Raw genomic sequence first — 72,089 nt, 5'->3', positions numbered from 1 at the left:
TTCCTCTCAGTTTCCTCAGGGGGGAGTAATGTGCATACTATCTGAAACACGCTCATAGTGGCTTAAACGCGTGCACACGTGCTTACACGGTTCAGAATCTACTTATTCAGGTTTACACGCGCGTACACCCACGCAAACACTGTTACACGTCTGCCAACAGCCTCCAACATACTCAGACTGCCTTACACGCGCGCACACCCGCGCAAACAGTGTTAAACATCTCCCAACACGCTCCCACATGCTCACACTGCCTTACATGCATGCACACTGTCCTACTCACGCTTCATGGCGTGCACACGTGCGCATGCACGGCCAGCAAGAAACTTTGGTGTAGGTAACAGTGTACACCTTCCATTTCTTGATTTTCCATGACTTATCTAGTGGCACACCTCTTTCCATGATCTGTGCCTGCCATCTGTCATGTTACACTGGCCTCCAATGAACTGCATTTCTTTCTACCATTCCACCCTGTGATGTCACCTATCTCCTACTCTATTCCTCCCCCTTTTGTATCTCTTGCACTACTCAGACTGTGCTCATTTGGTATGTAACTGTGAGATTCAGTATCCGAACCCTCATTTACATGAGATTGCCTACTAATGCTTAGTTACATGTCTTAGACTCAGCTTCCCCCCTTAGCAACCACTACACGGTGGCCATGTTGGTTTTGGTCTGCTGGTCCCTGCATTGTCATTCCATGTATTGCATGAAACCCACATTTGTGGCTTTATAACCTTCTTTTTTATGGTTTTATATAGCGCAGCCTGTTTTTTAATATTTTTGCATCGGGTTATCTTGCCAATGGCCACATATTTGGCCATTGGCATGCTGCCTGAGTCATATGCAACCTTTATTTGGAGCTGACATCGCTCCTAGAATTTGCAGAAATGTACTCAGTTGTCAGCTGAGTACATTTCTGCAGCTAAAACGTCTCCTACACGGACTGGTTTCTGCTTCGTGGATCGCTAATATACCTCATTTGCATACCTTTCGGATGCAAGTGCCCAGTCCGTGTAAGAGACATTTTAGCTGGTCTCTTACACGGAGCTTAGGGCTGTTCCTGGATCGCGAGGCTTGCATGGAGTGTTGCACGTCTCTTACACTCCGTGCAAGCCTTCGTGAATCCTGCCCAATTACTAAAAAAACTATCTTTTGAGAGCTTTCAGTTTTAAAAGACTAGAGATAGAGAGACTTTCATTTAAACCTGTGTTTTTATGTGGGAAGACAGAATGTAAACTCAAAAACAGGATTGGGGTACATCTGAGAAATATTAGAGATTGTTGTGAAGTGAATGCACTAGCAAAGCATGTCACATTAAATCCAGGACACATTTAAATTTATTGTTTTAGAAGTTGTATCTGTATCAGAAAGAGGTGGTGCATGGCACTATTTTTGGACAAATTGGAATTAATATGGCAAATGCACCTAAATTCCATATAATGGCCAGGTTTAAACGAAAGTCTCTCTATCTCTAGTCTTTTAAAATTGAAAGCTCTCAAAGGATATTTTTTGTAGTAATTATGTTTACATTTTTTAAAAATGTTCTAATTCTTTCATATTGTATACTGCTTTTATGCCTTTTTTGTAGAATGAAGTGTTTTTTATTCCATATCACTGGTAACTATCATATTGAAAACACACCAATTAGAGTTGACCCAGTAGTCAGGGACTTAGAGATACACATAAATAGTAATCTAGCCTTTGACCATCACGTGTCAACAGTGGTGAGGAAATCATTCTATGTTGCACAACTTCTAAACAAATATATGGCATCTGAGTCCAGGGAAGTCATTGCTCCACTGTATTCGGCATTTAGCAGACCTATCGAGTACAATGCCCCCTTTGGTATGTACCTAAGCAGGCATATCCAACCATTAGAATGTCCACAGAGGTTTCTCACTAAAAGAATACAGGGCATAAGTAAAATGTTCTATGCAGACTGCCTCAAGGCCCTATCCCTGTATTTTGTCTCCTACAGGCTTTTGAGGGGAGATCTATGCCTGGCATACAGAGCATTGTCAGACCCCACTCCGATGGACCTCTTGCATATCCACAAAATGAACAGCACCAGAATTACCCATTCTAAAGACTTAAACCTTGCCTGTGATATAAATAGGACCTACTGGAGAGTTTGGTATGTATCTCAGAGGCAACCATGTCTATGGAACAGGCTCCCCATACATGTGAAGCAGAGTTCCTCCCTAACCCAATTCAAGTGCAACTTGGACAATTGGATGGGAAACTTGAAATTCATCCCTGGTTTGTCACCTATATCTGTAATGGACACAGGTAACCTGTAAATGGTTCATCTCCCAGGCCCATGCTTACACTTATCAAGGGTATCAGGGCTTGTCAGAAATTTTGGGATGCGTGGCTATGCTTAAAAAGGCCCTTGTGGCCATTAGCCTAGTAAACACCTATGGACCTATGAACATGCAGTAACATGTGACCCTGTCTACCCATGAATAATAATCTGTAAAATGACTGGTCATTAAAATGTGAAACAGGTCCCATGTACCATCAGAAGAATGATGTGATTAGCATTATGTACATTTTAGAGTGATAGTATACAAGATTAGCGCCATATGCATATTACGTATTGGGGGGTAACCTTTGCAATGGTATCATATTCCCCTAAATAATATATGAGAAATGTAACTACTTTCACAAAAGATGCAGCACAGAAATGTATAAATGATTCATACACTGACACTTTTAGACCCAAATATACATTACAATGTGATCATAGAGATATACTTTTGAAGATATTTGATATCTTGACATATATGTAAACAGATGCAGACATATCCTACATGAAGTTATGTATATCTGTGGATATGTTTTGTTATTACTTCGGTATACACACATATGCATAGGTTTATAGGCATGTACTAGGCTAATGGCCCTGGAGCCTTTACAAGCCTAGCCCATAGAAGTGCCCTGGCATCGTGCCGCCGGAAGTTAATTCCCAGCCTCTATCAAGTAGAGTCACTGCAGTGATCCCTGGGGTGAACTTTCTATTTCCCATCCACTCATAAAGATTTCTCTTGAAGATGGCTATTGAGGTGCTCTGCTTGACATATATGGGAATTTTATTCCAGCTCTGGGTTATGACATCTGGATTACACACACACACACACACACACACACACACACATAACTATATATATATATATATATATATATATATATATATATATATATATATATACGGTATATATGTATATATATATATATCTATCTATCTATATATATATATATATATATATATATATATATATATATATATATATACACACACACACACACACACACACACACACACACACACACACACAGTTTCTACATGCATGCATATACATGTAGGCCCAGATTTCTTAAAGTTCACTGAAGCTATTCAATGATGGAGGGAAGTTGGCATAATGCTGAAGGTGTTTACCTTACAAACAGAAGGTGCATGGTTTGATTCTCACATGGGATAAGTGGCTAGGCTTAAAATGGTCCACAAGGGCAGCTAGCCTAGTATTAATCTATGAACCTATGGAGCGGCTCAAGCGCATTTTCCTGTTTTCGTCCCTCATTAGACCTATTATAGAATACAATGCCTCATTTGGTATGTACCTCACTAGACACCTACAACAACTGGAAAGGCCACAAAAATACCTCACTAAGAGGATCTTGGGCCTTAGATACATGCCCTATATGGACAGACTCAAAAAACTCCAGCTATACTCTGTTACTTATTGCCTACTTAGAGGCGATCTCTGCTTGACCTACAAAGCCATGTCTGACCCAGAGCTGCTAGATATGCTACACCTAAAGAATTCCCAATCCCTGTATGCCACACGCTCCAGGGACCTAAACCTCATTACTACAATAAACAGAACATGCTGGAGGGACAGTTTCCTAACCCAGAAACTGCCCATACTCTGGAACAAACTTCACATTCACATCAAGCAGAGCACTTCACTGGCCTCTTTAAGAAAAATCTTGATGAGTGGATGGGCAATAGGAAGTTCACCCTGGGGAGCACTTCAGTGACATTGCTTGACAGGGGCACTGGGAACTAACTTTGGGTGGCATGATGCCAGGGAATCTTCTTGGACTAGGCTTATATAGGCTCCAGGGCCATTATCCTAGTACACACCTATGAACCTATGCACCTGATGCAGATGCCATTTTAGAAAACACATTGAAGGCATACTGACTTTTTAACTATTCAGTGTAGAATTATTTTAGATTGCACACATACCCGTCTGATTCCAAAACACATCATATACACCCAGACAACTTAAATGCGACAAATTGCCATGCTGAGTCTGTTTATGAAATCCTTGACATATGCCTTATGGACATCAAGGAAAAAAAAGCTACTACTATGGATTTTGGTGAATTCTGTAGCAATACCAAAAAAAAAAAAAAAAAAAACATAAAAATGAAACCTGCAGTTAGGCTGCAGTGATACAAGCCATAAAACAGGATGTGGCTGTGCACCCTAGAAGGCAGCCAGCTGGCCAGCCAGAGCAAGGCTGCAACTAAACTAGTTGTCAGAGCAGCAAATAATCAACAGGTACCAGCTAGACAGACAACTGGTGCAGCCTGTCTGCAGCATGTGTGCACCACACTTCTCTGTGGACACTGCAAGGAAACTCTGTCTCCTTGAAACCAAAATATGTCTCAGCCTGGGTGTGTTTGCATCAGGGACATTCCAGAGACATATGAGGATGCTGTGGGAATGTCAAAGATAGCTGCCAGCCATATCCTGGCAAAATTCCTGAAAGCATTGTACAGCAATGTTGATGACTGCATATGCTTTCCATCCACTCCCACTGAGTGGAGAACTACAATGCACAAGTTTTACATCATTGCGAACTTCCACCATGTACACAGTAAAATAGATTGCAAACACATATCTATCAAGACACCAGTCCATCATGAAGCAGACTGATACATAAATAGAAAGGGCTAACCATCAATCAACTGTTAGGTTGTGTGTGTAGCAGATGGCAGCATAACAAACATCATGCCAACAATCCAGGAAGTGTCCATGATGCTGCTATATAGAGGGGGAAGGGGACTAAGGACTGCATACTAGCAGGTGAAATACCTGAGGGACTACTACTGCATAAATACAGAAACACAGCTAGGATGTAAGCTAAGGATACCCCACCCAACAATAGCTATGCTCAACAAATGTGTTTTTTTCCCCACAACAGGTAACTGTCGCTATTCACTAGAGCCATGACTAGTGATAGCATACCATGATCCATCCAGTCCTGCACAAAAGGCCTACAATAGTGCTTATGAAACAACCAGAAACACCACAGAGCATGAGTTCAGTGTACTGAAAGCTAGGTTACAATGTCTGGAAACATCCGAGGATGAAATGCAATGCGCACTTGAGAAGGCAGCATGGATGAGAATGCTGTGCACCATGCTGCAAAACATGTTAACCAGAGTACATGGTGGTCTTCCAGCTGGAGGTTTGGGTGAGCTACTCCAGGAACTTCAGATGTCTGAAGAAGAAATCTCAAAAGTATCACAGAAGGAGCAGGAGGACATGGAGGGCAGAATATACAGGTGTAGGCAACACAGGGTGTGACCACAAGTGCAGGACCAGGGAACATGGCAGTACCTGACCCACAACTTTGAGTCATGACAAGCTACACACACATAAGTACACAGACTAAACATTGATGTTCAGCTGTTGCCCCACCACAGCAGCACAGATTACATCTAATGGTACTTACCCACTTGTTGTACACACTGACTATCAGACATAACAACATAATCATAATACATGACATTATGAACATATGCAAATCTGTCACAACAGGGATCATCTACTCAGGGCACAACTGACACAGATATGAATACAGACTCAGATTGTTGTATCAGTATATGGCAAACAAAAAGGAGCAAACATCAGTGCAACACATCCCTATCTCTATACTAAAATAACATGAAAAAGAGAAACAATGCAGGACATAATACAGAACTTTTAATATCACAAGCCAAATGTATCACAGTAAACTATGGATAAAGTAATGTAATGCATGGAATCAACTATGTTTATTAAACTGTTGAACTAACTGTAATGCACTCTAAGGTGACCATGCTGATGGCTCACACAGTGGTCTGCTCTGCCCCTATCATGTACAGAAACACTTGCCCCAAGTTGCTCCACAGAGGAGACTGATGGGCAGACAACACCATATTGACATGAAGGAGAATGACTGCAACTTGACTGTCTGGTCATGACTGGTTGGACCACAGCAGATAAGCCAACAGTGAAAGTGGGTGGACATTGGAGTATAGACAGTGGTGGTCAATGTGCAAGGTTGGCTCTACTGAGAGGTGGTCTACCTCTCCCATATTGCAATTGGCTAAGCACAGTCAGGGCACATAGAACCCTGGTTGTACTAAAGCATTGCTGTAGTACTGTAGAGGCCAGCATTTCTACTGACTGTGCCACAGCTAGCATACTTTAATTTTGACCAGCCAATGACACCGTTACCTCAACACGTCTGCACTGCTGTCTTTGATGCAACACATTTAGCTGGTGTGCAATGCAATCTGTGGCACGGGCAAGTGCACAGATGTCTGATTCATGACATTGTTGTGAATGTTCATTTGCCTATAGGACACCTGGCCATGTCTACTGTGCCAGCCAGTATCAATGTGTTGTGGGGAACTGTCAACATCAGCAGTCCCACCTTGGATCTGTGGTTCACCGGCCTTATACTGTTCACCATCTAGTGTCCCTTCATTCTCAAAATGGCCACACAAGTTTCCCACCACATCAGTGACTATAGCTGCATCATCATTACAATCAATATTTTGGCTGGACCGTATCACCACATCAATATCCTGTGAGCCAGGGGCCATGCTGCCATACTGAGACATATTAGATCCCACATCATGATCACTGGATGGGCTAATGGAGGATACAGGCAGTTGATGTGTTAAAACGAGAGACAGATGACAGATCAGGACAACATGCTTACATGACATAGTGGATATCATTAAAGACATATGAAACATATATCTCACTGCAGTGTTACAGATAATAATGACTTTGTCTATGTATGGTTCACGGAATCTACATAACAGGGAGTTGGCAATTAGGTTACATAGCCAACATACATGACATATGTAATGAATACAAACAAAACACACACCTGACAACTCCTGGGAAGATGGTGCTCTTGAAGAGGGATGAACTTCAACTATTGTAGGGAAAAAAATCAGCATTATTAATCACTTCATTGGCACCATTAATCATTTGAACATAGTTCACAAATACCACTTATACAAATATATCACTTGTCTGTACAGTTGATGAAGTTGATACAGTCCGGTCTAAGAAAGGAAAAAAGAAGCCAGTATTAATGGAGGACAACAAGAGGAGTAAGAGCAATGACATGTGTGAAGCAGATTTAATAGCATACCACTGACAGACTCCTGCTTTTGAGAGGTTGTGTATTATACTGCAGATCCTGCAGTGGGAAAGTAAAGTGAAAGACCACACAGTCATGTATTAAGCCAAAACAATACTGACAGCATGATGTATACAACATAGTAACAGGGGTTGCAGATACTCACATGACAGAAATTGCAGCTGTAGGCCAGATGGCCCTGTGTTGAAAAATAGTGGCATTACTGTCATGTATCACATGCTGCACATTGATACAAACTATGAACCTATTGCAATAACATTCCTTGTCTGTCTGAACTTACACCAGCATGGCTTGTGCCCCCACTGGATGTACCTGTAGCATACAAAGTTAGAGAAATAAAAATATACCAGTAAACAGCAGTGACATGACTTGAGACTGGGTCAATAACAGGTAGTGGTCACAATAACACAGTATGGAAACACTCATCTGTCATTTGCTGGTGTTGTCCAGAAGTGGATGGACCTGTGAATATTAATGCAGAGAGAATTGCACATGTTGGTTGCACTGTCCTGTCTGTACTGCAGTTGTATGAGTACACGTCATTAAACTTACATTCATCATCATCATCCTCTGTGGATCTGTGTGCATGGCTCAGATCTACTGCTGTAAATCAAAAATGACAATACATGAACATTTATGCAATAGCAGTATGCAGTGATTTACTCTATACTCAGCCATGGCAAGTAAAGGGAGACATATATGTTTGGCCTGGAACTCTAGCTCCTATCTCATCCCTGGGTATGCATTGCTCCTCTCTTGATGTATGCAGGGAGGTCAGAACATTTGTGATGTCATAAAGGTAGGTCAATGGTGGTCCACTGCTGATGATTTCCCTCAATCTTTCATATCATTATAACCTGTTGTCTGCAAGGAGGCTCATGTCTGAGCAGCATTATCGACAGGCCTCATGGGATCTGCTGTGACCTCCAACCACATTAATCATGTTGGTGAGGTTGGTTCACACTTCTGTTCCCTTGCACAGCAAAGGAGTCTCTGTCCATTTTGTCAGAGACCATATACTATCACGTCATTCTACTGTGGGGAGAAATTGTCACCCCCTAGGATGGTTGGCCATCTGAAAGACAGTGATATGTACATGATCATATTCCTGTGGGAGCCCAGTCATGCAGATGATTATGTGGACAGCATATGGCACCATATATTGTATGCAGACCTGTGCAATGCAAAAGTCTATAAAACACTGTCTGTGACAAATACTAATGTAACATATAAAAGTAATAACAATGCATGCATAGATAGCAGTTGTAAAATCAACATCACTTATAATATCTTTATAGGCTGTGTGTGTGGGAGGAGAACCCCTTGCACTACATATCTGTTGAAGGGTGGTACAAAGGCAACAGCAAAATGCTACATAGGTATGCACACATTTCACATTAAAATGCTACACAAACTAACAACAGAACAACTTACGTAAAGCATCAGAAAACCTCAGGATCCCCAGGCAGGCCACAGACAATGTGAATCCTTTATATATTGAGACAGTAGTTATAAGACTTTTGTTTAGAATTATCAATGAAGAAATATCAGTAACAGCAAAAGAACACAGTATTAAGACATTTGTTAAAAAACATTAGAGAGGAAATATCCATAATAGCAAAACAATACTGTAGATATATATATATATATATATATATATATATATATATATATATATATATATATATATATATGTATATATATATATATATATATATATATATATATATATATATATATATATATATATGTATATATATATATAGTGTCAGAATCCATGGGTTTCCATACTTACACCACAGAGTATATGGGACTACCAGTAAGAAATACAGAGGATCCATAAATCTGACTTCATGTACTGATCACATTTGCAATGTAAATCTGTCTATACAACTGCTTATGGGAATGAAGTGAATTCATGAAAATGGAAACACCTGTATGCATAAAGCTCAATCAAACATCAGTCCAGCAACTTACAACAATTTCTGTTGAAGCACACATTCAATAAAAATAAATGTGAACAAGTAACTTTGAGAATGTGTAACTTTAACAGTTGTAATATTCTTCAAAACAGAAATGCTAGCAGGTGCCAATTTGCCTCTGATTGAAAGTATCACTGAAAGTAAGAGCACTTAATGTGTACCCATCTTTATGTACCATTTGCTCCATACATAAATAATGAGGTTCATTAAAATTCTAGGTTTTGAAATTCCATTTGTGCACATCTGCGTAAATTGTCTACATGTGATTTAACATCCAGGAGTACTGAATAAGTACCCAATGGATATTGTTAAACTGTACCAAGTACGGCATGTACCTGCTATCTTCCACTGATAAGATAACATGACATAAGTGCCACTTTTAAATGGTGATTTGATACATTTACAGATCAGACCATTGCTACCTGCGAACTGAGTAGGACTTCAATAAACATTTTTTCAAATTTTGCATTTATCATGCATTTTCCATTGGAGGATCAAGATGGCTACTTCTGCAAGGCTGAGATGTGTCCGTGTTCCCAACTGGACTGAGGAGGAGACTACCGAGATGCTGACCATCTACACTGGAGTGGGGCATCTGATGAGAGCCAGACAAGGAACTTCACGATGATCGGCATCTAGAACCAGATTGTGAGAGAGCACAAAGATGAATGAAGATTTACTGAACTGGAGTGCAGGTTCACCACTACTATGATGACCTGTATCAGAGTGACACAGAGATGCAGAGGACCTTTGTTGGAAGGTTGCCAAGGTGCAGAGACAGCCCATGAATCCCTTTAGTAAGTGTGACTACTAAACATATACCTGGACATTCCTATGGAATTTAGTGATATAGCTCCATCCTATATATATGAGGTTGTTGTTTTTTATATCTATTGAGTCACTGTTGTGACAATTAGTTCATCTGGATAATTAAAAAGATGTGGTAACTGCTCTTCCTATAAGTATGGTTTCCGTTCCCATGCTGTTTATTTAATAATGTTTATAGTGTACATGATTAGGAACGTTTTAGATGTACATTTGTTTTCCAACATATGATAACATCATTTCACACATCCACTGTCCTCATGCATCACTGATGCCTAGATCCCTAGGCTGCTGATGACTATGCATTTCATAGTTGTCCATTATAGTACAACTGTATCCCTTATTCTAGCAGTATATGTCTTAATAAAAACTCATACATACCTTTAATTTATTCCTTCTAATATAAAGTGAACATTCTTACTACAGTCCAGTTTTTAAGCCAAAAGGAATGCCGTCCAACTGCTTACACATATGTTTTCAGTTATGTGTTGATAGCTATTATTTCTTTACAGTATAATGGCCAATAAGTGGGAAATTTCCTTATTCATCCATTCTCCATAGGAATTTCAATAAACACAAACATTACCTGTTTGTTAAGAAGAAGCATGTATTGCTGTTTAACTTGGCTTGTAAAGAAACCAAGTAACCTGCTTACTTTTTGGTGTCCTATAGGCACACCTCTCAACTGTACAGATTTTTGCAGAATGTCCAGATTTTTGCCTCATATGTTTGGCCTGTTTTTTTCATTAAATTGTGGTATTCTGGCAAATTAGTGGCAAATTATGAAATATTAAGTTTAGAAAATGATAACATAATTTGAGTTTCACACTTCGGAAAATTCATGCTAATGCAAAACCTGTTATTCTATCAACTTTGTAAGTTTGTAAGAGCAATACTTAAAATTGTCCCTATTTTTGGGCCTTTGTCCTACTTTTATTTATGGCTTTGTCCAGATATTTTGCTCTAAGAGGTTGAGAGGTATGGCTTTAGATTCCAGTCCCCATAGGAGAAACATATCAATAAATCGCTTTGTTGGTTTGCTTTCACCAGAGCAGTTATGTAGATATGCATATTGTACTTGTTGATATTAATGTTTATTTTCTGCATGGTTACGAATACCTCAGTTACTTGGCGAATTCCTGTGAATATGCCTGTAATCAGTAACATGCAGCTCTTTAACTGCAAGGTTATTAAAGTAGTACCTGTTTGTTACAAAAGCACATGCACTGCCTGGTAGCTGGACTTGTAAAGTAACTATGACTACATTTTAATGTGCTGTGTGTTCCAATCCACATAGGGGAATAATATCAATAAATCGTTCTCTTGGTTTGATTCACCCATAGCAGTTATGTAGAGAAGAATATCACACATTTTGACAGTAAAAGTTTATTTTGTGCATGATAACAAATAACTCAGTTTTCATCAAATTCCTATGAATATACCCATAATCTGTAACACTTTGATAGCTCTTTATCTGCAGGGTTATTAAACCTTGCCAGGCTGTTATATGTCTAACAAAGGTTTTTGCAATATGGTATTATTTTCAATAGTCCTATCAAGTTCTGCTTTATCATTAATTATTGCATTTGTTTCAAAAACCACATCATCCTCACATTTTGAGGGAGTGGGATGGGTATACTTCCAGTTGAAATTCAGAACAGGAAGGATGTATGTGTTTACTTTGTGGTGTGCACTTTGCCAAGGAATACCTTAGTCCTCACACATACCTTACTGTGTCCATCATGTATAGCAACTTGTATGGTTCTGTTAATAGACGTTTTATGATACATTACACTGTCCCACTGTCTGAGGAATGTATGTTTTCCATTACTGTTAATGCTTCAGACTGCAGTGCTGAGATGAATTAATTTTTACTATTTACCTACATGCCCAGTACATATTCATTCTTTGAAATCCTGGGCCAGAATCTATATGAATAGATCATCCCCCATCCAGGTGATGTCATAACATCAAATCTTTTCACTGCATACACAACATGTACTTGAAGTCAAGATGGATTAGCAAGGCAAGTAGTTGTCAAGGTTAAAGTTTGGATGTACATAACAGTTGCAAGTTTGAATTTCATGTCCTCTGGTCGGTGTCCAAAGATATTACAATTTATATGTAACATTGAAAAACATGTAGGATGATTATATAATGTTCTTCTGAAGTAAATGTTATAGAAACAATTCTGAGCAATACATATCACTGTTATTTGAGGAAAGCATCTTTTACAGTTGTTCTTTTCTGTTTTTTCAGATGATGAAGACAGGACCAGAAATACTTTTTGCATAAGCTGATGCACGGGCTTGAGGAGTAGTGGACTGAGAGAGTTATGCTGATTACTTTTTCTGTTTTGTTAAATGAAATGCATCTGATTCTTGTCAAAGGCTTGCATTTTTCACATTACCGTGTATTTTGCTTAGAATGTATGAAATCCCATCATGCATCAGTAAGGTAAGTGAAATGATAACAATATAACTCTGCTTAAAACTGTGATATAAATACAAAAATTCTGGATATATCATGTATCAAGTCATTTTTTTCAGAAGACAGTTTTTTTAAATGTACACTGCAACTAAATGACAGTGTGGTTGATGTATCTGTTATATATTAGAGTGCACTTTGTATGTATGATTGTGTTTTCCAGTGATTGGTCTGTTGTGCATAATCTGTCTGTTCCCATACTGAATGGGTGTCTGCTATATCAGGTTTTTGTAATCTAGTTGATATGCCCTTCAGTTCAACATTAGTATTGCATCTAGCTACAACATGTTTGCATTCTAGGTTTGTTGACACTTGTGCAGATAGACATTTCATAATCAACAAGCCCTTCAGTTCAGTATTGTAATTATATTTATCTACACAGCACACTTGTAGTCTAGATTTACTGATACTTGTGCAGGTAGACAGTTCATTAACAAATTTCATAATTAGCAAGCCCTTCAGTTCAACATTGGTATTGCATCTGTCTACAACACCTTCAGTGTTTTTATTATACCACACTTGTATCTTAGGTTTGCTGACATTTGTACAGATAGCCATTTTGTTGCAACATTTCATAATCAGCAACCACCAACAGGATGTTTACATTATGCAGGCTACTGACTGGTACTAATTTTAGGTAGGTAACGCGTACACATACAACACTGTTACTACAGCATATATTAAATTCTCATATGTTGCAGGTTGTGGTGATTGAACATATAAAATACATGTCACTGTTGCTCTCATTATATTCATGTGTGTGTTCAGACAGTTATTATGCCATCTGGGTCACGTTTGCCATAAGGCCATATGTATTGTATAATTTCCACAATATTATCATCTCACTTTCTCCTGATATTAACAATGATAGTTTGTGGCTGTTCATATGAAGAAGTACAAACAGACCCTGCAATTTATAGATTTCTACATTTATATATTTAGGTTCATAGGTTCATAGGTTCATACTAGGCTATCTGCCCAAGGGCATTTATAAGCCTAGCCAGAATGAGTTTGGCTTTCACCACCCATTTTAAATTTATTTTGCTATGCCCTTTTTCGAGGTTAGTATACTGTGCCTCTGTCTAACAGTGACACAGAAGTGATACCTGGGGTAAACCTACGATCTCCCATCCACTCATCAAGATTCCTCTTGAAGAGAGTCAATGAGGGACTCTGCCTAACCTGGACTGGGATTTTATTCCAGAGTGAAGGGAGCTTCTGGGTTATGAATCTGTCCCTCCAGCATGTCCTATTTATTTCAGTGCTGAGGTTCAAGTCTCTCGAGCGCGTAGCTCGATGGGGTTTGGATTTTCTGAGGTGCAGCATGTCCATTAATTCCGGGTTGGACATGGCTTTATATGTCAGGCACAGATCGCATCTGAACAGGCGGTATGCCACTGAGTAGAGCTGGAGTTTCTTTAACCGGGCAGCATATGGCATCTGTTTGAGCCCTTTGATCCTCTTGGTGAGGTACTTTTGGGGTCTTTCCAGTTGCTGCAGGTATCTGGTAAGGTACTTCCTAAAGGGGCATTGTACTCAATTATGGGCCTGATTAGGGATGAGTAAAGAGGCACGATGACCTCCCCTGATCTAGATGTGAATCCCTTCATGATTAGGTGGGCTATATAAAATGATTTTCTAACCACTTTGGCCACGTGGTTGTCGAATGAGAGATTGCTATCAACTTGGGTCCCCAGGTCCCTAATTAATTCTTCCGTACTTAATGGATTACCATCTATGTGGTAATTTATGGGCACTTTGTTTTTGCCAAAGGGGAGGACTATACACTTTTTGGCATTTAGCTTGAGTCCATGGCTCTGGCACCAGTTGTCTGTTTCTATGTGGCCCTTTTGGAGGATACTTGTGTCAGTTGGAGAGTCGATTATGGCACCCAGTTTGCAGTCATCTGCGAACTTGGTCAGCCACAGTCCTTCTGTGTTGGCCTGTACCTCTGATAAATATATACCGAACAAGAGAGGTCCCAGGACTGAGCCTTGTGAGACACCACTTGTAACTGGTTTGGAGTCTGACATGGCTCCAGCAATTCTAACCATGTGGGTTCTGTCCTTGAGCCAGTTTGCAACCCATCTAGTGACATAGGGGTTTATGTTTAAGCTGGTGAGCTTATCTATAATGCCCGAGTGGGGTATTGTATCAAAGGCTTTTGCAAGGTCCAGGTAGGCTGTGTGGACCACCTTCCCCTCATCAATGGCCTTGGTGACTGTTTCAAAGAAATCAACCAGGTTTAAGAGGCATAATCTGCCCTTAACAAAGCCGAACTGGGTAGGATCCAGTGTCTGTAGGTCCCCAATATCTTTATTTATGAGGTCCATGATTTTCCTTTCCATAGCTTTGCAGACCAAGCTAGTCAGGCTTATGGAGCGATAGTTTCCAGGATCCATTGAGGCACCACCTTTGTGGAGAGGGACCACTGTTGCTGTACGCCACTCTTTGGGCACATATCCTGTAGTAAGGCTGAGATTGAACAGTAGTTTTATGTTTGGGTTTAGTTCTTCTTGGAGTTCATTTAGGATGCAGCCCGGGACACCGTTTGGTCCCATTGATGCTGTGTTTTTTGCTTTGGAGAGAGTGGCTCTTACCTGAGCATCTGAGATGTCAGGGGGGCAGCACTCTGCTAGGATAGATATTTGCCCCTTTGGTGGGGTAGGGGGGGAGAAGTTTGCGCTGAACCTGTCAGCTAGGATGTTGGCAATGTCTGTGGGTTCGGTGTATTTTTTGTCATTTTGGACTAATTCTGAGCATATCTGGGAATTCCCACCCAGGTTCCTAACATAACTAAAGAAAGCCTTGCGATTATCCTTAGTGTCCTGTGCAATTTTTTTCTTGAAGCTGGCCTTAGACGATTTTATGAGTCCCCGTAGTTTTTTGCTAATACTGATCAGAGATGCCTTCCCTTTTTGGGATTTTGCTTTATCATGTAGTAGCTTCCTCCTTCTATTGTATAGTTTGTTTATGGCTGGGCTCCACCAGACAGGACGCCTGCCTTTGGAGGATTGGGTCTTGGTTTTGTTTGGGATTGCATGATCCATGCATTCCTGAAGGTGTTCATAGAATGCGTTTATAAAGGATTCTGTGGTCTGGGCCGTATTTTCCACAGGCCCGGGGGCTTTGAAGGATTCCACCTCGGTTTTGAGGAGTGTGAAATTGAAATTCTTAGCTTGCTTACCTATGCAAGTTGATGTTACATGGTTGCACATTACTGTGCATGTGAGTTTTATACATGGCCATTTCTGTGGACATCAGAGACCATTCTGCCCATGTGACATACATTTTCTATTTGCTTAAATGTATTTTGTGTTGGCTTAAAGAGCACCTGTGTACACAAGGATTTGCGATGTGTCATCTTACCTTGTCCTGAGTTTCCCTCATGTGGGCCCAGGTTGTCCACCTCCCTTCTACCTTCATATTTCTGTATTATAATTTGCAGATATGTTTGCCTTTGTTGCAATTATTGACCATTAGCATATGTTACATTGTTGACATTGTGAACATGTGCCAAATGTATGGTCATTTTACGATACAGGATATCTGCACACAAGTTGCTAGCTACTGCTTGCAATACATCCTTGTTGTCATTATACCTGTGTATTAACCAGAGTGTGTGTTGTTGAAATCCAAGTACACAACCTGATATATTTTTTAAGCTGTAGTGTTATATTTTTGTAGATATTCTTACATGTCATAGTTGTGTTTATGTGTACTGACCTTGATTTCATATCTGTTCCATTTAGGCCACTGACAGTCATACATGTATACCAACATTTGTGTGTTGCCTTTGACATGGCATATGTGTGTAATATATATACATTCCATTACACATTTGTTTAGGTTGTGTACATCTACTTGTGTATTTAGCAGATATTTTGCTGTTTTTTTTTGTTTTGTTTTGTTTTTTGCAGTACTTCTATTTGTCACTATGCTTGGTTGTTTGTCTTTTACATTCATGGCCATAGGCTTGCTTCTGTCCTCTACTGGTGTTATCTAACATTGTTAGACCTGTATTTTCTCATCCGTGATGTTGCTTGGCTTATACTTGCTGAGAGACTACATGGATATGTGTTTACTTATTCAATTTGTACTGTGATCTTTATTTATTACCCACCAACACACATCTACCATCGGTCATACACATTCAGGTATGACTGCCACATATCTACCATTATGTCATAACAAGATAGTACATAGGTAGATATGTTTTTCTGCATTTCACAATGACTGGTATGCATCCCAACTTTGACAACTTTCCATTGTCCACGTTGTACAGTGTGCCATCTATGTAACTTACTTGTCCTTACAGTTTTTTCCAAACTTTGTCTGTCATGTGTTATATTTGCTCTGTAGGTATATCTGCTGTGATGGCGTTCTCCTCCTCTTTCCCTATGTTTATCTTTCCTTCTAGTTAAAAAAAGGTAAAAAAAAATGGGGCCTCTTCACACACACAAAAAAAAAAAAAAAAGTTGTCCGTGCCCCTCTTATTCTCCCTCACATTTTGATATTCCAATATCTCTCTTGTATGTCCCTCATCTTCACCCATACCCCACATCTTCTTTTCTATCTCCCACTTTCCTTGGGGTGTGTGTTTGTTACCTGTGTTCCGCGCACAAATCCTGAACCAATTATTAGCTAATGTTAGCTGTGGCCATGTTTGCCCTTTACCTTTATTAATTTTCTTTGCTAAAAATTTTATGAATTCTGTCAGAATCCATAAGTGGTAGTGAGCATATTTTATTTGTACATGACTTATGGAGATATCCATAGTTGTCTCGAAGCTTACTCCACAGATTGCTGAAAATATGAAAGCAAGTATACTTTGTTAGACAACTACAGATATTTCCATATTGCATTTATTAACATTTCTGGACAAATTTCTAAAAATATGTAGTAGTATACATAGTTAGATTTTTTTTTGTTTGTTTTTACAACAACAGAGTCAATTATATTCGGTAGTTGTCATTAAGCTTACTGGAAAGATTATGCTTTAGATATGCAGGTAAGACTGTCAAGATGTGAATTGTGATAATTTTTGTTTGACTTTGTTAATGTACAACACACTTTGACAGCAATTTCTCATTACTTACAGATTAATCATGAGTTTATTTGGCATGCCTTTTCAACTGCAATATTCCCTTGTGCACCGAGCTTTTCTGAGTTCCCTGTGGTACATCAACATATTACGTTGTTATCTGCAAGTTTAGCTCCGATATTGGCATAATGCATCAAAATCTGCAAGTCTTCAGAATCTGGCACATATGTCAATATCCACTGCATAAAGGGATAGTACAGTTGTGTAAAACCTGACCATAATGGTAGATACCCTTACCGTCACTGCTGCAGTATTCATTACGTATGGGATTCTCTGCCATGGAAGCCTGACATCTGGCCAGTCTACCAAAGGCTATCATTGCTTTAAGGTATGTTGAACATCACCTGCACACTCCTTGAGTAGGGTAGGGCATAAAGGTGACATTCAAGCATACCATCCTCAGATCTGATTGCCCCAGTAGGAACACCAGTCCAAGGAAAACCAAAGAGAACCTGCACATCCAGGAAGGAAAAAAGACTATGGGGATGGAGAGAGGGAGTGAATACTGCAGTGGTGAAGGCAAGGACTTCTACTGTTACGGTAAGGTTTTATGCAACTATACTAGGTCCTTACATTCACCACTGCAGTATTCATTATGTATGGTAAAGTGCCAAAGCTCAAGAAGAAACTTGGGAGGAGTAAGCAGCAGTGGAGCCCTTTAAGTAGCCATGAAGGATGGCATTAGCAAAACCAGTTCTAGCTCTGGACATACCATCCGACTTGTAGTGTTTGGTAAAAATATGCACAGAAGTCCAGGTAGCCGCTTCAAGAATATAATTAGTATCTAAGCCCTTGAAAAAAAGCACCAGAAGAAGCCACAGCTCTAGTAGAATGAGCCTTTACAGAAGAAGGAAGGCTCTCACCATGAAAAGTGTAACAAAAAGAAAAGGCCTTTGAAATCCAAGTAGAAATAGTTTGCTTGGGAACAGTCAATCCTAAAGACCTAGGATGAAAAGAAACAAACAACTGATTAGATTTTCTGATATCTTTAGTCTTATCCAAATTAATTCTGAGCTGTCTATGCATGTCCAAAGAATGCAGCACCATCTCACTGACATATTACAGAGGGGAAAAAAGAAGGCAAATTAATAGACTGATTAAATGACAACTAATTAACCACCTTAGACATAAAAGAATGATTAGTATGCAAAGACACCCTGTCCTCATGGAATAATGAAAAAGGCAGACAAGCCATAAGAGCTTGCAATTCAGACACTCATCTGGCAGAAGTAAGAGCTAACAAAAGAACTGTCTTCCAAGAACAATGTTGCAAGGAAGCTGAAACAGCAGGCTCAAAAAGAGCCTGAGTCAATTTCTCCAGAACAAAATTAAGATCCCAGGGAGGAGGAACAGGCTTCCAGGGAGGTCTAATATCAAGAACACCTTTAAGAAATTGCTTAGCCTCAAATCTAGAAGCTAAAAGAGGATTTAAAGACAGACAAGCAGAAAGAGTTGGCAAGTGGGCGTTAAAAGAAGAATAGGACAAACCAGCATTGAGAAACTTACACAAATAAGAGAGAACCAAAGGAACATATACAGTAAGTATGTCCAGGTTATGAGAGAGACACCAAATAGAAAACCTCTTCCATTTAGATAAGTAGGATTTCCTAGTAGTAAGTTTCCTGGCCTTCTGCAGGACCTGCAGCATGTCCTCAGAAAAATGGTGTCTATGAGCAAACAAAACCCTGTCACCCACACTGTCAGTTGAAGCAGGGACAGGTGGGGATGGATGAAAGATCCCTTGTCTTGTGTGGGTTGATCCACCCTGGGAGGTAACTTGTGATGATTGTCATTGGCTAGATGCAGATGTAGAGAGAATCAGTGTTGTAGAAGCCAAAAGGGAGTCACCAACAACATTTTGGGAGCATTCTGCTTAATCTTGAACAGGACTTTCAAATGAGAGGAAGGGGAGGGTGTGCATAAAAAAATCCCCTTCCAAGAAAATGAGGAGGGCATTCACCTTCCACACCAGAGGGCATGGGACTCTGGCACAAAACAGAGGAAGTTTATTGTTCAGAGGGGAGGCAAATAGATCTACTTGAGGAGTATGCCACTGATGAACAATGTCCAGAAACACATCCTTATGAAGCAGCCATTCGTGAGATAGAGTTAAGGATCTGCTCAGAGTGTCTGCCACAATGTTCTGATCTGAGGGAATATAAACTGCCTGAAGAGTCACTTGATACTTGACAGCCAGATCCCATATCAAAAGTGCCAGCTGGCAAAGCAGGTAAGATCTTCTTCCCCCTGTTTGTTGATATACCACATAACTGTGGTATTGTCTGTGAATACCTTGAGAGGCCATGGATGAAAGGCCTGAACAGCCAGCATAAGATCTCATCTCTTTGATGTTGATGTGCTCCTTCTGCTGACAAGGCAACCACACTCCCTGTACCTTCAGGGAGCCAAAAGCTGCTCTCCATCCCAGATCTGAAGGGTCTCTGAAAAGATCCTGAGAGGGAAGGGGGGGGGTGAAAAGGGACCCCTGGATTCAGAGACAACTGATGAATCCACCAGAGAAGTTCCATCCTGAGACAAGGAAGAAGAGAAACTGTAAAGTCCAGAGGAAGCACATGTTGAAGCCATGCTGACTTCAGAAACCACTGGAACTTCCTTGTGTGAAATTTGGCCAGAGGGAGCATCAAAATGGTGGAAGCCATGAATCCCAGAGCTCTCAGAACCCCTTGGTTGTAACGGAGGCCAGGGGAAGAAGAGTTTGAAAGTAAGAAATGAGAGTTAAGGTCTTTGGAAGAGGCAGGGATGCCGGCATTGTCATCATCTGAATCCGACAACCCAGAAAGACATGATCCTGAGAAGGAGTCAGAGAAGACTTTTTGAAATTTATCATGAATCCCAGGGTATGAAGAAGATAAATTGCAAAATTAAGATTTTGCAAAAGGACCTCCAGAGAGGATGCTTGAATCAGTAGGTCATCCAAGTAAGGAAATATTTGGATCCCTTGAAGCCTGCAAAAAGCATTCACAGCAGCAAGGTATTTGGTGAACACCCTTGGGGTAGTAGAAAGGCCATAGGGTAAAGCACAGAACTGAAAATGTCAGAAAGCAACAGAGAAGTGTGAAAACGTCCTGAAAAGAGGATAGATTGCAATATGGAGATAACCATCCTTGAGATCCAGGAACACTGGAAAGGCCTGAGGGAGCAAGAGAGGAAACAGAGACTGAAGGGACAACATCCAAAAGGAAGGTACCTTCAAAAAAGTGTTCAGATGAGAGAGGTCTAGATTCGGGCTCCAAGTACCCTCTTTTCTGGGCACTAGAAACAGTCTTGAATAAAACCCCTTCCCTCGTTGGGACACAGGCACCTCTTGAATAGTTCCCTAAGACAAGAGATTTATAAGAATCTCTTGGAAAAAAGGAAGTTGTTCCCAAGGAGGTTGAGGAATGCCCATAAAAGGAGGACAGGATATCCATACCATGAAGTACCCCTGATGAATGGTTGACAGAACCCAAGAATCTTGAGTGATTCAAAGTCAAATAGGAAGAGAAAGAGAAAAGCAAAGAGAAAGAGGAATGTTGTTGGGAACAGGTGGATAGTCAGACAGCATCTGGTTTGTCAGGAAAGGAAGGATTTTGAATGCCTGCAGTCTGAGTGACCTTAGCAGGGAGCACCCATTCACCACCCTTTTTTCCATTAGCAGGAGAGTGAGATTGCCTGCAAATAATGACTGGCTTAGAAGGGTAGTTTTCCAAATTTAGGCAAAGGAGAAACAAACACATGTTTAAACTCCTGGCTTAGAAGGGTAGTTTTCCAAATTTAGGCAAAGGAGAAACAAACACATGTTTAAACTCCTGTAAGGCCTTCCCCTTGTTCTGAAGAGACTTAAACAAACCAATAACTGCTTCCCCAAACTAAAGTTTTGTATACAGAGGAGCATCCATCTACCTAGCCTTAATATCATCAGGCAAAGGATGAAGCCTAAGCCAAGAATATCTCCTCATTACTGAACCAAAAGTAGCAGTCCTAGAAGAGGCATCTGCTGCAGCATAACTACATTTGATTGAATGACAAACTACTTGAGAGGGAGTCCCTAGCAAGGAAAGAGCAGAAGATTTAATCTCAGTGTCTGGAAGATAAGAAAAAAAGCTGACACGCCTAAGAAAGAACAAAACCCCAACTGGATATGTATCTGCAATTATGAAGATTTCAACAAATAGGAGTAATCACAAAAATGCAGAAAATGGACATAGGCAAACAGACCGATGGTTAGAAACAGTGTTCAGACTGGTGACAAAGAAGTTCTGAGCATGCTACACCTGAACATCACCTTTATGCCCTACACTACACGAGGAGTGTTTGGCTGACATTTGGCATACCTTAAAGCAATGGTAGGCTTTGGGAGACTGGCCAGGCACCAGGCTTCCATGGCAGGGAATCCCATACATAATGAATACTGCAGCAGTGGATGTAAGGACATCATATACTACAACACATAAATGACTTTACATAAATTATTAGTTAAAAAACATGCCTAAATGTTTAACAAAACAAAAAATGGGCATTTTAAATGATCATTATAGGATTCAAACCTTCAAACAGATTATAAGTAGGACTGCAGTTTATAACAACACTTAAATTGATAACTTTTCAGCAAAATCACAGTAGAGAGATTACATATCCACAGTTGCTGTAAATCACGTGTGATTACAGCATTCACTCAGACTGAATGCATAATGTCCTGCAATGTTCTCATATTTTTTCTAACTCTTCAAGAAGTACTGTATGTGAATCGTTATTTCTGAACTTTTAAGACTGAGATTATATATATATTTTTTTATAACTCCTGCAAAGGATTCACAATATCCATAGTAAGAAACTACATAGTATGAACAATCTCTGATTGTTCCAGATAATGAAGATATACATCAATATCTGTGTAATAAAAGGATTATGTAATGCAACACAGAGATTATCTTACATAAATTACAAGTAACAAAATATGCTGAAATGTATAAGAAACCACAAGCTATTTATTACAGGGATTAAAAGAAAAAATGATTAAATATCTAACAAAACAAAAGCTGGTGATTACAGGAATTAAAGGACTGCTGTGAGATTTGAACCCACAACACAAAACTAGTTGGACTGCTATTAATAAATTTACGGTTCCCTATTATATGATTGAAGACGCATTCTTTCAAATGCGTCTTGATCGAATTTGAAAGCACGAAAAGGCAAAATACCAAAACGGCATATAAGCAAATTCTTTCCCTGGGAAAGAAATTGCTTGGCTGCCTTCATTATTTTACCATTTTCGTCACTGTAGTGCGATCTTGGAGTTCGTATATTTAAGTAGGGGGATGGGGGAAGCCACCCCCACTTTATGTAATGTTTTAAAGTTTTTTTTTTTCTTTTTTGGAACAGTGATTTTTGTCCCTGGGAAAAAAAATCCCTGTTCTAAGTGTTCGGGATTGTAAGCTTTCGCTTACATGGAGTCGATAAATCAATGTTCGCTTTTTTAAGCATTCACTGATTTAATATAGACCCTAAATTTACTTAGAGTCATTTAGCTTAGTGTACATGACACATTTGTTTTGCTCATTGCAACTTATTACATTGATGTCTGTGACATATTCCATATTGTTGATGTTGACTGGATTGTACTGCACTTTTTGAGCAACACCTGAAGGTTTTACCGCTTGGTTTTGGACTGTTTGATTTCCAGCAGCAAGTATTTCTTAGTTTGTTGACTTGGTAGGGCTAGTTGGCTATGCACATGACTGTGAATAAATCATGGTTTCTTACTGCTGAAATATTGGTGCATTGCTTATGCATATGGCTTGTAGCTGTCAGCATTCCTGCAGCCCTGGCTTCTAATCCTAACTCTGCATTTATAAGATGTGCAAACATTAAGAATGCAGTAATTGCCTGCCAAAAGGCAACTGAAAGAATGAAAAGACTACATACAAGGTTCATGACATATACTCAGCAATTAATACATCTCATGTATGCCTACATGTTCATGATGGTAATAAGCATGACATCAACTGTTTAGCATAGCATTAAAATGTATAGGGGGGTATTACACTGGCATTTAAAGGTCAATCTGTCAATAAATACCTGTATACCACATGATATGAGCAAGTCATCTTTGTCAGATGTCATCCAGGAATTGACTTAATAACTTTTTTCACCATGAAAACAAAATTATCCTTGAGATACTGTGGCAACATGTCTGAATTTTTTTTTGGATGGGTAGGTTATTTCTGGATGAGCCAAATGTGGAGGGATATTAAAAACATGTCAAACACTGCTGTGGGGACATCCACTCCAGAGAGGCCTGTCATCATACTTGCTTTGTCATGGTCTTCTGTGCAGCCAACAGACTCCACCACTATGAGGGGGAAATAAAATGTCACTGAAGATGGACCACCATTACCTCCCTATGGTGGCCTCACATGATAACACTTGCCTGTATCACCAAATACCTGGGGCAGGTTTTGAGGCAGGTGTTCCAGGATGTACAGGTATGTACACCAGTCACAAACACAGCATCATAATCCAATTGTCATTCACCTGCATTCATTCACACATCTAAACTGTTTTTATGCATGTCACAGAAGCACAGCAATGTCATGTTTGCCTGAACATCCCATAGAAAAGTCAAAATGTATTATTAGCTAATGACAACAATCACAAAAATGTGGAGTAAACTGAGATCCAGAAAGACCATAAACACATTGATGTGATTTTTTTGGATGTGTTGCATGAGGGGACATTGCTGCAGACAAACATGATTTTTCTTTATAGTGAAATTTCTTAAGTTGGCAACATAAATACACAAGAATGCCATAGATCATTCATTTAGGACTATTGTATCTGACGGACACTCAGAAACAGAGCTCCTGGCAATATTTATTGATAGAGATATAAATTGGCATAGTACAGAAACTCTTTGTTTTCTTTTCACAAAAGTGAAGGAAGGAAGAGTGACAATTTGCGAAGGGGAAAGGACAACAGCTATCAGACAGTTACATGTCAAGAGAAGCTGCTAAAAGGAAACTGAAACAATTAAAAGAAAACTATATACAAGGTTCAGTCAGCATATCCTACACCTATATCCCAAAGTACTTTGCAGGTGTTCTTATAGGTTCTGTGTCAGAACTCTTCTGTCCAGGTTGCAGCAGCTGCAAGTTGCCAAAGTACTGTCAGGAAGGATAGTTACTAAATCTCAACAAGTGTGTGTGTGTGTGTGTGTGTGTGTGGGGGGTAATATTGACTTAAGAAACTACAAACCCATAAGCTTGACCTTGATAGAAGGGAAAGCCATGGAAAAAAAAAAACTTTAATTGGGTGACTTAAAATGCAAAGTAAGTATTTAAAATGATTTTTGAAAAAAAAAAGATAGGTTAAGTCACTATGATTCAGTTATAAGATTAGGTTATTCTGGCAATGAAGGAAACCTAGTCAATCATTTATACCTTGACTTTACTAAAGCCCTTGAATCACTCTCTCATAGACTATGGACTGGAAAGTGAAAGGGCCTGGAATTTGAAACAAGTTGACTAATTTGGGTAGGAGCATGACTGGGTGGTGTAAGCCAAAGAGTAGCAGTTAGGGGTCCAGCTCAAAGGAAAGAGAAGTGGCTAGAAAGGTAATAAAGGGTTTGGCTCTGTGGTGTTTTCTCATTGGTATCTATATATCAGACATCACAAGAGGCCTTGAGGTCAATTTCAGCCTGTATTCAAACAGCATTGTAATAGTAGGGACAGTAGATGAATGGGGAGTAATCCTTCAAATGGACATGAGGTAAGGATTTGGTAAGTTGTTTGGGTGTCAAACCTAAATTCACATATAAAGCAGTGAACAACATCAAACAAATTTTGGAAAGAGTGGATTTTTCAACACAAAACATGGTTAGAGAGGTCAGTACTAAAAAAGGAACTTTCACCTGTAAGGATTGCAGACAATGTAGGTATATAAGTAATACGTCCTTTGTCACTTTAAGACACATAAGAAAAACTTTTTGGGCACGAAAGTACTTCAATTGTCATAGTGATCATGTAGTATATTTAGCTTTGTGTGTGACGTGTGAATGTTACTATGTAGGTAAAACCACTAGGGTATTGAAACGTAGGATATATGAACATGTCCTGGCTATTAAAAACAAGGATAAGAACAATGCTCTAGCAAGACATTCGTTAGTCTGCAATGAATTTAAAAAGTTTGAATTTTTTATTTTAGATCATGTTGACAAGGGTGTATTTCTGGGAGATGTCAATAACAAATTGGAACAAAAGGAAGCTCTCTGGCAATTAATTTTGGGGGCTGATTAACCACCAGGTCTAAATGAAGTTATCAATATAAAATGTTTTTTGTTATACAAGTGACACTTTCATATATATGAATGTACATTACAGTATAGCATTAACTAATTGGATTAGTGCTGTTTTCATACAAGGTTTTGGATTCGATGTGGTTGATGAAGTAGTTAACCATCACCATCACAATGTACTAGTAACAAAAATACTTTTTGTTAATGAACTTGTGTATGTTATGTTCACACTTTTGCTCTCATGACATACACCCACACACACACATTGCCCCACACACACGTGTCCTAGTGTGTTCCACTTTGGACCAGCAAGGCACAAGTTTGAGCTATTACATTTGGATGGGTATGAGAGAGTGAGAGATAGTGACGTGTTATGCCTGAATGTGTAGGTGTGGCCACACCACTGTATGTCCTATGTTCGAGTGGTGTAGTGTCTAGTGATTGGTTATGTGTGTAGATGTATGTGGATGTTCATGTCCTACTGTCTGGAGGCATTGTGTGTTTGACCCTTCGTGTTTCCACTGGAGGGGTTTTCCACTCCTGTTATGTCATGTATATGTCTGAGGGTGTATATGTGTGTGTGTGTATGTTCATGTGTAGGTTTAGTACGATTTTTTGTGTTCTCCCAGCACACGTTCGTTTGTCTTTGTGTGTGTGACTGTGAGTGTGTGAGCGTGTGTGTCTGAGTGTGTGGAAATTTGCCACAAGGAGTTCATTTGAGCACCTTTGTGTGTGGGCATTTGGAAGGTTGACAGTGGGTATGTGTGTGCTTGCTTGCATGTTGGCAAGTAAGAGGGCATACACGAGAGACTGGAACCACAGGGTTTTTATCGTATGTATATATCCAGTATTATTCATGTATATGAAAGTTTTAGATTGACATAGATTTTTAAAAAAAATGTCTATCAATCAAGTCTTTTTATATACAAAAATTTAAACATGGATGGATATAATGTTTAATAAATGTCAAAGTGATTTTAAAATAAGTGATAAGAATGTTAAATGTTCACATTAGATTGAATTTTTTATTTTTTATTCAATTCATCACTTTTACATTTTCATATTATTTTTTGTAATATAGAGTATATATACAAACTTCTGTAGATTATTATAAGCATTTATATAGTATTAAAACATTTACTATGAGGACAGGTTTTGAATTTTAGTAGCATAATATGGACTTTAAATGTGGACTACAGGTTTTACTATCCGTTCACTGTTAATACTAGCTATTTTTTATGACAGTTTTATTTTGAAATGGAACACAACTAATTCATTAATTGATTAATTGAAAAATGTTTTTTACATCATTTCCTGTGTTATAGTATATAAAAAGCAAGAGCTGGGGAGGGCTCTTGTCTTTTCTGAAGAAGTTCACATTTGGAATAAAAGTGGATGAAAGCGCTAATTGTTACTGTACCTCTATTGTGGTCTGATACACATTTCGCTATTTTGTTCAGTTTATCTTGTTAATCGGCTTAGTCCGTTTTTTCAGACATGAGGTAACTGTTACAAGTGAGGTGAGAAGTTGCACCTAGGGTGTAATGTAAGATGGTTTAAAGTATTTTTACATAAGCTTGTATGATAGCAAAGGTTAATAGCAGCTGGGGAGACTAACCCTTGAAAGAACAGCTCAATAAAAAGACACTGTTGTTGTAGTAACTGTAAGAATGACCCTCAGGTGCATACTCACAACAATGCTATAATGAACACCAGCAAGATTCTGGAATGTACATTTAAGGAAATTTTCTGAATGCAGGCATTACATTATCCCTCTATATATAATGATGACTAGGCCCCTGGTGAGGATTGTATTCATTTTATGCATTCATATAAGGATAAGGATGTCAGAATACCTGTAAAGGTATAACAAATGGCTACAAGGGGGAAAAGGAGTGGAGGGCAAGATGAATTAGAGGTGGTAGGAAACTAAAACTATGTTTTACAAGAACACAGATAAGAAAGTGGAGTCATTATATGGCTGTACAAGACACTTAGGAGAATTAGGGTGTATAATTCAACAGAAAATATAGAGGACAGTGAAAGGGGATTTTCCTACAAGGCTAAGAGTAGAAATATATGTGTAATCATTAGATAGTACTTATTCAGGGAAAGAGTAGGGATTAAGCCAAAGAGGTTACCAGAAAGGGTGGGGAACTACAAGATTACAGAGTCCTTAAAAAGACTGGAATGGACTGTGGGGCTAAGAAAATAGGTATAGGAAGAACAAATTAAAGATGCTAGTTGTGCAAATAGAGCAGAAGGCAAATTACTTCATATTCACATACACACACACACACACACACACACACACACACACACACACACACACACAAATACCTACTCATCTACAATTTAAGAAGGCTCTCTGAATAAAGAATAAAAAAGTTTCATTAAGTTCCAGCTCATTTAATGGCTGTTTATATTTGCTTAAAGTTATTCAGTGAGGGATACAGTAATCATAATATAACTCATTTCTTTATATTAAAATGGATGGATGGAAAAGAAACATCTTTAAATCACATAGATGAATATTTTCTTCTCTTTATCTGAATGCATTATCATTTATGCACAAACCTGTTACTCTGCATCATTATATAAAAAATATATGCATTATCTCATGTGAAATTATTCATCCGTGGCAGCCATATGTCATTGTTATTGTACTGCTTTTGTTTTCATCTCTGGCTGGCTTCACATGTCTTCTACAGACATTATTTATGTCATGTCTGTGCACATGTGAATGTTTTAGGAAACTAAAATCCATACCCTTTACTGCACAGGGTCAGATGGAAGCTGACTATAATGCGATAGTTACAAAAATTAGCACTACGGTTCTGTTTAGTAGATGCAGTCCTGCTATCACTCAATGCACTTCAACATGCTGTTGATTAAATATCAGGCCTTTGGTAATGCCTGGTACTGTGCCAAATTGCATTTGTGTTGTTCAATGATGTCATCATAAATGAGCACTTTAAGCATCACTCACAATTTTTATAAGAGCTACAGCTGCAAAATAAAATTATAAACCACAGAGTATGAGAAAATCTAAAACTCTGGCAGACCCTCATTAGATGTGTAGCATCTTCTAGTTGGTGAGATGTGTACAATCCCCATTATCTCATATTTCATTTAACAAGAATTGGAGCAATTATCATACTAGAAACAAAACACATTGCAGACATCTTACTGATGTGATGTATTAGGAATAATGAAAGACTGCTCACCAGAACAGAAAGATTTATTCTTCAACATTTATTCTGCAGTACTGGAACCACAATTAATGGCTGCAAAAATACTGAAAGGATATCACTGGTTTCACAAAATGCCCCCAGTACTTTGTGGTATCTTTCTGCTGGAGAGATATTCCCCCAGATTTAATAAACTCTGTGTAGGAATAGCATTATTCCTACACAGAGTGAATGGTGTCAATGTCTACATCTCCCTCTCGGCAGTGCCCCTTGCATATTAATGAAGGCACGCTACTGAGGGGGAGCCATGTACACGGTTACTGAATGAGTGCTGGGGGTGTGTTACACTGCTTGCAGATCTATAACACACCCCTTGCACTCTCAAAGTGCAGTATTTCAGTAAAACAATAAAGTAAGTGTCATTGGATACTTAAGTTACTTAATTTATCTGGTCATCTCATGTAGCAGTGTGTTACAGTATCTGTAACACACTCCTTGCATTGTAAAAGTGCCGCACAGCACTAAAAGAGTAAAATGTGTTTTCAGACACTTATTTAATAATTCATCTTGTAATGTCATGTAGGGGGTGTGTGACAGTATCTGTAAAACCCCTCCCTGCATTGTCAAAGTGCCACATGGCACGAGAAGAGTAAGAAAGTGTCCTTGGATACTTATTTAATAATTGTTTTGTAATGTCATGTCGGGGGTGTGTTACAGTGTCTGTAACATACCCCCTGCATTGTCAAAGTGTCGTACGGCACTAAAACAGTAAAGTAAAGTGTCTGCAGACACTTATTTGTAATTATATTCTATATGTCACACAGGGGATATCTTACAGTGTCCATAACACACACACTGTACTGTCAGAGTGCCGTACTGCATGGAAATTAATTGTCCCAATGTGTTTTTTTTCTTTCACTTATATTTTTATTTGTTTTATTATTTTTATTTCTTTTTTCAAGTTTAAGCATAGCTGAGCAGGTTTGCAAGGCATGGTGTATTTCTTGGCAGTGCTTAAATGTAAATAAAAGCTATATAAAAATGTATAGCTAAACTCTGCCAAGATAAGTTAGTTGAATGGTTAGAGTCATGGCTTCATGTGCAGTAGGTGCATGGGTTGAATACCAAGACAGGCCATTCAGCATTTACATCGGAAAGCATTCTATTTATATGTCTATTTTTTTGCCCTAGTTATTGATATTTGTCAACTAGGTTAGTGAAGCTGGACCAGAATCCCAGTGTCAGTGGATATACGAGGTGAGACGCCCCAGTTAAACACAAGTATCTAATACAGTTCAGTCACACAGCAAGGTACAGTAAAGTAAAATACAAACACATAGCAATAAAGTATCAATAATGAGTAATTAATGTCAATATATATTTATGTCATAATGTAGAACTTTTATTTGTCCTTAGCTAAACCATGCTAAGCAGTGCTGAGCCAAGCTAAGCAATGCTTAAACAGAACCTGTCTGAGCAATACTTAGCAATGCTTAGTTCCGCTTAGCCTGTTTGAACATTGCTAAGCAGTCCCCTTCTAAGCAGTCTTTAGCTCAGCTAAGTGGATTTGCACACTGATAAACCCTTGCCACTTTAAGCACTCCTCAACTCAGCTTAGCAGGTTTGCGTACTGCTGAGCTGTGCTTAGCATTTTTGAAAATGGTCCAATGGTGGTAAAGGACATGAAAATAGCCTTATTTAAGCCACACAGGTGGGAATGCAGGCAGAACCTGTTGAAGATTCACTTGTGCAAGGACTATGTCAGGAGCTGGAGAGGGAGTGTGCTTCTGCGTGCAGCACTGGGGCATTTTGGAGTCCAGGGTCATGGCTGGCCACCATGTTGAACACCATGATGACAAACTGCTGCAGGGCCAGTACCAGGGCTCTCAATACAAATCTGAGACCTGGGACCATCTGGCACGTGACCTCATCAGTGCCAATAGAATCCTCCGCACAGGTGAGCAGGTGCATCATCATTATGATGACCTGAAGAGAAGAAAGGAGGCACACTTGGCCCAGTGGATCCAAAATGTTCAAGATGGGAATGCTCCAGTAGTTTGTAAATATATGAACCATCACTTCACCAAATTCTAGGATGAATATGTGATAGACCGGTATGCATAATGGTGTTTTTCACCCTACAGCTGCAGAGGAGTGGACTTGCAATGTGGAGGCCCATGTGGGGCACCTGGTGAGGTCGCACCGACAGTGTGGTGAGTACAGATGTATCTTGCAATATATAGTACAATAAATAGGAAAGAGTACATTGTTTACTGCCATTAGGTCTAGTGTGTTCTGAGTGTACTGCAATAAAATGTGTTCCAGACCCAAATTGATATAAGTGAGTAATTCCAGGAATTGTGCAATACAGATAAAGGCATCAAACAAGCTACTATTGTTGAAAGAAAGCTAATACTGTATGGGAATGTCAGAAGTATATACTGTAATAATACTAAGCATCTTGTAAAAAAGTACACTGTGATTGAAACCGTGAAGGTTATAACTGACATTCATTCATCATCTACAGGATATCTATTACAACTGCATTCAGACTTTTGAATTTAATAAACCATTGTGTCATATGACTCTCATTAAAGTTATTCCCACCAACTGCTGTGTTTATTCTGGTCTGTTGTTGAAGAAATACACACACAGCAAATATGGCTATGGCACCATGTATTGAGTGAAGTACTGCTGATAAAGAAGTGCTATGCTAAAATGTAGATGTGGAGCTGTAAAACAAGATACAATGCAATTTGATATATGTTCTACACTAGGATCTGAACCTAAAATTGTAATGTGCAATGTATTATAGTGTGTTCCCCTCAGGATTATCTTCTGTTAACCTTTGCATTTCAGATCTACATATTCCTGAATGTAGGTACGCTGATGCAGGCAAGTATGAGACTGTAATAGGTGGAGACTGCAAATATACAATGTGCAAATCTATATTGGTCGGGTATGCAACCCAGCACCCTGCTATGGTCTGTACAGGTCACACATATTCACATCCACTATGGGTTAAATGTGTACAACTGCATTCCAAGTATTAATACACAGTTCAGCAACTATCTTTAAATTTCTAGTCTCCCACCAGGACACAAGTGCTCTTCAGCAATTGCATTCTGCTTGCTTAGCACACTCAATCAAATCTGAAGTCTGCGGCTACCACTCCACCCTTACAGTATAACAAGGAATCAGTACTGCAAAACTAAACAAGGATATACATTTTGAGCCTCAAGAGCAGGAGCACACTCAAGAAAATCTGCAGTCTGTGGCTACCACTCCACCCATACAGTATAAGAAGGAATCAGTACTGCAAAACTAAACAAGGATATACATTTTGGGCCTCAAGAACAGGATCAGCCCACTCAGGCATTCTACTTGTATTTTTTATGAGAGTAAAGCTATTACATTAGCAGTATTTCTAAGTAGTTCTCAGTGTGCTAATAAAACTGACTGTTGTAGCCTTGTGTCCCCCACCCCCCAGCTAGTGCAGTAATCCTAACTGTCCAATAAACAGTATACATTTAATTAAGATCACTATGACTAAATTAACCATCAGGCAGCCCTGTCAGTGCTTTCTGCTTTAGTTTGTATCACTTGGAGGCCCACCTGTTTATTTGCATCTCTATACATTCCCCTTTATTGCTAATGTATCTCCCTACTCTAATCTGTGCACAAACTGGTTACTAATCAGCAAGTCAATGTGAAGACACACTCCCAACCTTAATAAAGTTTCCTGTCTCTTCTCTCCTTCACTTTACAGGTAGTTTGAATTCTTACTTACCCTCTCTGAGTCCTTCATTGACAGTTTTCCACTGATTGCCTCTCTGGTTTCTTTGCATTCCAACTGGTTTACACCCCTTGTGCTATCTCCTTCCCCCAATTCTTCTTTCAGCTTTTCCTGGTTAGGGGTCGCCACAGCAGATCACATGTCTGCTCATGATTGGCAGTGGAGTTTTACAGTGTCAAGTTGCCAGCCCGGCGCCAAACCTTCCACAGAAGGCACACACACGTGCTCACACCTAGGGCCAATTTAGAGTGTCCAATCCACCTACAGCATGTCTTTGGGATGTGTGAGAAAACCAGAGCACCCAGAGGAAACCCGTACAATCACAGGGAGGACATGCAGACTCTGCACAGAAGGCACCCCAGCCAAGGATCGAACCAGGAAACCTTTTGCTGTGAGGCAACAATGCTAACTGCTGCACCACCGTGGCCGCCCATATCTCCCTCCCCCAATACTAAATCTATATTAGAATGCTGCTCAGCATGGAGCCATATTTAAATTTCTAGTCTCCCACCAGGACACAAGTGCTCTTCAGCAATTGCATTCTGCTTGCTGGTAAGCCATTAGACCTCAGAAATCTGTTTAAAGTGTTCAGATTTGTAAAGTAATACTTACTTTTTACTCTTGTCTTGGTGGGCTCTGCCCCGCTCCGTTCGCCCCCACTAATGCTCGGGCTCTCTCCGCTCCCCTGCCCTGCCCCCTATTCCCTCTTGCCCCCACTACCTCTACATTTATAGTAATCACAGCCACACCCACAACTCACCCTCACATCACCTCCACCAATCACATCTCCTCAAGTCAGATCACATTATACCACACCAACTTACTCCACAAAAAATACTCCCAATCACTCTCATTCCCATTAGGCATTTTTTACATCACCAACACTACTTACCCATTTACATATTGTGCAACCCTAAAATTCCTATTCAGACCCCCACCTAGTACCATCTTAAACTTTATAACCATGACTATCACACAACTAAGTCTAGGCTGTCTTCTCATAATTCTTTATAACACCACAAATTATCATTCTAGCATTATCCCCAAAATTAGTGGCACAACACTTCATTATGCACTATCATATACAGACACCACACATTATAATAATATCTGTCCACAATTGTTTAGGAGCTACATAACAGACCAGTTCAGAACTAAACACATATGCTCTCATTTTTACTCCAAAAAAACACAATACTTTCTCACACTCATCACCAAACTCCAACATCTGTATCACCATTTTAACACCAGGATCACCATAAGTGGGGATATCCACCCCAACCCAGTCCCAAATCCTTCTTGTCCAACACAAACTGCTCCAACACAAATGTCAGAACATAACACCCCCACTATCTTCATCCCTGGGCAAATCAACAACAGCAGCCAAACCAACCATCTTTTAATGCTAAATATTTATATTAGAAGTATCAAAAATAAAATACCTGAACTCCAGGCCACAATAGCACACTACTCCCCAGACATAGTTGCTTTAACAGAAACCTGGCTAAATAAACATAGCTAACTCAGAAGTTCTCCCTACCGGCTACAATATCATTAGACAAGACAGACCACTTCGTAAAGGGGGTGGAACTGCCTTACTGTATAAGTCCAACTTAACTGTACCTCAATTACCAAACTCCTCCCCCTCCCCCAATAATTGGAACATACTTATCTCACAACTTCAACTTCACCCAAAAAGGTCATCGCCACAATTGTGATCTATATTCCACCTGGTAATACACCTGCTAGCCTTGAAGACTTCTTATCCTGGTGTTCTTCCACATACTCAGAGGAAACCCTTATTCTGGGGGATTTCAACCTAGATTGATTCACCTGCATATCAGAACCACCAAGTAATCTAATAAATCTCCATGGCTACCAGCAGCTAAATTCCAACTAGATGTGATAAAAAATCTAAAAAGGAATCCATCTTTGACTGGGTCCTAACTAACAACCCCACATTGTACCCCCATGCAGGCAGTCTCCCAGACACCTTAAATGACCACAACATAATATACTTTATACGTAGTAGAACAAGCATATGCAAAACCACTAACTATATATCCACTAGAAACACAAAAAAATGTTCTCCTGAGGTCCTCAATACTTTACTCTGTAACTGTGACTGGACCCCCCCTAAAAACCCTCTCACTTGACCAGGCTGTAGCATATTTCAACAAAACATTTCTACAACACCTAGACACTGTTTCTCCATTGCGCAAAATCAAGGTTAGAACCTCTACAAACCCCTGGCTCAGTAAATAAACCAAACAAATCTTCAAATCCAGAGACACTGCCTGGCTTTACTATAAAAAAAAACAAGAAACACAAAGCCTAACTGAGTACCAAAAACTGCACAACCGTGCAAAAAAAAAATGCATTAGGCTGGACAAAAACTCCTACTACATGACATTACAAATTAAATACCAACACAACCCCCAAAAATTTGGGAAAATGTAAACCAGCTACTAAAAGCCACCCAAAAGGCTACCCCCAAACCAACCACCCTGACAATAAAGTTCCCATTGAAACACAATTCACCTCCCACTTTGTGAACTCAATTCTATCCTTAGTATCACAGGAAAGTTCCTTCCTCACTATCCCCCCAACACAAATAACACTAATACAAGCCTTACCTTAAAACAGTTTCCACCACTTCAATCAAAAGCATGCTCTCCAAACTAAAAACATCAACAGCAGCTGACCAACTCCCCAGCTATTTCTTGAAAACCACAGCAGATGCTATTGCTATCTCAATCTTCACTCTCATAAACAGATCAATTGTTGAAAACTATGGGCCCAAACTCTGGAAAATATCCTATGTTACACCCAAACATAAAGGTGGGACCTCCACTGAACTTAATAACTACAGACCCATTGCTTTACTCTCCCCCCTGTCCAAAATCCTAGAAAAATGCATCCATACCCAGATGCTAAAATATCTCCTAGACAGCAACATCCTGTCACCTACTCATCGTGGTTTCAGACCTGCCCATAGTGCCACTACAGCCCTCCTCTACTTCACAAACACAGTAAACCGTCTCAAAAATGAAGGCCTACAAGTGTCAACTCTTTTTTTGGATATGTCCAAAGCATTTGATACAGTCTCACACCAAATCCTGCTAAACAAACTAAACCAGTATCACCTATCAAATTCCACTCTTACCTGGTTCCAAAGCTACTTAACTGACAGGTACCAAGCTGTGAAATGGGAAAATTCTCTCTCTCTCCTCAGCTGCCCATAACTATAGGAATCCCACAGGGTTCATAGGTTCATAGGTTCATAGGTTCATAGGTTAGGGCCACTACTATTCACAATCTTATCAAATGACCTCCATACCTCCACACAGCATGCATCTATCATTCAGTATGCAGATGACACTACCTTAATCTGTGCTGCACAAAACATTCCCACCGGCCTGCAAACAACTCAACTAGCATTCTCTGATGTTGAAAACTACAGCCCAACTTATCCTCAATCCAAAGAAAACTCAGCTTATGATTATAACCAGTTCTAACAAAAACAATGATAGCAGTCAATTCACTATCTACTCCACAAATGCTACTCCAATCGCTCCAGTGGCACAGGCTAAGCTATTGGGAATAACCATAGACTCCCACCTAAAATTTGATAGTCATTTCAACTTAACTATTAAAAAGGTATATGCCAAACTGGGATCACTCTACTGTATCAAACCATTTCTTATCAACAACACAAGATCAGCCATTGCTCGCTCCCAACTTCTATCAACCATACTCTATGCATCTCCCATTCTGACTAATCTCAACAAAACTGAACTAAGCAAAATGGAAGCCTGCTATAACAGAACTGCCCGCTTTGCTGCAAATTGCTCATATAGAACTCATCACTGCACTGCTTTGAGACAGTTCCACTGGCTTGAACTGCCCAACCTCCTAAGCTACAATCAGCTCTGCCTCTGTCATTCTATTACCTCCCCAATAAGTGTCCTGTCCTCAAAAACCTAGTACAACATCACTTAGCCAAAAGGCCTCTTAGATCATCAAGCAAACTACTACTAGAAGACACCAACAGCTACAATAGCTTTGAATATGCACTATATAGTAGTTCAGTGGCTAAAAAATGGAACTCTGTCTCCACTAGCATTCAAAACACATCATCCAAAGCCTCCTTTAAAAACCTCATCAGGCAACATCTCAAGCAAAGTTGGCAGTGCCATGATTGCTACCCAGGCTAGTGAAAGTGATTAAGGTACACATACTAAACCTAGAGTACTTGATTAAGATTGAAAACTATTCTCACAAACACTGGCTAATCTAAATGTATGTACTGTACCTGTGTACTATGTATGTATTCTACCTATGTTCCAAATTTCAGCTGTACACCACAAATCTATTAAGTACCTTTATTTTTAAATTAATATGTTTTTGTTTGTTCTCTCCACTGTAACTGTTGATGTGCTACATATTACTGTACAAACATGTCTTTTGTAATTTGTGTGCATACTGATCATGTCTAAATGTAGCTGTAATTTTTCTATGTAGAGCTTTTCTCCCCGGGCCTCTGCTGAAAAAGGGCCTTTTCAGCTCAGTCAGACACCCCCGGTTTACAAATGTAAAATAAATAAAATCTCTGTCGTGAATGAATCTTGTGCATGTATGTGCAACTGTCACTGCAGTCTTCTATGACACTCTACTGTTATTACCAGGACAAAATTTGTAACCAAGTGAGTTTTAGGCAAAAATCAGTCATGCAGCTAGCAGCAGCTGCCTAGTAGCTCAGTGTGATAAGAAATAGCTATGTTGTTCACTTTTGCACACACAGACCAGGATTTGAATCCAGGGACCAGATGTAACATATACTTATAGTTACAGACAAGTGGTCTTGCCTATTTGTAGAAATTGTCATGCACTTGTAACAGATATTTTCTCCAGAGGGCTTACAGGTAAAGAAATGTTTGTAGTAGACATATGAAGGGTATACTAATAAACAGTGTCCAGATGTACTAGTGTGTAAACAGCAGTGCTCAGCAAGTTAATAGTACTCCATTTAATAAAATGTCAGACAGTAGAGTAGTATTCCAACTGAGTTGGACCACTGAAATGTTCTACTGTTGGTATGGCTGTATGCCAGATGTGTGTGTCTGTGTGTGTGTGTGTGTGTGTGTGTGTGTGTGTGTGTGTGTGTGTGTGTGTGTGTGTGTGTGTGTGTGTGTGAATGTGTGTTGATAGTCCAAACCCATGCCTACAAATTCCAGCAGGTTAGGTATATACACCATGCACTGTTTCCAGTGCATGTCTCTAAAGCATCATGCTGTCATGGTTATTGATCACTGTCGCCATTAACCTTGGACACATATATAATTCCAACTGAAGTATGCCAGTTTTACACTCACACAACATCAGTGCAGGGTACACCTTGTTATTCATATGTGTTACCCTGACATGTACAAGTCCCCTGTAGTTATGTACCTATAGTTCTTACAGCTGGGCCCATACCATTCCATGTCAACAGCTTGAGAGGTATGCACATGCTACAGAAGCTTTAGGGCACATGTAGATGTAAAGTAAGGGCAGACCTGTAGAGTATTGAGCAGTACTGCTGCAAAAAATATAGCATATACAGTTATTAAAGGAATGTTTTTCTCTGCTCCCACCCCATATCTGCACCACAAATTATTATTTTTATAGTACGGGTATGGTTTAATTTCCATGTATATTGTTCTGAAAAACTTATGTTTTGTCTTGTGTTGTATTATGGTTCATATATTTCAATGGTTACATACTAACATACCTTGTTGAAATACCACTGTTGCTGACTTGTTGCCATGTTGTTACAATAATGATTGTTATCCCATTTCTGCCTGTGTTCTGTATGCTATGTAATTTTGTTGTTCTGGGTTAACTGGAACACCCATGCATGCTGTTATAACTAACACTGAAATGTTTTGTTTATGACTAACCAATACACTTTGACAAATATGAACACTATTGCATGCTTGGGTAGGCAGATCACAGTGGATTTGACTATCCTGCCTCATCTGGCTGTGGCACGGTGTCCCAGCACGTCTGGGACCCAACCTGGAACTGACTCCTCCACTGGTCCTGCACCACCCTTGGGTGGAACTGCCTCAGGGGGCGGGGCCTGTCCCCAGCCTGTGTGCAGGTGCAGAGAGGACCCTATTGCCTGACAACAGTTCCGGGGTATGGTCTGCAGGGTCATCCAGTGGGACTTGGATGACTGCCTGCGCCAGATAGAGGGAAGACTGGCACACTTTGAGGGGCAGGCTGGCCCGGCACCCAGCCTCCAGACAGCCATCTTCTAGGCCATGAAGGGGCAGTGGTGACTGCCTTTGTCTGCTGTCTTGTCTGTCTGCAAAAGCAATCTATCCTACCCAATTTGCCTCCCCAAACATACCTGCAACTCTTCCTAAACATCCCATTCTCACCTTAAAAAAAGGGTATATCTCTCAAAAAAATGTAATCTCATACATAGCTCTCCATTTCACCCCCACATACACTGACAATCAATTTCTCCATGAATTAATCAACAAATTTATGTCACCCACACCTCTCCTTGTGGGGTGTGAGGCGCTAAATTCCAAATTGTCCACATCATGCACAGCTGTTGCTGCACAAGAAATGGAGAGCTATGGTCTTTTCCTACACCCGTCCTGCACATCCCTAGCTGCCTTTCATAATGTTTTCCACCTGCTTACCCCTATTTCACCACTTTTTTCTTTTGTTTTATGGAAAAAGCATAGGTTTAAGCAGTGGTAAGCGAACCTTGGCATTGTAGTGCATTGGGCAAACCTGCTTTAATCACTCTGATTCAGACACTGTTCTGCCCAGCAAACAAAAAACCAGCCCTGGCAAGTCTCGAGCCCAGGAACCTGGACATTAAAGTCAGAGTAACACACCACTAAGCCAAATCAGCTCTGGTGAGCAAGGACTGATTTGGGAAATATATCATTCAGTACAGTCATGTAACATGAGGGAAAAAAGACACTGCTGCCAAGAAATGAGACCAGGAGCCTATGCACCACTAGGTCAAACCAGCTCTGCGGACTGAGGGCTGCTTTTGGAAACATAAGCAGTACAGTCATGTAACAATAAGGAGAAAAGATACCACTGCGGAGTATTGAACCCTGGGCTTCATAGACTACAGTCAAATAAATGAACCACTACATCAACTCAGTTCTGGGGCATTAATCTATTTTTTTTTCTAAATATATCATGCAGTACAGTAATGTAACATTATGGCAAAAGATACTGCTGCCAAGTATTTTACCCAGGATCTTGTCTACTATAACATAGTGCATTACACTAGTAGGCCAACTGAGCTCCAGAGAAGAAGTTTTTTTTACAAACATATCCTGATTGCCAGTGACACACTTCTGCTATATATACTTTGACAAATCACAGTGTACATTTTACAGGGTTACCACCTGTCACACTTTGTGAGGAACAGCCCACTTTAGGCAATTGTGTTCTGCTAAAAAAATGACAAAATGGCTAATGTCCTCAGAGATTATGACAAAAGTTATCCCTATATGTTATGTGAAACTTGCATAAAACAGTTATTTTGTATCTAAAACAGCTAAATGTTATCAGAAAATGAATAAGCAACAAAAATGCTACAAGAAGAAGCTTTTATTTAGGCAAAAAAAGTGAAGTTCTGTCCTTTGTACTGGCCACTGGTATGTTTTGGCCTGCAAAATCTCACGTTTGTATCAAAAATGTCCCAGTTTGGGCATTTGAAAAGGTAGCAACCCTAACTTGGGCCTCTGATGCAGACAACAAAGCAGTACACAGACAAATAAATGATCTGCTGGATGTATGGGAGGCCTACAGTATAAGGTCCAGCTGACAACTGCACAGACTGTTGCTAAAGGAACAAAGTTCTGCCCCCTACTTATGGCAGGGTTGTTATAAAACCTATTCTGCGTGCTGACATAATGGCAATGCAGTGCACAGTGGGTTACAAACCATGACAGCTCAGTGTCACACATCATACCCATCTGAACACACATGTCCTTGCCATTCATGCGTAGCACTCTGTATGCATGTACATATGTCTTATAAATACACCTGAAATAATATAATATATTATTAGAAATATGTCATATTATATATATTATGATAATGTAATATGATACTATATGATTATATTGTTAATATATTATATAATAATGTATCTGTCACATTCCTAGCATGTGTCTCATCTGGACACCCACATTCTTGGCCCACAGGCCAGTCTGTGGCACCACAACAGCATACATGTCAATACAACATAGGAATAACTGAGCCATGCTATGTCCAGGAAAACTGGTTGCTCCCACCGGAGTCACTGCCACTCACAGTAGCACATTAAAGGCCTGCAGGGTGGGACACATTTCACAATTGTGAATATGTGTTCTAAATGTCACCTACCACTTTCTGGATGGCACTATTACATAACATATATACCAGAGGCAGATACTTCACCTGGACTGTTATAGATACCCTCATCCAGGCCATGCTGTGACAGAACAGCTTACACTGCTCCCTCACTGACAGTAACACCTTGCTGTCCCCCTATGTCTTCACAATCCCTAGTCTGACTCCTGGCCAGAATACAATAGCTGTGGCCTGCTAGACATGCAGCACTATGTCCAGCTACCTGCTACAGACCTGACATACCTCCCAAACACCTAGAACAGAGCTTCCACACGACACCTATGCATCAAGGGTTGGGGGGGTGCTCATGTGAAAGGGAAATGTGTCACAATCTCCCTCTACAAACATACACAGCTGATAAAACAGCATCAACTGTAGCAGCATGCACATTCAGATAAAAAGGATTTATGACACACATCTACAATAGTGACAACAAGAATTGGTGGATACAGCTGGCATATGACATCATGTTCTGTCAGTAAGCCTCTCTCATTCTGTGAATGTTATACAGGCTTAGTTGAAAGATTTTACAGGTGTCCCTCACCATTAATGAGGTAGTCTGGCTAGGTCACTGTGTACTACACACCTGCATCTGATTGCCTGTTACCTATGGCTAGCATACCTGGTGACCCCCTGCAGCAGGATAGCAGGTTATAGGTACTAGTAGTGGAAGGACACTGGCTCTGGCTCAAAGACAGTGCATAAATTTTGAGCATACAATGTAAGGGAATGCATACAATGTCAGATATTCATGTACCATTACTGTGTTCCCAGGGGTTTGCCATGTCACAGACACATTCCCTAAACTCTGGGGACAACCATCATGTATTATCCAACCTGTGTCCGGAAATGCACATTTGTCTGGCAGGGGGTCTACATCTATGAAGCACATGTACACATTCTGCAAACATCCGGGTACTGCAGATGTCAGACAGCTATGAGGAGAACACCCTACACCACATATGCACTGCTGTCAATTATTGAGTAGCACAGATGTTGCTGGAATGTCCACATGCACTTGTAGAACCACACTCCTATTTTCCGGATGACATGTTACAGTAATGCTGCCCATAAGGGACACCCAGGAGTTGATGACAGTGATGGGTGTGGACACATAACAACACAGTTTGTCACACCACTCAGGCCATATCTGTTAGTCCTGGTGCCATATCATGTTACTAGGCTATGGGCCCTGAGCAGCCATATGCCTAGGCCAGATATTAGCCCATGTGTATGCAAGGCAACACCTGATGCCCCCATCCAACAGTGACACAGTCTGTATCCCAAATGTGTATGTGCAGTTAACCATCCAGTTATCCAGGTTATGCCTGCAAGGGTGTAAATAGATACACTGCCTGATGTGGACAGGGTGCCCATTCAACCACAGGCTGATTGTGAGACACACATCTGAGCTGCCAACAAGGACACTTCATGTCAAACACCAGGTTGAGGATGTGTGTGTGTGTGTGTGTGTGTGTGTGTGTGTGTGTGTGTGTGTGTGTGTGTGTGTGTGTGTGTGTGTGTGTGTGTGTGTGTGTGTGTGTGTTAACAGAGTGGAGCATGACTTGCACTCGTGCAGCAGTCCCAGCAATGTGGAGTCCATGAGTGCCTTGCATGCCACACTGAGGTCACCCATAAGGATTATGTATGAAACCAGGTAGAGGATTATGGCCTATCGCTGTGTGGTAGATGTTTGATAGCCTGGTATTCCCTTTTGGGGAACCTCTGTGATGTCCCCAGCTGCTGCATGTGCTGTGTGATGTGAATGATGAACAGGGAATTATAGACATTAATGGTCCTCGCTGGGGTGGATGCGGGGATGTTTATACCCCATGCTCATGTAATGACATACCCTTATGTATGACATGGGCCATGTAGAAGGTTTATCTTACAATAGAAGCAACATTTTGTTGACATGTCATGTTGCCAAAGACTTGTATCCATAGCACACTCAGGACTGATTGCATGCCTAGGATGTTGTTTGCACTCCCATAATATATGGGGACATCACTGTCACCATAGGAATTCACACTCCATGTCCTGGTATGCGGCCTGAGGCCATGTGTTTGGCAACGGTCATGTATCTGTGTGAGACCCTCCTAGGCAGATGTCCACATCACTAGGGAATCTAGTGATGGCACCCAGCATGCAGTCATCTGCAGGCATGGTCCGACATAGGCTAATGGCTGTTGCATATACCTCAGATGTGTACATCACACATAACAAAGGCCCAAACATGGAACAATAGGTTACACACCTACTTATGGGTGAACCGCTTGTGGTGCACTTCCCTATCTGGAATAGGTGGGTCATGTCAGCACACTGGTGTGCTACCCCTATGGTAACATATGGTGTGATGCATACTTGGCAGTGTTATATCTATGAAGGCCATGTGGGCTATGCTGTTACATAGTATGTCCAGCTCAAGGTAGACATTCTGCAGTGTTGCCCCCCCCCCCCCATCCACAGCTTTGGTGACTGTGTCATCGAGATTACCTGAGTGTAGCAGACATTAACTCTTCCTTGACAAAGCCTAAGTGTGTGTAATGGAGTGTGACCTGGGGTCACACATGTCCTTTTTAATGGGGTTCACTTGAAACTGTGCTATGGCCTTGCAGAATAGCCTAGTTAGGCTGCTGGGTCTATCATGTGACTGAGTGGAGGATGCCTCACATTAGTGTAAAGTGGTGACAGTGGTCGTCCATCAAACGGGTGGAACAGTTGCAGTACTCAGTAGTCCTTTCAATACGGTTCCTTATGGTGTTGAAAGGTTATGCTTGGGGTCAGGTAGGATGCATCCCATGATTTGATAGGCTCCCATGGCAAATGTATAGCATGACTATCACATGGCAGTGGTGACCTTTTCCCCACATATAGGAGAAAGGGGAGGTACTATGCATATCCGGATATACTGATGTGGAACACAGGGGGTGAAGCCTACACCAACTCTGTCATGCATCCAATATGCTATACCAACAGCACTGGTATGGCTGATGTCCTTGTGGCCCACAAGTGAGCAGCCACTACATGTGCTGTTGCAGACATATGTGCAGTAGGGGAGATAACTGTCTGTAGTGCATGTAGACAATGTAAGCACTGCATTTGTTGTGCAGAATTGCAAGAGAGATCCCATTCTCATGTACACATTAAGGTGACATTACTCCAGAATGGGCATCTGCCCATACTTTGTCTCGGACAGTGGTATGTCATCCCTGTTATGGACAGTATGTATTGCACATGTCCGTCAGACAGGTGTACATATCCTAGCAGAGGATGATGTAGGCCTGTTGGGTATACCTGACTACATGCATGTATATAAATGGACATATAGTGCTTATGTGTATGTGTGCATATTGGTGCCAGTCCTGAACGAGTTGCTGGGGGCTGTGTGGCTGTGTAACCCCCCCCAGGAGCCATGTTGGAGGTATATGTATGGCTAAGCCTAGCCTGTTGGGTATTGTGGGAGATGGCAACTGCAAACATGACTGCATGATGGTTGCTTTCACATGGAGGATGAGTGGTAACCCATGTTGTGTGATCCTAACTGCAATGTACCTTCACCTCATGTGGGGGTAGCCCCTGGCCACACCAAGGTGTTTGTACATCCACTGTTGATGGCTTCCTGGTCATTTGTGTGCTGGCATGGGAATGCCTTACAATGTATGTTAGGGTCATTCAACTGACCCAGGATCAGGGTGCAGACCTGACTCCTAATACAGTTGATGAGGTCCATATAGGCAGAATGGGCATCCTGGTCACATGTGGTGGCCAGTACCTAGCTTTGATTTTCATAGTTTCATGTTAGCAATGGTGGACTGCCCCTGCAGTGTCCCCTGTGTGTCTTACTGCCTGTACAGCATGGAGGTGTGTATGTGTCTCATGTATATAGAAACCCCATGTCCCATGGCATTACTGACTACACTTTGCCTACTGCATGTATGATAGGATGGTTGACCATGTAAGACTGGGGTGCTCTCTCCAGCTCTGAACCATGGTCTGTGTAAGTGCACAGATGTCTGCTGTTCCCTGGGTAGGACTGCTTGCAATGAGGGGAAAGCCATGTGTACACCTCTAGCATTTAGCAGCATGGCCTTCGATGTGTAATGTACTGACACTTGTATGTTGGTAGTGATAACCTCACCAATGTTACTAATGCAGTCACTATGGGGCTGGTGAGAAATATTGCCAGATACTTGAAAACCAGTGAAGACAGATGGAGGCCTAACTCACAGAGCATGATGGTCTGAGTACCATATCATCCCAGACTCAAAGGTACTGGAACCCCTGGAATATCACAGGATAAATGTGCACATTTTAAGGGCAATCATTCCCTGACTGTATTGCGGCATTCATCTGGGTGACAGCAAAATGCTGCATAAGACTAGGGACATACCTGCCTGGGACACATAACCACTTTGCTCACTCATGACTCACTGCATATAGTCCATGGGAGTACATGTCAGATTGGGTCTATATTATAATATTGACAACCAAATATGTTGAATCCCACTTGTTCGATATGAAAATGTCAATCTCCAAGGTTCGCGAATGGCCAAATAACTGATTTCTTTCCAACAGAAAGAAATCAGTTGGTCAAACACCAACACCACAGAAAAACAAACATATTTAAGTTAAGGGCTTCATCCCCCAAACCCCCTCCACAGGGGGCTGTACCCCCAACCCCCCTAACTAAATATTCTAACTCTGAGACTGCACTACAGTTAGAGAAGGGGCAGGTGTAACAGAACGGCCAAAATCGGTTATTTGGCCATTCGGGAACCTTGGAGTTCAACATTTTCATGTCGAACAAGTGGGATTCCACATTTTAAAATGTCAGTATTACAATTTAGACTCATCAGATCAGACACACTAGCATATACAGTGACAGACCCATGACAGTATCTGTTGGTGTGAGACAGCAGTGTGTATGCAATATGGCTGAGTCTGTCAACTGTCATCCACATACTCAGCCAGGTCAGAGACACACCAGTGTGTCTTGGCTGGAATCCCTTATGTATACCATGCTTGACATGGGCTCATGCCTGCATGGCTGTGGGACACAGGTGTGTGGCCATGTGTGGATTGTGCTGTGTACGGCTGTGGCATTAATGTGTGGCTTGGCCTCAGAGATCCCCTTTGTTTTGGATGTGTATGTTGAGAACTACTGCAGATGTCTGTGTGTGTTGTGTAGGTGTGGGTGTTGTGTGAGGTGTACTGATTGTGTTGACAACCTGTTTGGGGACAGATATGCAGCCTTGACAGGCAGATACAATGGACTGCAGGTTCCTACAGTCATTGCATCTCTCATACAGTGTGTTCATTGGTGGTGTCTGTAGATGGCTGTTCATCTATGTACACGTGGCAGGTGCTACACAGTACCAGGACACCAATATCAACAACACTGGCTGGGGAAACTATAGGACATTGTTCAGCCATATAGTCCAGAATCTAAGGGAGGAAGGGCAGGAAGACTTGAGGCGTGGGCCTACAGACCAGGTGTTTACAACTACAGTAGGAGGCTGACACCACAGCAGACCATGTACACAGCCTATGAACAAGCAGTAATAGGTGCAACAGCTACATGCAATGCAACACCTCATAGCACATGCAACAAGTAGCATGAAACATCAGGATCAGGGGGGCAATACATGCTGTGTTGCCAGTTTGTTGCCGGTACCCACAGACATACTGCGTTGATAGTTGGCAGGGGTATGATGTGGGGGTTAGCGCTGGATAGTGCTGGCAAAAGTGGATGTGCAGGGTCTGTAAATAATGGTGAGCAATGTACGCAATCCTGTGATGGCTTCCCCTGTTCATGTCTTTCAGGTAGAATGTACAGAAGACACAACCCAGCATTCTCATAAGCAGAGACCACTGCAATTATCGATGTGCTGAGACTCCATCACCAGGTGTTGTTGTCAAGTAGCTGCCATAACCAGTAACAACACATTACCCTGTGGGCAGACCTGGTAGCAGCAGTGAATAATGTGGGCCACCGAGACAGGAGCTATGAACAGATCTAACACTGTGCTACCAATCTCATACATCAGGCATGGCAAAGGGCTGCTGCTGTGGCCAGGGACCATGCTGGAATAGGGGGAGGGCCTGCCATACATCCACCACTCTCAGCCACAGAGGAGTTCCTGGCAAATCTGGCATCAGCCACCAGCTGACAGAGAAGCATCAGTACATATGTTGTGGAGATGGGTGGCACAGAGTCCACAGCTGAGGAGCATCTAGGTAAGCCTCCAGTGGTCATCATGTTAATACTGTAGCATTCATAGTGGCAGCCTCTGCATACATGTATGCATATGTCAGATCAATCTGCATCTGTGGTTGGGGTTTTGTAATGCACACGCGCACACCTATTGTAAATGTCAGCAACTTGGCTAGTATCACAGCTTGTACTGTACATTGTTGATAAATGTACATATTATCCTGTACTGTTGCCATATGTGTGTGTGCTGACAACACCTCTCCCCCACAACTACTTATGTACTTCTGGTGGGCTGGGGAACATCAGTCTGTAGCCAGTGAGTGTGAACTATCATGTTATGGGTCACCTATGCCTTAGGTATGTTAAGAGGTGCCAGTTTGCCATGCACACATCTGTTAAGCATAACCATATTGTAATATGTTTCATATTCACTTGTGGTGGGGTTCACTGCAGTGTATCACATTGGTAATCACAGTAGCATATTTGCAGGAGTTGTAACATATTCTCACATACTTTTGTATAGGTGTAGCCACTGTGCTATACAGGGGTGCATTCCTATTGTGTACATGGGTGCACTGTGTCTTAGGTGAAGTTCCATCACATACTCCAACTTCTCATGTATCTCACAGGTGTATAGTACTAGCAACATTAACTGGACATAGCTGCACTGCATGTTGTTGAGAGCTTGTCCAGAATGTGTCTATTGTCTGATTGTGTGTTGTGCATGGCATCAGTCAGAAGGTGTGTAGTCTGTATAATGCCTTGCTGGCACCTCATGTGTGTGTGTGTGTGTGTGCGTGTGTGTTTGTGTGTGTGTGTGTGTGTGTGTGTGTGTGTGTGTGTGTGTGTGTGTGTGTGTGTGTGTGTGTGTGGATCATCAAACATTATAGTTCAGGAATTAATGTAGTAATGTTGTCTTCCCCCATCACAGGTGACCATGGGGGTCAGTGTGTGCCCCCTTCAGAACCTGATGTCAGTGCCTCATCAGACACTGATGATGATGGTGGCTGTTGTGAGGCACAGATGGGGTTGTTGGTGGCTGAATCTGTCCCATTGGTTGATATCTCACTTCCACTCACAATGTCTCCACACATGGTCAGTATGCCCACACATACCCAGTACTCAGCAGCTACAGATATTGGGCAGTTGGAGGGTGGTGGCATTAAACAGGGTAGTGTGGTGACTATGGCATCTGTGACTGTAGAGACTACCATAGCCAGAGAGCTGGCAAGGTCCCACACAGGCAGATTGACAGGGTTGCTCAAAGGTGGACTGCTGCCCATCCAACCCCTGTCAGAGGTATCACAGCATGAGTCACTTGACACATGTTTTGGTCCATCATGGAGGCACAGGCATGTTGTGAATAGTACACCAGACAGATGTTCAGGGTCATGGATGTAACACTGACTGGCATGTACAACTCCCTCCATGACATTGGTAATGCCTTATGTCATTTTGCTGATGTAGTGGATAGACTGTGTGGTGGGACATTGTCAGTCCTTAACCATGCAATGTCTGTGCTTGAACATGTACTGGGAGTAGGGCTTCAGACATGTGGACATAGGTGAGCAACAACATCAGCTGAGAGCCCACGTGCCTGTGCACACTCACACTGCCGTCGTGGCAGTACCACCAGCACTAATGATGGGAGGGTGCTGTCCACACCACAATGTGGCAGGCCATTGTCTTGTGGTCCTGGGTGGTCCCATGAGGGACACATAGACAGAAGACACCAGTCACCATCAGGAAGTAGCACCACATCTGGCTTTGGACATGGTGGTGCCAGTGCCACTCCTGACAGAACCAGTTCCCGTGTTTGTGGCCAGAGATGGTGAACTATACATTCTGCTATCTACGTTCCACAGCTGCCCAACATACCCTCTTGTAGGGTGAGCACATGGCTTGACTGTCTGCATGCACACACTCACACATCACTGTCGCATGCAGGTCACCAACAGATGCACACCACTTCTCTCTATGGCCTAGCTGAACTGGACCCCTCCAGACACACACACATGATGTCAACTGTATGTCACAACCTAGGCCTTTGGCAACCCCACACCACAACCTGTGAATCTGATGATACACGTGTCACATCCCTGTTATCTATAGCATCAATGTAAGGACATGTTAATATGTGTCAGATGCACAGGGTGAATGTAGTACAGGTAATGGCATTTTGTAGTGTAGTAGTGTTATACCCTGTAAGGTGCTGTCTGCTGCCAATTGTCATGTGTATGCATCTAAGTGTATGTACCTTTATGCCAAGATGTGTTATTGCCGTTAGTACTGTTCAATGATTGTTGTCTCACAGGCCTTATTCTGTTTCTCTTCCAGGTGTCTGCATGTGTAAGTCATAGTGAGCTGCTGCCATTACAGAATTCCAAGATGGTGGGGTGGCAACAGGGACACCTTTTCATTACCAAAGTAAGTGTGGAACAGTGTGTGAGGGACAATGGGGCAGACAGCGTAACCTTGCATGCATACCCCTTGACACAGCAAGCTAGTCCTGATATATGTCACCTGAATGTTCCTTAGGATCACAGGTTCAAAGTTACAGAGGAGGTTACTAGTGTACTGGACCTGGGTCCCTTACTTCACCCCCAACACAATCATTGATCCGCACCTGTTGGTCATGGCATTGCTGGACACAGGTTGGACCCCTGGGACATATGTCTGTTTTTACCCCATCCACTCAATCTTGAAGCAGTTGATTATGATCTGCATGGTACTGTGTTTGGCAAGTTTGGGGAGTGCATTCATGAGGCAAGGCAGCCTCTGTTTGACAAACCTGTCTTTCCATCAGGTTTTTGTGCTGTGTCATATGTGACTCAGGCCTGTCATGTAGGTAATGTGCACAGAGTTATACTCTCGTATATGGGACAGCTGTTGAAGGACTGAGCACAACATTGCCATCTAGGCATGCCACAGAAATCTGTGGACAACCTGACCAATAACTACTGGGGCAGTACTGATTAGAGGCTATCTGCATGGAACAGGTGATAAGGGCCATGGATGACCTTTGTGGGTGTTAACATAACCTTTACAATTTCTGAAGATGTCTGCATAGGAGCATAGCAGACTGGACATGCTGCTAATGTATTGTTGTACTGACTGAGGACTATTCAGAGGTAATAGGTTCATAGGTTGTTACTAGGCTATTGGCCCTAGGGCCTATATAAGCCTAGCCATAACAATTCCCTGGCTATTTCTTCTCAGAATAGTTACTTCCCTGGTCCCCTGTCTAGCAGTGTGACTGATGTGATCCCCAGGGTGAATTTCCTATCTCCCATCCATTTATCAAGGTTCCTTTTGAAGAGGGCCAAGGAGGTGCTCAGCTTGACATGTATGGGCAGTCTATTCCAGAGTATGGGGAGTCTATGGGTGAGGAACCTATCCGTCCAGCATGTTTTGTTCATTGTGATGACCAGGTTTAGATCTCTGGAGTGTGTGGCTCTGAGGGATTGGGATTTCTTTAAGTGTAGCATGTCCAACAGCACTGGGTTTGACATGGCCTTGTATGTTAAGCCTCTAAGTAGGTGATATGCGACAGAGTATAGCTGGAGTTTTTTTAGATGGTCAGCATGGGGCATCCTTTTAGGCCTGTGATTCTTTTAGTAAAGTATTTCTGTGGCCTTTCCAGTTGTTGCAGATGTCTTGTGAGATGCATATCAAATGGGGCATTGTACTGTATAATGGGTCTAATTAGGGATGAGTACAGTGGGACAATGACCTCCTTTTTTCTGGAAGAAACATCTTTAGTGATGAGGTATGCCACATAGAAGGATTTCCTAACTGTTGTGAATATGTAGTAATCGAAGGTGAGACCACTGTCAACCTGTGTCCCTAAGACCCTTATCACACTTTCGGTGGTTAGTGTACTGCCACTTATGTGGTAATTCATGGGTACGTGTTTTTTCCCAAAGGAGATAACTATACATTTCTTGACATTGAGCTTGATCCCATGGCTCTGGCACCAAGCATCTGTTTCTATAAGGCCCTTCTGTAGAATATACATATCATTTGGGGATTCAATAATGGCTCCCATTTTGCAGTCATCTGCGAACTTTGTTAGCTAGAGTCCCTTAGTGCTTGCCTCTACTTCAGAGAAGTAGATGCCAAACAAGAGTGGTCCCAGGGCTGAACCCTGAGGTACTCCACTTGTCACTTGTCTGGAGCTGGATTTTGAGTCTGCTAATTTTACAGTGTGGGTTCTGTCAGTAAGCCAGTTGGCAACCCATTGAGTGATGTAGGGATTAATGTCAAGCTTAGTAAGTTTATCTATGATTTCAGAGTGGGGAATGGTATTGTAGGCCTTGGTGAGGTCCAGATAGGCTGTGTGGACTGCCTTACCCTCATCCACAGCTCTGGAGACTGATTCAAAGAAGTCAATCAGGTTGAGAAGACAAGATCAGTCCTTTATGAAACCAAACTGTGTGGGGTCCAGAGTTTGAAGGTTGCCAATGTCATTGTTTATAAGTTCCATGATAATGCGTTCCATGGCTTTGCAGATCAGGCTTGTCAGACTGATGGCATGATATTCCTGGGATCCAAGGTGGATCGCCCCTTGTGGAGTGGGATAACTGTAGCTGTTCACCACTCGTTGGTCACAAAGCCTGAGGTGAGGCTATGATTAAACATGACACTTAAGTAAGGTGCCAGTTCATTTTGTAGTTCATGTAGTACACAGCCCGGGATGTCTTCTGGTCCCATGGATGCTGTATTCTTAGCTTTGGAGAGTGCATTTTTTACCTGTGTGGCTGTGATTACTAGAATTTTTCACAATCTTTTGGTATTGAGATGGGCCCTTTAGGGGCTGAGGGGGTGAATTTGGCACTGAATCGATCTGCCAGGATACTGACAAATCCTTGGAATCAGTATATTTAATGACATTCTGTTGTAGCTCAGAGCAGATCTGAGCATTGCCATTTAGATACTTGACATAACTATAGAATGCCTTGTGGTTGTCCTTGGAATCTTTGGAAATTTTATTTTCGTAACTAGCTTTGGAGGATTTTATGAGGGGTCTCAGCTTTTTACTGAGGCTGGTAAGGGAGTTTTTTTGCATCCTGGGGTTTTCTTCTTTTCTGCATCAGTTTCTTCCTTCTGTTGTATAGTTTGTTTATGGCAGGGGACCACCAGATTGGGTTCCTTTATTTAGAGGAGACCATCTTGGTTCTGTTTGGAATTGCATGATTCATGCACGAGTGGATATGCTCGTACAGTGCCTTAGTGTAGTATTCATCTGTTGAACTTTCATTTCCTGTCTGCATGGATGTCATGAAGTTTGTCACTTCTGACTTAAGTAGCATGAAGTTGGCTTTGGAGAAGTTTTTTATGGAGGTTTCCCCTACTTGGGGGTGGTGGTGGGATGTAGACATCAAGGGTGATTAGCTTATGGCCAGAACTGACCAATGAGGGGGTGACCACTGGTGTGGAGCATCAATCTCCCATGTTGGTAATGACCAGGTCTAGGATATTTGAGCTCCTGGTGGGACTATGGATTAGGTAATCCAGGGCATTGGAATTTATGAATTCCAAGAACCATTGGGCAAAGGTGTTGGTACCCAAGTAGTTTTCCCAATTAATGGAAGAGTAAAAAAATCACTCAGTATTAGGGTGTTTGGTTGTATCTTAATATTTTCTAGTATGTTTAGAAAGGTGTAGTGAGAATCTTGGGGCATGGTGGTGGATCTGTAGCAAGCTACAATTTGAATTATAGTCTTACCTATTGTTAGTTGCATCTGTTGAATTTCAGATGCATTGTGTTGGGCAACTAGCTTGGAGGTGTGAATATCCTTGGTGAATATGGACACTCCTCCACCTTTAGTGCTTCGGTCCTGGTTTGGTGGTTGAAAGGTGTGGTAAGAGTTGTAGCCTGGTATTGCAGGGGTGCTCTCTGGCGCCTTGAACCAGGTCTCAGTTACTGCACAGATATCGATGTTCTCCATTTTTAGGAGTGCCTCGAGAGACCTTTTGTCTGGATGCAGTCCCTTTACCTACGTAGTGAACCACATACAAGCCTTTTCTGACCACTGCCACTACTTGTTGCCTGTATGCAACATTGCTAGCATGCTGAGTACCCAGGTCTGTCATTGCAGTGTGTGTGTTTATGGGGTTGCTGCTGATGTGGGAAATAGTGGGGCCATGATCTTTGCTGTATGGTATGGTGACACTGTTATCTGCATTCAGCTTGAGGCCAGGAACTTGGCACCATTCCATACCTACTGTATGGCTCATTGCAGTGTGTTAGTTTGTGGCTCAATGACAGACTGCACCCTACTTACAGTTGACACAGCCTTAGGCAGTACCTACATAAATGTGTGGGTTGTAGCTATCATTCATGCCTAGATACATGTGGTCATTGAGGGTAGCAGGTAGTCACATGGTTTTCACATGTCTACATATTGCATGCACATAGATGACACAGATTCTGGTTGCCACCTTATCAAATGAGGACTGTGGGACATGTCTTGTAGTAATGTGACAGTTGGCAGGACATCCCATAACCATGGCAAGTACAACACACAGGATTTCCTTTGGCTTGCTAATATGATACCTTATTCATGTGACATTACCTTAGCTTACACTATTTGTCATGACATTAACATGCTTCTGATTTGCAATAACTGCTCTATGCAGTTAATAGACACCGTTATGAAATGTTTGTTGTCATACACTCTGGGGACCTCTGTATTGTTTGAGTTGTTGTCACAGGTCACGCTTTGCCAAACATGGACTGCTACCTGCAGAGTGATACAGATGGTGGTCATACCTCTCACCTCTACATATTTCTGCTGAATGTCCTGATGTTTGCCACATATTTTATTTCCATTTGTCATAACATTTTGGTTTTCTGGTAAATTTAGCATTAGAGATTAATGACGGATATTGTCATATCACAACTCATACCCTTTTGAAAATGCATTCAAATGCACAACCTGTTCTTGTATCTACTTCCCATGCGTGTCACAGCAATATGTGAAGGTTATGCTCAATGTCTGGCCTTTGCCACACTTTTTTATATGGCTTTAACCAAACACGTCCAAATTAAACAATACAATATTTTAATTCAACAATATTTAAACAATATACAAACAATATTTATTCAATTTTAAATTTCTATATTGTTACAAATTACAATAACTTGTTATTTACTTATTCTATATGTATTCTATATTTTATTATGGTTCTGTTTTTTTAATATATGTTCTGGTTATATGAATAATTTAGATATATATATTATGCACAATACTTATAGTTTTATAGGTTATGCTCTAGTTCATGTTTCATGTTTTATGACTTTAAATGTTCACCTTAATCATACCTTTTACTTTAAAAGACAATGGTTTTAATTATTTAAATTATATTATTGTTTAGTTAATTAATTATGTTGAATCTGTATTTAAGGGATGATGAATTTACTAAAATTTGTACTCTGATGATGCCCTAGGATGAAAGGGTGAAAGCGCTTAGTTCCATGGTGAAGATTTTCTTGGTTCTTGTATTGGTCCTGTGTTGGAATAAAGACTTTTATGCAAATATCCAATGATTCAAGGTCACTGAATTTTTTGGTTACCAGTCAGTGTTTCGTGGTTTGTTATCTACACTCGTTTTCAGTGGCCTGTTTGATCCTGGATGGTTATATTTGGTTGGACCTACAAGACCTATAAGATAGTTTGTATGATTATTCGTGAATGTAGAGAAAACTGCTGAATTATTGACCATACTATCGCATTTCGTTTTCTACTATTGCTTCGTACAGATGCGACAGGTCATTTGGCAAGTTTAAACCCTATTTGAGGTAATTGCAAGTGAAGTTTCTGTTTGTTAAACTGCGTAACATTCAAGAGCACTAACTTTGGCAAATTCGTATTTTACTGAGCTAAAGTGATAGCTGTCTCAACTGCAATTACTGTGTCTTTCATTGATATTAGATATATAACGTTCGTGTTTGGATATTTAAAGAAAACATCATCCCACGATAATACAGTTTCTTTTGATTGCTTGACTGTTTGACTTTTGTATTTTCGTATTCACCACGAACATTAACACTGCTAATTTCAATTTATACATTGAGCAAAAGTGACAACCGTTATAACGGCAATTATTTTGGCCTTTCACTTGATTAATCAACAAAATAAGTCGTGGTTTGACATTTAAAGGAAACTACCATCTTGGTATCTACATAGCTTCATTTTATTGTTCCGCTGATATTTTACAAGAAAGCCGTATCTAGTTATGGAGATCACACTAGCGTCAGCTAGTATTCTGGGCTGATCTTTTTGCACAGAGCTGTATTCTTTCACGGGCAATACACTCCAACTGTTTGGTTACTTGTCAGCTGTTTGTCAGTGTTTATTACAGCATTTAGTTACGTAGACCACACTAGCATCAGCTAGCATTCTGGGCTGATCTTATTGCGTAGAGTTGTATTCTTTTACGGGTAATACACTCTAACTATTGGTTACTTGTCAGATGTTTGTCAGTGTTTTCCACATTCATTACACCTTCTGTCATGCAGCGATTACTGCAGGAACATCTTGACATCACTAACAAGCTCATAAAAGCGTTACATGACCAACAGCAAAATGCAGGGACTGAGGGTGAACTGTTCATTACAGAATCGCAGGAACAACTTCTTTTCCTGCATTCAACGCCCAACACCAGTTCACACGGGCGTGTCATAAGACAACGTTCAAAAAGCCCTTCTAGGCATGTGGTGATGTCAGATAGAGGGTGTGTAGCTGGTTCATCATCTAATGCTGACTCTAAAGCTGACAATAGATGCAACAGTGGTCAAACTCAGACTGCACGTCATACGGACATGAATAGAAACATTCCCTTGGACAGGAATTTAGATTTACATGATTTTCTTTCAGCTCCTTCATTAAACAGAGATGGTTCAGCCGCAACAAGGGACTTGGGTACTTTGAATTCACGTTTCCCTGAGTTTGAAAAAACATTAAATAATTTTAAATCTTTACAGATGGACAATGCGTTCTTAGAACGCTGTTTGGAGTTAAAACAGGTCCCAAAGGGACTACGTATATTTAAATTGCCTAATGTTTTTTTGGAAGGTACACCATTTTTTACTGAATTGATACAATTGTTTGACAAAACTGGGTTGGAACTTTTGAAACTTATTATTCGAAATAATACGGATAAATTAAATGTTTTAAAGGAAAGGTTATGTGTTTTAGACAATGATATTAAGGCTGATTTATTATTTGAGCATAATAAATTCAGAATGGAAAACATTTTTAAAGATATGGACAGATATATTAATAAAGGTTTGGAAATTAAAAATATTAAGATTGAGAGAGACAGTCATGATTACAGAAACAATAGAGCGTATGTGCACTTTAGAGAATATAAAAATATGAAACGTATTAGCCAGAATCATGATAATTTTAGTATTGATAGAGTTAGAAATCGGTTTAATTCAATTGATAATCTGGACAATACACATCGAAGTAATGTTAACAATGGTAATAATATTATCAACAATGATGAGGGTTTACAGTCAGATTTTTTAGACCAGCCTATTTTAAGAAGGTCAGAAAGAATAAGGGAGCGACAGGGCAGCTACAATCAATACATTCCAAGGAATTACAACAATCGAGGCCCGAGAATGTCCAGATGGTGACATTAACTGAAATTGATCATAATATTGATCATGATATTGTAGATACAGTTAATATCTCACCCTCTGAGACTACAACCCAAGTGATACAATTTAATAACACTGTAAACTCCCATATTACCAGTCTGTGTCAATATGAGGTAGTAACTCAGAATTTGTTTGAATGTAAAATGGTCACACATTTAGGTCTTAACTTGTACAATTATACTAAAAAGAATTTTGATAATAAGTATTTGGACTTGTTTAGTAAAGGGTTCACATTTGTCCCTACTTTTAAGTTAGATATTGGTAAAGTTTTAATAAATTTAAAAACATATACTAGGCTTTTAAATTTGAAAATATTTTTTCAAGACTTAAATGGTTTGTCTCATGATTCCCATAATTTTACACTTAAGTGTCACAGTACCTTTATTCCACCCAAGAATTACATGATACAAGTTTTTGAAAAACTTTGTGAGACACATATTAGAAGAATGTTAAGTGAGAAGAACACTTTTAAGTACAATTTAACATCAGCTGAAAAATTTTGTCTCAAGGAATTAACAAGTTCTGATAAATTCAGAATCATGAAACCAGACAAAGGTGGTGGGGTGGTTATTATGTTGAATGTTGACTATGAAAATAGGATGCTTACACTTTTAGATGATGAGGTAATTTATGAAAAGGTTAGTAGGTATGAAGTAAATAAAGCCTACAGTAAAATTGACTGGTTAATTTATGAATAATTAATGGATGGAAGGATTGATTCCTCGGTTTATCACTATATTTCTGTGGAATTCCCTAAAATACCATCTATTTTTGGGATTACCAAAATTCACATTCATACTGATAATCCTCCTTTTAGACCAATAGTCTCAGCAATAGGTTCAAAGACTGAAGCTATAGCGGCTTACATTGATTTCAAGTGTAAGGATATGTTAACAAGACTACCACACATTGTAAGAGATTCATGGCATTGTCTTGATTCCATTAGACAATTCATTAACAATGTTGATGTTAACTTTGACTTTGTGATGGCTACTGTAGATGTAATTAATCTTTTTACTGTGATTCCACATCAGGAAGGCATTGAGTTGTTTGAAGCATGCCTCAACACACATAAACAAAACAACAGTATTGAGAATCGGTTGATATCTGAGATGTTAGAATTAGTCTTGGAAAACAATTTTATATATTTTAAAGGATGTTATTTTAGACAACAAAAAGGTGTGGCTATGGGTGCAAAATGTGCCCCTGTTTACGCTAATTTAGTTCTGGCTGCATGGGAATCAGAATATGTTTTTACTAGTGATTATTGGAGTAAGATCTTATTATATTTATGTTATTTGGATGATATTTTGATCTTTTGGAGCGGTACTGAGGCCCAGTTTAATGAATTCATCACATATATAGGACAAACAACAGATTTTTTAAAATTTACAAGTCACATTTCTAACAATACAATTAACTTTTTGGACATTACAATCACCTTGAAAGACAACAAATTTGAATCCAATATTTACAGGAAGAAGACATACTCCAATTCATTTTTACATTTCGACAGTTGTCACCCTGTCCATCAGAAAAGAAATTTGGTAAAAGGACAGATGGTGAGGTTGTCTAGAATTGTGAGTAATGAGGACATGTTTAGACAGGAACTTGAAAAATTACAAAACATGTTTACAAGTAGAGCCTACCCCATAGAATTTGTTCATAATATTGGTCAGGATATTTTGAAGAACAGATTGGTGTTATACAAACCTATTTTAAGACATGGATTAACATCAAAAGATGTCTCTAAATCTAAGGTTATAGGACATGACACCTTTGTTATTCCTTTTAATGAAAAATCAGATCAAATTGTTAAAGGGGTACATGATTCATGGAACATTATTATCGAATCTAACACTGAATTAGTTAATATTTTAGGAAATAAACCCAAGGTTACGTTCAGCAAAGGAAAAAGTTTAAAAAGTCTATTTGAAAATTGTATGAATTATGATTTGTTTATGAAATCTAAGATGAATAAATGCGGTGCATGCCGCATATGTAGATTCATTAATAATGGACCATACCTCTCAATTACCATTTATGAGAAGACCATTAGATGTCCAGGAGTGTGTGACTGTAATTCAGTTATGGTAGTATACGTAGCTTCTTGCACAGTATGTCAAGCATTCTATGTAGGGAAAACGAATAGAAAACTAAAAACAAGAATTATTGAGCACGTGAGTGATATTAGAAATCACAAGCAGACTAGTGCTCTATACAATCATAGCATTGGTTGTGTCAATTTTAAAAAATTATTGTTTTTTGTCATCAATAGAATTGTTTATAACAAAGCACAACAAGGTGGTGACACTAAAAGCTTATTAGAAGCTAAAGAATGCCTTTGGCAACTTAGATTAAATGCAAGTAAATATCCAGGTATTAATGATCAAATATCCATTGCTAGTATACTCAAGCTTAAATCACAGTTTATTTAGGAATTTTCATAGCCACCAAATTTATTAAAATTTATTAAAATTTAAAATTTATTAAAATTTATTAAAATTTATTAAAATTTATCAAAATTTATTACAATTATAATTATTTTTATTCACTATATGGTCAGGTTTTTAGTCTATGCAGTTAAAGAATTGGCTACTGTTTGTTGTGTAAGTATATGTTTTACAATTTACAATTTATATTGAACTAGTTTTTTTATATTATTATATGTCACTATTTAATGTTTATTAATTAGTCTTAGCACTACATATCTCTTTTTTATGCAAAACTACTTAAGTTAAGTATATTTATAAATGAAGTTATTATTAATTAATTTATTTCCAATATTTATATTAATTGAGTATTTATATATATATATATATATATATATATATATATATATATATATATTTGTATATATTTTTATATATATTTTTTATATATATATTTTTATACATTTTTTTATATATTTCATACATATACATATATACACTATAATTATTTATTTATTAATAATATAGTAGTTTCATAACAAACACGTCCAAATTAAACAATACAATATTTTAATTCAACAATATTTAAACAATATACAAACAATATTTATTCAATTTTAAATTTCTATATTGTTACAAACTACAATAACTTATTTACTTATTCTATATTTATTCTATATTTTATTATGGTTCTGTTTTTTTAATATATGTTCTGGTTATATGAATAATTTAGATATATATATTATGCACAATACTTATAGTTGTATAGGTTATGCTCTAGTTCATGTTTCATGTTTTATGACTTTAAATGTTCACCTTAATCATACCTTTTACTTTAAAAGACAATGGTTGTAATTATTTAAATTAGATTATTGTTTAATTAATTAATTATGTTGAATCTGTATTTAAGGGATGATGAATTTACTAAAATTTGTACTCTGATGATGCCCTAGGATGAAAGGGTGAAAGCGCTTAGTTCCATGGTGAAGATTTTCTTGGTTCTTGTATTGGTCCTGTGTTGGAATAAAGACTTTTATGCAAATATCCAATGATTCAAGGTCACTGAATTTTTTGGTTACCACTCAATGTCTGGCCTTTGCCACACTTTTTTATATGGCTTTAACCAGATGTTTTTCTGTGAGGAGTTGAGAGGTATGCTGGTGGCACTTACACTGCTGCAAGGGGATTTACATACACACACACACACACACACACACACACACACACACACACACACACACACACACACACACACACACACACGCACACTCATGACCTGCCTAGTTTTACATATGATAGTGATATATACATAACACAAGCACCACAGAACTACTATAGTTTTACAGTGTCTGCCACTACTTTTCAGGTAGATGACATTTGCAGGTGCTGCTAGGATTGTCAATGGGGTGTTAACAGGCCCTTAACTTGGTTTAGCCATCTCAAACACACACACTTACTTCTGCATGGGGACACGCATTGGAGAACACATGCACACAGAGTTGCCACTTTTCAGATTAGAACACCTACCTATCTTGTTATGTACAATACAGACCGACATGACTATTGCCTGCGCCACAGTGCCTTTGTGTTTGAAAATGTATAACTGTATTTCTAAGGTGGATGACATCTGTAGGTGCCCTGAGTAGGTTGGCAATGGGGGAGATAACAGGGTGGAACAGGCACACAAAATGGTATAACCATTGCAAACGCATACACTAGATAACCACAGGGGATATGCATACAGAAACACATACACTCACACAGTTGGCAATAGTCAGATCAAGACGCCTACTTATCTACTTGTAAGTACTATAGTGCTATGTACATATTGCATGCACCACGGAGATTATATGCCAGGGACATAACTCACAACCTCTTACAGCAATTAATATTGAGAATGCCTTCAGGAATGGTGGGATACACCTACCAAAATAAGGACACTTCTCACATATTGCTCTTACAAACCTAGACAAGTGATAGGGTGATAGGTTTTGCATCAGTATGAAGTTTCTGAAGCATATGATGTCTGAAGCTGATATATCTGTCACTATTTGTGATGTCAACTCTCACGGATTTGCCAGTGATTTGATGAGACATGGACCACATATATGTTGCAAACATCTTTACATTCTGCATACATCTGTACAGATGAGAGATATGGCCTGTAGAGTTTCAAATGGTGTATCTAAGGTGGATGACATCAACAGGCCCTTTAAGGTAATGCCATGGGGGGCAGGTCAACAGGCTTTAAAATGGTATAATCAACACACATGACTGCCACAGGGCATATGCTTCACACACGCATATATACAGTTCACTGTATTGAGATTTAAACCCCTACCTAATTGTATGCACTAGAGTGTTACCTACTTATCGCATGCACCATGGAGCATATATGCTTAAAAAGTCTCCAACAGTGTATCTAAGGTGGATGACATGAATAGGCCTTGTAAAGTAATGCAATGGGGGTTAGCAGGGTATAACAGGCCTCTAAATGGTACAAGCAACACACACACACACACTTGCTAGGATTGAGATTAACCCCCTGCCTATCTAGTTGTCTATATTACAGCATTCCATCCTTATTGTGTGAACCACGGAGATTATACACCTACAGACTTCCAATGGTGCATCTAAGGTGAATGACATCAGCAGACATTGTAATGTAGGGCAATGGAAGGTTTACTGGGTGGAAAAGGCCTCAAAATGCTTTAACCTACAAATACACAGCTGCCAGTGCTGAGATTAAAACCTATACCTATCTAAATTGTATGTACTAAAGTACTACATACTTATTGCATGCACCAAGGAGCTTATACAGCTGAATAGTGTCTGAAGGTGCTTCTAAGGTGAACATTAGCAGGCCTTGTAAAGTAGGGCAATGGGGATTTACTGGTTGTAAAAGGCCTCAAAATGCTTTAACCTAGAAACACACACACACACACACACACACACACACACACACACACACACAAACACACGGGTCTATATTAAAACATCAAAGTTTCAAAACTTCGAATGTTCTAATATCGACCCCTATGTAGTGAAAGCTGAAAATATCGAAGCAACAGAAAACCAATTTTTTTCCTAGGGAAAGAATTTGGTTGTCTGTTTCTGTTGCTTTGGTATTTTCAGTGCTGTAGTGGAAAGTTATGGGTCAGGTTCAGGTAAGTGCACGATTGAGTGTGGGTTAGGTTAGTTAGGGTTAGGGTGTGGGTTACGTATGTGTGTGATTATGTGCATGTGAGGGTTAGGGGGGTTAGGTGAGTTAGGAGTAGGGTACAGGACATGTAAGTGTGCGATTGTGTGGACGTAAGGGTTAGGGCAGGGTATGTGAGTTAGGGTTAGGGCGCGGGTGAGGTGAGTGTGCGATAGTGACAGACCTTAGGGTTAGGGTTTGGGTTAAGGTAAGTGGATAGTTAGTGGTGTGTGTATAGTTTAGAGTAGGATTAGGTGTAAGATTTTAGGTGTGTATGTGGATTGCTGTTTGTTTGGTGTGATTGTGTTGTGTGTATGTGTTTTGGAACAGCAGATTTTTTCCATAGGAAAAAATTTGCTGTTCTGTATGTTCGTTGTTTTCAGCTTTCGCTGAATAGGGGTCGATATTAGAACATTTGATGTTTTGAAACTTTGGTGTTCTAATATAGAACACACACCCAGGGTAGGTTATGGGGATTACAGCCCCTACCTCAATACTATTACACAATGGAGCTCACCTTCATACTGGAACATGCCACTGGTTACAATTGGTGTGCAAATGGTTGCAGCAGGATATCAATCTATGCATTTCAGGGTGTCTCTCTCTCTCTCACTCTCTCTATGCTGGTCTCTCTCTCTCTCTCTCTCTGTGTCTTTCTCTCTCTCTCTATCTGTCTCTGTCTTTCTCTCTCTCTTCCCTGTCCCTGCCTGTCTATAATTGATACATTTGTATATGTTATCTATATATATTTATGTCTATGACGCTCAACAGATGCAGATATATAACATATGTGCCAACTACAGATAGATGAGGGTAATCCTGTCTGATGGGGTGAGGAGAAACAATTAAGGTGTACATAGCTGTTGTATGTAAAGACATATATAGACAACACAGTTGTATAGTCAGATATGGGTTTAGACATGGGCTGTAATTCTCTAAGTGTAGAAGCATGCCTAGTATGACCTTCAAATGTAAGACTGGGACTCCATTCCAGAGCTAGTTGTACTCCAGTCCAGGATTTTGTGTGCTACAGCCGATTGAGTGATGAACCTGTGCAAACAGTCCAGCACCTCAGTGATATACTGACTGGGGATCTACTGGCTGTGTGCTATCCTCATTAACTGAGTCATATCCTGGTGTGGGTGCAGAGTGCATTGGACTGAGCAAAAATTTCCATAATATGTGTGGTATATTCTACATAGCACTGTGATTTCCTGGTATGTCAGTGGCAGAGCAGTATAGAGTAATGTGATGAACTGCTGATAGACATTTGTTTCCTGACTCCATACAATGCAGGGAAGCTATGTTAATGCATAAATTGTTCTGGTGTGCACATTCTATATTTATCTGGCCAGTGGTTCCTCTTCCTGTTATATGTGTCTCTGTCCTTCTGTAGTCCGGTCACAGGATTTGTCCACAGTTGCTGCTGTTATATATTTGTAGTTATGGTGTGAGTGAGGAAAAAATTGTAACATTACGCACAGGGTTATGAACTTCACACCTCAGACTGTACCTGTTTAGCAAGTTGTCCATCATTGCACCCCTACACCTGCTGTGGCCCTCAGATGGTTGTTGTTGCAATGTTATTATAAGGCTACATGTTGGCCATAGCTGTCAAACTCTTACAAACTGACATTTGGACAAGCTCATATATAACAATCAGACACAGGCTCAGACATGGGGACAGGGTGTTAATATTGCTCTTCCAAAAGTAGACAGTAGAATGGTTTTGTATTAGCTTGCATTTTCTTATGGGTATGACATCTGCTTCTCAACTGTCTGTCATTGATGTTTTCACATCAACCTTTATTGTTTTACAAATAGTTTGGCAGGAAAATGTAATGTTATAACAAGCAGGCAGATATATGAGGCATACATGTGGATATTCTGTGACACCCTGTCAGTCCAGGTGTATGGATGGATCCCACTGACTTGTTGTCGGACAGTAATGTGGCAGCCATTTATAACCTGGCACTACACTGACTTGTCACAACCTGGTTTTCTACTAGTCACTGTGTAGGTTACTCCGAGCTGTGTACTGTCCATATGTGTGGCCCCCTGTCCCTCTATTGTCCAGCTTTCCTGCAGTAACAAATATTGATTTCTGGACAGTGTGTACAACTCCTATGCAAAACAGTTGGCACAACCAGTCTCGAGCCATGGACCCAATCAACCAAGTCCTGTACTTAGACCACTAAGCAACAACAGCAAATGCTGTCTACTTTCTGACAGTATTAACCATGCACATGCATAGCACATTGACCCCTGCATATTGTGGACATGGAACAAGTTAGCAAGTTGATTGGGACAGCCGTGGGAATGTGTGGTCTGCTGCTATTACCTTACAAACATAAATGTTACTGCATTTGTATGGGAACATGGGTGTGTTTGGGGGAGGGGGGAATACCTCTCAATTGTACACATTTTCACAGACTGTCTTGATGTTTGCTTCATATTTTGGGTCCAAAGTAATGACAGACATTTGAGTTTCTGATTTCTTACCCTTCAGAGACTTAACCGAACTGCAAGATCTGTTCTAATATCACTGTCTAATTTTCTAAGAACAATATTTAATAACTGTCCCTATTTGTGGGCCTTTGCCACACATTTCTTTATGACTTTGTACAGATGACTTTCTGTGAGAGCCTGAGAGGTGTGTATGGGACTCCAACATTGACATCCATGCATGTGACCTATGACCCTACAGTTTCTTAGTCCCCCACATATACTGCAGTGAGTTTTGCCACCTTGGGGACTACTGTATATTTTGGGGCAGCCAGTATTTGGTGAACAATTGCTGTTGTCACACACAGCTGTCAGGTTTTTGCTGCTATCCCAGTAGCCCACCCCATTCCCTTGCATACATGCAGCAATACCATAAATATGTTCCCACAGTCTACTACTGCATTCAATTGTTGTTAAGAAGAGTGACTTACCTTGTGCCTGCAGCAGTTGTGACGACAGAGCTTCAGGGCTGACTCTGTCAGATGCATGCAGTACACTGCCTATACATGGTAAAGTACAGGTAGTGTGATGTGTGTGGCATCTTTTTTACTGTGTGTGTAAGTCAGAGTGAGGTGTCAGTCCCTGGGTCCCTAGGGTGTCAGTGTATGTGCTATGGATTGCCTCTTTGCCAAGACCAAGGCGTACTGGGCACATCTATGTCTACCTACAGGGACAGGCACAGGGGGTTTCTCCTCCACATCCCCCTGTACCTGTGGGGACCTTGGCAATGGTAGGGGGCTGTATCCCTTCCTTGTGATGTTCCTGCCGCAGCTGTTTCCGCAGGATCATATTGTGTAGTATGGCAAATACTATGAACATGTGTGCACATGTGGCTGGAGAGTACTGCAGTGCTCCAACAGATATGTCAAGGCAGCAGAACCATGACTTGAGCAGCCCAAACACATGCTCTATGATGTTCCTAGCTTGTGCCTGTGCCTCATTATGGCATTCTTCAGTGGGTGTATGTTAATTTCTGATGGATGTCAGCATCCATCCACAGTCCCAGTGCGTAGCCAGCATCCCCCACTAGATGGCCATAGGGAATGTCCCCCCTGGCAAATGCCTGGTACATCTGTGATGCATGTCAGATGTGGGAGGCATGATAACAGCCAGGGCTGCCAACACACACACTGAGTATAATGCCCTGGACATTGCACATGACCTGGCAGTTGATGGAGTGATACCCCCTTGTGGTTGACATAGACTCTACCCTCCTCACTGGGTGGTGCTTTGATGTGCACATGAGTGCAGTCTATGGCACCCAGTACTTCAGGGTAGTGAGCTGTATGGTGGAAGAGATGCATATTGCTGGTCCTCTCCTCAGGGATGTTGGGAAAACAAATGTGCTCATTGGCATGTGTTAGCATGACATTCAGGAACTGATGGAATACTCTGGATACAGATGTCTGTGAGACCCCCATGATGTCCCCAGTAGGTCTTTGGAAAGTACCTGTAGCTAGTATTCTTAAGGCTACACATACCTTTGTTTCCACTGGGATGGGTTTCGTCTGTTGCCTCTGGGACTGAGGTGAGGGCGGCAAAACTCAGTGAGTTCTGGTAGTATGTCCCTGTCCACCCTGTAGCACTCTACTATCTCCACCTCATGTAGCCCCTAAAAAGTTACCCTGAGCCTGAACACTCTTCTCCTCCTCAGTCTGAGCCAATTGTCAACATCATCATCATCATCACTGACCTCAGTCTGTAGCATGTAGAGATGTAGCAAAGCAGCAGCAAAACCTATCATTTTGTCAGTTAAAATTCCCAAGTATGTACTCCAGTGTTGCAGAGTATGTGGGAAAAATCAGATTGAAGGATGTCTGCATGCTTTATACTGGTGTGCTGCAGATGCAGCCTGTACAACTGGCTATCATATATTCCACCTGCCAGCTATATTACTGATGGGTTTGAATGGGCCAGTATGAGTGACAGAGGACTTATTAGTAATTTATAGTTGATTGGCTTTTCTAAGCTATTTCCTTTTATTTTTGTTTTTTTTTCCAATTTCTTCCACTTCTAAGTCCCGCACCACGTCATGCAAACCCATGGCACCAGTGTAAGCATTGCTCAGCAGATCTGACCCTCTCCTGTACACGAGCATGCTTAGCATTTCTTTAACCTGCTAAAACAAGTGCAGCAGGGCTCAGAATAGCTGATGCATCCAGATATGCCACCTCTGCTTGGCTGTGCTTAGCAGAGCACAAACAGGAGCCACTAAGCTCCAATGTGCTTATACATACTATGACACACCTTCTTTTTATGTTAGCTGTCTCTTATGCCTACACTACCATGGTTCTAGCCCTTACACAGTTAGTACCTGCAAAAACTGTGGTCCATTTTGCTATTCAATAAATTTAGTTCATTTGCATACATCTAAATGGGTATACCTTAGATACTGCACTACACCAGAGCCTATATCCTTAGCAACCACTATAACCTGTCATTGTATGACTCTGTGTGCTGGTCATTATAATGGGAAAATTCAATATAGCTTTAAATGTCATATTTTACAATTTTATTTATTTATTTTTTTTTCAAACTAGCATGTTTGCGCATCGCTGCACACTGCTTAAACATAGTGTTTGTTATAAATAAAAGTTTTATTTTTTATATATTGCAGTACTTTTTACATCACTGGCCATAGTTTAGGCCATTTGCATGGCTACTGCACATTATACAACCCTTTATTTGAGCTCTTGCAACCCCTCTTTAAATTATATCCTTCTGTACACGGTTAGTAACCGCGTACATTTTGCTGCCTTACACAACACGTACATGGGTGTCTTTATGCTTCCTGGATTGCAAACTCACCTCATCTGCATTGGTTTTAACAGCAGATGAGGAGACTTGCATTCCATGGACACCTTCATGTCCAAACAGCATTGGGATGCTCATGCACACCCCGAACCTTGTTTCCTGGATTGCTCGGTAGCCATGTTTCATGTTTGAGCCTTACCACTATTCCTACATGGAATTTGGCTTCATGCAAGGTTTATTGAATTACCCCTATTGTCTTTTAAATATTTACTGAATGGATTTTTCAATAAGAATGTACCTTCAATCTGATTTTTGTTTTTAGAATTAAAGTTTTTTTTTTTTTTAATTTGCTGCCAAACACATAAGAAATCTTCCAACTAAGAGTACAATTGTACTTAAACTGATGGAAAGTGAGTATGAAATCTTGAAAAAAGAGTGTAAATGTTCTCATACTCCTTTTTTATAGCACGGACGAATATGGGGAAATAATTGACTGATATTATGTCTGACTTAGAATATGACAGTAGCTCCTTAGTTTCTTGCACTGATACTTATCACCCACTCATGTGTGTGGCCTGTGTGACAGAGATGGGGCACAGACTATGCTGTCACATCTGAAAATTGTATAGGTTCTTCATGGAAGGAAAGTGTATGAAATCTGCATAACTAACTAAAAATATATGCACAATAACAGAATTTCTATAGCATTCCATACTAATCAACATACCATTATTTTTAACAATTGTTTTTACTAAGTTGATATTATAATAAACAGAAAGAGCATACAATATAATATTATCACACATAGTGCATCACTAAATACTTATAAATGATATTGCATAAATTAAAAGATTTAAGCTATATTGAAAGAATGCCTTAGAGAGAGAATGTGGAATCAGATCTTGGAGAGACTGATAAAAAAAGATAGGCACACTTGGCACATCTAGCAGAAAACAGGTGATGATTTGTATTTCAGTATATTAAGAAAGGCCACTTATCATTCACTGGTGGTTTTCATGATACATACTGTGACAAAACTTGTCTGCCTCTTAGTTATTAAATCTGGCATCATCTGTTCCACCTTTGCAGCTAGCATCCATACTCATTTTCTTGCATCAGTATTATTAAATGAAATTAGGCAGTAGTTAGCTGAGGCCACATTTCTGCAGTGGTTAGCATTGTCACCTCACAGCAAGAGGTTCTCCCGTTTGATTCTTGGATGGAGCGCCTTCTGTGTTGAGTCTGCATGTCCTCCCCATTGTCGAGTGATGTTAAAGACATGCAGGTAGGTGCATGCGTAAATGGGCATGCCTTCTTTGATGGTTGGGTGTCGGGCTGACAACTCGGCACTGTAAAAATCCACTGCCAATCATTAGCGGACAGTAGTTCCGCTGTGGCGACCTCTAACCAGGAAAAGCCGAAAGACTTTAGGCAGTAGTTAGCTGGATTATGTCTTACTTTTTTGCCTTTCAGATGGGTCATGATATCTGGATATTATTTCCATTCACCCATTCTGTTAAAGAAACGTTATCACTGTTCTGCCACTTCAGTAGTAATAACATTACAAAACTTTGCAAGGGAACCATCAGAACCACAAACACCTCCTTCTCAAAACTCATATTAATGCTTAGTATTTGGTCTTCACTGATTGTTATCTCCATTACAACCTTTCATTGTTTCACTACCTTCTGCTTTAGTCAGAGTAAATCTTCAAAATCCAGCTCATCAAGTTTTAGTAATATTCATATGCAGTTACGTACAAATGTAGGGGAAGTGGCTAAATGATGAAGTGTTAGACATCATGTCAATTTGTTATTAGCTTTGAGCAATGTGCATTCTCTAAAAAGTCTCATGTCACACAGCTTCACTTCCTTGTAAGTCTCCAATAAAGTCAATTCTACCACACTACCATCATTACATATATGTGTACAGTTTCTAATAAGCTGATCACTTGAAAAATGTTGCATAATCAGAAAGGATCAGGAAGTAAACATATTTACCCCACAGAAAGAAATAAGCATTTCTCTAGGAGAGCTTTATCCCTGCATCCTCCTTGAGCAGACCACACATATCCCCCTAAGTAATACAAGCTACGTTATATGAGCTAATTTCACAGTTGCAAAACACTGACAAAATGAGAAACTTCCCAAAACAGCTCACACAGCAATCTTGAGGTGTCTACATGTCAATCATATGACCTTCCATAAAAAGTAAGTTATCCGCTTGTGTTCAGGGAGTTGCAACCTAATTAAGTAATCATCATCCACATCTACTGAAGCCTATATACATAGTATCTCATATGCTACATCCACCTTACTTTAAAAGAAAATGATGCAATAGCTATACAGCTCTTTAAACTTGCAAATATATTGTAGCTATACTGGTGTGTCATGTGAAATGCAGTAGCACTGACACAATCTATATAAATCTATAGTCTGAGCACTGAATTTAACAGAAATTGATATTTTTACTGATGCCAGTCAGTTTGCGCAATGTACAGTTCCTATAACATATATACTTATATCAGTCTTCCAAATACAGAATGGTGTCTAGACAAAAACTCACCTCTTGTCAAAAACCTGTTTGAAATTACAGCTAATTATGGATCCTCAGTGGGCATGAATTATTCTAAATACCTTCCTAAGCCTTACACTGTTCATGATGAATCTGTTTCTCACTCGAGGAATCTTTCTCACTCTGACAAATGATAGTCAGACACGAGAAGATCATAAGTTTGAGAAAACACTTATGGAGATTGTAATTCTGGTAAATGAACTTCCTTATCTCTATTCTGACATTTAAGTATCTGCTTCATTTTTATGTACGTCAAATCTATGTACATAGTATGATCTTAGTTGTTCTGCTTTTTGTAATACTTTAGCATGCAAAAGACTTTAACAAACATTTATTTTAACTTACTCTTTTGCACTTTTGAAAATTTGCCATGTTTTTATCAGTCTGTCATAATCACATTTTTGTTTATTTTGGCTTCTTTTTAACAAATGTTTAACATTCTTTTGTCTTTCCAGAATTGACAATGAATGTGATGCTGAACAGCACATGATGGAACACGGGAATCACTGCTGTATTATTCAACACAGATGGGCACTAGCCACAGCCAGATATCTGCCCATCTGGTTTGAACTTCCAGCGTTTTGGGCATCCTAGTTTTCTAAAGAATAGCAGTAAAATGCTTACCCCTTTTTATCTTATCTACTCATTTGTTTTAGAAGAAAAAGGAAAACTAGCTCTCAGTAAAGGTACATGTTCTCATGTGCCTTTAGGGGGAGAGACTAGTATCATTACAATGCAAACAAGCTTTTTATCAATGATCTTGTAAGGTGGGCAGGTAGTAAGGAAAGCATGAAACCCAAACTCTAGTGTCTCTTCAAATCTGTGGCAGGATAGTTAGAGAGGGTTACAGTCTAATACTGTATTACTGATCCATGGATTTGAACATCTACTGCTATGGTGAGTTTATCACATAGATATGCTCTAGTTAGAGCATATCTATATGATATGCTCTAGTTAGAGGGAACACTGCTGCAGTATCAGGTAAAGCCCTGACCACATGCCTAGGGTGGGAAAGCTAATATGATCCTGCAGGACTGCAATGGGAAACTCCCAGCCCTATTTTTTAGAGCAGATGTCAAGCCAGATAGCATATGCATATTGAAAATGCACAGAATGAACATCAGCTGAAATATTTTGCAGGCAAATATAACAGCCACCTAAAACACAGTCTACCATGAC

Source organism: Protopterus annectens, chromosome 1.part0, assembly GCF_019279795.1.
Source record: "Protopterus annectens isolate FY-2018-M chromosome 1.part0, PAN1.0, whole genome shotgun sequence".
NCBI lineage: Eukaryota > Metazoa > Chordata > Ceratodontiformes > Protopteridae > Protopterus > Protopterus annectens.
The sequence above is the reverse complement of the archived record's forward strand: the minus strand, read 5'-3'. Positions refer to the sequence as shown.